This window comes from Nicotiana tomentosiformis, chromosome 9 (assembly GCF_000390325.3).
Source record: "Nicotiana tomentosiformis chromosome 9, ASM39032v3, whole genome shotgun sequence".
In the NCBI taxonomy this organism is placed as follows: domain Eukaryota; kingdom Viridiplantae; phylum Streptophyta; class Magnoliopsida; order Solanales; family Solanaceae; genus Nicotiana; species Nicotiana tomentosiformis.
Genome location: NC_090820.1, coordinates 38,294,681 through 38,366,769, shown reverse-complemented (window position 1 = coordinate 38,366,769; position 72,089 = coordinate 38,294,681). Strand labels below are relative to the sequence as shown.

Below are 72,089 nucleotides of genomic sequence, written 5' to 3'. Positions count from 1 at the left end.
AACAGAAAATCTGGGCAGCACATGCCTTGTACTTCATCACCTATTTTCGGGTAAAATAAAAGACAAACCAGGTTTTGGTTTCTTCATAAGACTTATAGATCTATGAAATAGCTTTCCAGAAAGTCTTAGATCACTTAAAACGGAGTTCTATACAAAACGAAATTAAGAAAACACTAATAGTTGTCTAGTGTAAATACGGGTTTAGTAACTTAGCACAAAAGAGATGAGCAACTTGAGCTTCACTAAGAACGAATTTTGCTGGTTAGTTTAGTGAAAATTTATGGTGGTTTTCATGAAGTTTTCAGGTGATAAGAAGGAGAGAGGGTAGGGGTTTTTTTTTTTCTTGAAAGAATGAAAATAGGGAGTTTATGGAAGACTAAGTGAATCAAAGTTATTTTTAAGAATTTTGAATAGATATGAAATAAAAATGGCTGCCCAACTACTAAATATCCTTAGATAAATACAAAAGGGTGGTAGTCCAAAAACATAATTATAATGTATTTAAAAATAATTCATCAAAATAATATTAAGTGTTACACATAACAACACCATTGAACTTCTTTGTCAATATTAACACAACCTAGAGTAAGGAATTTTCATGTATTGTAAATTTCTCGTTTAGGAAGTGCGAAGTAAAAATATCTCCTCATTATAAAGATGCTCAGTCGAAAATACAAATATTAGTAAAAATTTGGGGTGTTACAACTCTCTCCCCCTTAAATAAATTTCATCCCAAAATTTACCTGGTACTAGTCCCTAAACAAATGTGGATATTGAACTCGCATATCCTCTTCTCGCTCCCAGGTAGCTTCTTCGCCAGAATGATTTTTCCAAAGAACTTTTACTAAGGGGATGCTCTTGTTTCTAAGCTCCTTTAACTCACGCGCTAAGATTTGGATTGGTTCTTCTCCATATGTCAAATCAGGATTGACCTCAATAGATTCAATAGGAAGAACATGAGATGGATCTGAGCGGTATCTTCTAAGCATAGAAACATGGAAGACGTTATGGATCTTGTCTAACTCTGGTGGAAGAGCTAGTTTATAAGCAACTGGGCCAACTCTCTCAAGCACTTCATAAGGTCCAATAAATCGTGGACTAAGTTTACAGTTTTGGCCAAATGTCATAATCTTCTTCCATGGAGAAACCTTTAAAAATACCTTATCACCTGCTTTATCCTCAATTTCACGCCTCTTAAGATCAGCATAAGATTTTTGTCTGTCTGAGGCAATTTTTAAGCAATCCTTGATGATTTTTACCTTATCTTCTGTTTGTTGAACAATCTCAAGACCCACCAATTTTCTTTCACTAACCTCGTTCCAAAAAATAGGCGTTCTGCATTTTCTCCCATACAAAGCTTCATAAGGCGCCTATACTTGATTGGTAGCTATTATTGTAAGTAAATTCTATCAGGGCTAAGTGTTTGTCCCAACTACCCTCAAACTCAATAATGCAGGCTCGAAGCATATCCTTCAAGATTTGTATTACCCTCTCAGATTGGCCGTATGTTTGTGGATAGAAAGTGGTACTAAAATTCAACCTAGAACCCAAAGCTTCTTGCAAGCTAGAGCAAAATCTAGATGTAAACCTTGGATCTCTATCAGACACAATAGAAACAGGGATTCCATGCAGCCTCACAATCTCATTAATGTATAATTCCGCCAAACGTTCCAGTGAGTAGTCCATTCTGATTGCCAAAAATGAGCACTCTTAGTTAGTCTATCTACAATGACCCAAATTGCATCATGATTCCTTTGAGTGCGTGGAAGTCCAGAAACAAAGTCCATCGTTATCCTTTCCCATTTCCACTCAGGTATTGACAAGGGTTGCAGTAGACCAGTTGGGACTTGATGTTCAGCTTTTATTTGTGGACATACCAAGCATTTAGAAATGAACTCTGCAATGTCTTTCTTCATACCACTCCACCATCAGTGCTCCTTGATGGCCTGGTACATTTTAGTACCTCCAGGATGCATTGCATAAGGCAAACTATGTGCTTCAATCAAGATCTGCTTCCTCAATTCATCATCATTAGGAACACACAACTTATTTAAATAAAATAATGTATCATCTTTCTTCAATGTAAAATATGATTCTCTTCCATTTTGGACTTTTTCAACTCGTTTCACAAGCTTCTCATCTAACTTCAGCGCGTCTTGGACCTGCTCAAGTAAGACTGGCTTGACTTGCAAATTAGCAATGATAGAACCATTAGAATTAAATGAAAGACAAGCATTCATGACTCTTAATTCAAGAAGCAAGGGCAAAGGACTTAGAGTTAAACTTGCATGGGAATTGCGACTAAATGCATCTGCAACCACATTAGCTTTATCAGGATGATAATCAATCGTGCAATCATAATCTTTAATCAGTTCAAGCCATCTACGTTGTCTCAAGTTTAACTCTTTTTGTGTACCCAAGTACTTCAAACTCTTATAATCAGTAAATATGTGACACTTCTCCCCGTACAAGTAATGTCTCCAAAATTTTAAGGTAAAAACAATGGCAGCAAGTTCAAGATCGTGAGTGGGATAATTCAACTCATGCGATTTCAACTTTCGAGAGGCATAAGTAATTACTTTCCCTTCTTGCATCAAAACATAACCCAAGCTATGGTGAGATGCATCACTGTATACCACATAATCTTTCCCTTCAGCTGGCAAAGAAAGTATTGGAGCTTGTGTCAACAAGGATTTGAGCTCTTCAAAGCTCTCTTGACACTTGTCATCCCGCACAAATTTGGAGTCTTTCCCCAAAAGTTTGGTCAAAGGAGAAGCTATAATAGAGAAGCCCTTCACGAACCTCCTATAGTATCCTGCTAAACCCAAGAAACTTCTAATCTCAGTTGGAGTTTTAGGAGGTTTCCAATCAACAATAGCTTGAATCTTACTAGGATCAACCTTCACACCTTCAGCTGATACAATATGCCCCAAAAACGCCACTTCACTCAGCCAAAATTTACATTTAGAAAGCTTCGCATAGAGTAGCCTTTCTTTCAGAATTTGCATGACAATCCGGAGATGCTTATCATGATCTTCTCTATTCTTCGAATAGACTAAAATGTCATCAATAAAGACCACCACAAATTGATCAAGGTAAGGCTTGAATACACAGTTCATTAGATCCATAAACGCAGCAGGAGCATTTGTCAAACCAAATGGCATTACTAAAAATTCTTAATGGCCATATCTGGTTCTAAAAGCAGTTTTACGAACATCTTGCTCCCTCACGCGCAACTGATAATATCCAGACCCAAGTCAATTTTTGAGAATAAGCTGACACCCTTTAGTTGGTCAAACAAGTCATCGATTCTAGGCAGTGGGTATTTGTTCTTGATTGTTACATTGGTCAGCTGTCGGTAATCAATGCAAAGCCTAAGAGTGTCATCTTTCTTTTTCACAAATAAAACAGGATCTCCCCAAGGCGAAATACTGGGACGGATAAAACCTTTCTCAAGAAGTTATTGTAAATTGAGCCTTCAGCTCTTTTAATTCAGTTGGAGCCATTCTATAAGGAGCGATGGAAATAGGAGTAGTTCCAGGGACAAGCTCTATAGAAAATTCAATCTCGCTTTCTGAAGGCAACCCAAGAAGATCATCAGGAAATACAGAAGGAAAGTCACACACAGTTGGTATGTCCTTAAGACTTGGACTCCCCAATCGTGTATCGACTATATGAGCAAGATAGGCATCACAGCCTTGATAAATCATCTTCCTTGCCAAGACCGCAGAAATAATATTAGCTGTCAGTGATATTTCTCCTTGAACTATTATGTATGAGTATGCAGGAGTTCTAAAAGTTACTTGCTTCAACCTACAATCAACCAATGCATGGTGCCTATGGAGCCAATCCATACCAACAATAACATCATAGTCTTGGAAGGGCATTTCAAGCAAGTCTGTAGGGAAGACCAAATTTTGAATCATAAATGGACAATCCCGGTAAATCCTTTTAACAACAGCCTGATGACCTAATGGACTCGTGACCAGCACATCAAAGTCAAGTCTCACAGATTTAACAGTATCAGGAAATTCAAGTGATGAGCAAACATAAGAGTGCGAAGATCCAGGATCAAATAATGTAACAACAGATATGCCAAATAAGTGAAATTTACCAACAACCACGTCCGGGCCATCTTGGTCATTCTTCTGTCTCATAGCATAGACTCGTACAGTAGATCTCGACCCACTAGCCTATTAGCTCTACATGAACCCGCCGTTTGCATATTTTTAGGTGTTGCACCGCTATTAGCTTGAGAATGAGTAGTGATAGGCTTTTGAACTGAGCCCTCTCTATGTGTATAAGAAAGAGGATTAGGATTAGGACAATCCTTCACTTTATGATCCATAATTCCACAATTAAAACAAGCACCAGAAGCTCTTCTGCAGGCACCATAGTGATTCTTTCCGCACTGTGCACAAGTAGGTGTATAAGTTTTTCCTTGGCCATAACTTGGAGTACTAGAAGTAGAGAAATTTGGCTTATTCTGCTTATGATATGATGACTTCTGTGCACTTTCAGTCTTGGAATAGTCAAACTTTCCCTTCTTGGATGGACCGCCATAATCTGAATTACCCTTCCTAAACTTATTTTCTCTCCTACTAGCTTCTTCCTTGTCAATTCTTTCCCAAGAGCAGCTGAAATTAGCTTGAAAAAACCCTCAAGTTGCAAGATTGCCATAGATTTTCGAATGTAACCATTCAACCCTTCTTCAAATCTTCTGCACTTGTCTCTTTCACCATCAATTATACCTCCAGCATAGCGAGAAAGCTTTAGAAATTTTGTTGATACTCTGTAATAGACATACTCTCTTGTCTTAAATTCAGAAACTCTTTTTTCTTTGCATCACAGTAGACATGGGGGGGACATATTTCACATGATATGCTTTCACAAAGTCATCCCAAGTCAGCATAGGAGGTTTTGCTTTTGCATTTGGCACAATTACCCACCAATCATAGGCATATTTTTGTAAAAGCGAGATAGCATACTTAAATTTGGCAGCATTAGTACACTCTAGTTGTTCAAAGGCCCTCTCTATGCGCTTGAGCCATTGTTCAGCTACCGTGGGATCAATAGTGCTTTCAAATTTAACTCCACCCATTTTTCTCATCTTCTCAAAATTTATTTCACTAGGTTCTGACATTGTCCCATCCAAGTGACGAAAAAACTCAGCCATCTGCTGAAATGAAGGAGTCATAATAGGAATACTATGACCCATTGCTATTGGATTATTGTTCACTTCATTTTCACTAACACTATGATGATTTTGGTTAGGAAAGGGTACCTTATCTCCTTCTTGGAGGTGAGGTGGAGCATTATAATGGGCCTGACTTTCATCAACGGATTCAATAGCTCTATTCGAAGAAAAAACCATATTAAATTCCTAAAAAAGATAAAATCACACTGCATTAGGAACATGTACATGGTGCATATGCACAAGTAATACATCAAATTACATTAAATAAGTATGCAAAAATTTATAATCTCCAAGTCATTTTTAAGAAAGAAAATAACAAAAATATTAGGTATGATCACAACAAAAATTCTAGATTCACAAACCTAGGCTCTGATGCCAAAACTTATAACAACCACTTTGGGAGGGTGCTACTTACGAAATAAATCTAATTACTACTTAAAACATTAAGAAGACATTAATTAAAAAAACATTCAGAATAATTTAGTAGCGGAAATAGCCCATGCGATGAGGTCCAAAGTTCAATTTTTTTTTGAAAATAGTCCTCATAATTTTATTTTATTTTTAAAAATAAAATACAATGTCAAAATATCAACATAAGGTGATATAACCCTTCTTGAATAATCAACATCACTGCAAGTTTGTATTGTACATAAATTTCAAACTATCGGGTATAAAAAGGAAAACTAGTTTTTTCCTTTGTACATATATATAAGAAAAAGTGTAAATTCAACATATTACAAAACTTGAGTTATTAACACACCTTAAAACAGCAAAATAAGTTACCAAATTAAAGTTACAAGATTTTGGTCTTAATATCCAAGCCTCCAAATAACATACATAAGTGTGACATATATATCATGTACAAGTCCTAAAACTATACAAAACCATGGTGCATATGAAAATGTGATCCCCATAAGTGGTCCCAAAAAGACTACTTCATAAGGCCGTCTTCAAATTTTATTGTGTACATTACCTATGATAGAAAATAACTATCGCTAAGCATAAAGCTTAGTCGCGTATAAATTTTGGGCTTGGAGTCATTAACTTCTCCAATTCCCATTTTCAGTCATAGGTAGCTCAAATGAAACATAATTTAAAATAAGTGAACAAATATATCAAAAGTATCAAATATCAACCCTTGAAGTGTTTCCAAATATCAATAACAATGTTCAAGATTCAAGAGTTGAGAAAGTGTATACTATCAATCCAAGAAAGCTTGTCAAATATCCATTTTTTGCCCAATATTACGTCATGCCATCACACTAAGCAAAATCAGATATCAATATGGACCGAAACCCCAAATCAAGTAGGATCAAAATCCAATAGTCAAGAGAATCAAGAACCATATGAAAAATGGCTTCCTAGTTCATACTTAACACGGACAAGTTCCATAATTTAAGACAAACTACAAATCCAAAGTCAAGATGGTAAAAGATCCAAATTAAGAGGCATGCCAAGATGAATGACAAAGTCACTGCTACAAGAAGGACAAAGTCCCAATAAGAATGCAAAATGATCAAACAATCCGTACGAGTGGGCGATTTAGCAAATATCTTGCAATACTTGATATAAGATGAATACAATGCTATTAATTGAAGACAAGAAAAACAAAATATCAGGTTATTTCAAAATATTCCAGCAAGTAAAAAGATTACTAAGTTTATACACAAACCTTTGTGTTTTATCACAAAATAGTTCAACCACAACTTGAGGACGTTCGAATCGTCTATGCCATAGACAACCCAAATCCGTCCACTTCCTCAAACACTTCTCCTTAGCTTTTACAAGGATATATATACTTTAAATACATAATAAAATATCTATATAAGTTCAGTCATTTAACATGTCAAACTAAACATGATATAGGTGAAACTTACTCAAAATATTTGAAACAAAAATTCGGGACAGTATCACTGTCTCGTGTTGTGACTTAGATTTAAAGATGAAAAAGGACAAACTAGACTGTGTGGTCTTCTTTACAGTTGTAGATATGTGTATTAGCATTTCAGAACATCTTGAATCACCCCATATCAACTTTGTACAAAATGTTATGCTAAACTTACTAACAGTAGTACAAGGGGGGTTTGTAAACCAGAAAATCTGGGCAACACCTACCTTTTACTTCATCACCTATTTTTGAGTAAATAAAAGATAAACTAGGTTTGGTTCCTTTATAAGAATTATAGATCTATGAAATAGATTTTCAGAAAGTCTTAGATGACTTACAACAGAGCTCTATACAAAAAGATATGAAGAAAACACTAATAGCTGTCTAGTGTAAAAATGGGTTTAGTAACTTACCACAAAAGAGGAGCAACTTGAGCTTCACCAAGAACGAATTTTGTTGGTTGGTTTAGTGGAAATTTATGGTGGTTTCCATGAAGTTTTCAGGTGATAGGAAGGAGAGAGGGTATGTGTTTTCTTTTTCTCGAAAGAATGAAAATGGGAAGTTTATGGAAGACTAAGTCAATCAAAGTTATTAAGAATTTTGGATAAATATGAAATAAAAATGGCTGCCCAACTACTAAATATCCTTAGATAAATACAAATGGGTGGTAGTCCAAAAACATAATTATAATGTATTTAACAATAATTCATCATAATGCATTTAAGTGTTAGACACAGCAACACCATGTAACTTTTTTATCAATATTAACATAACTTAGAGTATGAAATTTTCATGTATTGTAAATTTCACGTTTAGGAAGTGCGAAGTAAAAATATCTCCTCCTTATAAAGATGCTCAATCGAAAATGCAAATATTAGTAAAAATTTGGGGTGTTACAACGACATCACCCTTCGTGCTTTTACTCACAAATGATAGGGCACAGCATCACCCTTCGTGCTTTTACTCTCAATAATGTGGCACGGCATCACCCTTCGTGCTTTTACTCTTAGATAATATGGCACGGCATCACCCTTCGTGCTTTACACTCTCCCTCACATGATAATGTATAAACAATGGCACGGCATCACCCTTCGTGCTTTACAGTCTTCATTACTAGGCATATGTATATCAATGACAAACAAGGCAGGAAGCATAAATAACGTCAAGGAGAGTGTTTTAAACGAATGTTCCAAATGAATCCCAATCACAACTCTCCAAGCCAACAATAGTTCAATAAACCCGCAAGAACCTTATCATTCAAGTATTCCAACAAATCTCACAAATGATCTACAACACAAGTATAGAATCTAATATTGATGACCGAATTAAACACGCCAATGTATTCTTAGAATTCCATCAAATTTGACCAAGTTATAATAAGCTAAGTCTTAGTTCTAACATTTAACACTATGTTCTTAGTATCTAGGAGTCAAGTAAGGCATAAGGCAAGAAGGTCGCGTGATTCTACAAGACACAATTTATAACATAATTTACCCCGAGCATGGTTAATCCTGGCACATGTATATATGCTCGTCACCTCATATATGTATCACCCACGCATGTAGTAAACAATATCAAATAGTAGGAAAAATTCCCTCAACAAAGTTAGGCAAGACACTTACCTCAATTCAGCTCACTCAATACTCAATTTAACTTTTTCCTTTACAATTTCACCCCCGCTCGGCTCAATCTAGCCAAAGACGACTTAAATACATCACACAATGCAAGGGAAAACAATTTCAATTAATAAAGATGTAATTTTTATTCAATTTCTAAAAAGTCAACAAAAGTCAAACCCCGGGCCCGCCCAGTCAAAACTCGGGTCCAAGGGTAGGTCTTGACTACCCATAGCCTCACGAGTCCAAATACGTGTTTTGTTTTCAAATCCAAGTCCTATTCGACTCTCAAATCCCAAATTTTCATTTTTCAAAGTTTTGACAAAATCCTCAATTTTTACCGTAGATTTCTAATGAATTTGATGTTAAATCTTATATAAAATTATGAAATATAGTTGAGAATTGATTAGAGGTACTTACCCAATTATTTGGTATGAAAATCTCTTTATAAAATCGCCTCCCATCGAAGCTAGGGTTCAAAATATAACAAAATGAAGCCAAATTTCGAATTCTCAGCATTTAGCAAGTTGCAGATATCGCATTTGCGACATGGGGGTTCGCAAATGTGACCTCCACAAATGCGGACAAAACATCGCAAATGCGACCCCTGACAGACCAGGCCTTCATCGCAAATGCGATACAGAGTTTGCAAATGTGAAACTCTTCAAGCTTCGCAAAAGCGACAACTTCATCGCAATTGTGATCCAGTCCCCAGCAGCCCAGGTTCGCAAATGCGAGGTTGCTTCGCAATTGCGATAGTCGCATTTGCGACAAAAACATTGCAATTGCGATGATACCAGTACCAGCACTCAAAATCATGAAAAATCATTCCGGATCCAATCCGAAACTCACCAGGCCCTCGAGGCTCTAAACCAAATATGCACAAAAGTCTAAAAATATTATACGAACTCGCTCGCGCGATCAAATCATCAAAATAACCTCTAGAATCACGAATCGGATGCCAAAATGCATGAAGATCAAAGGAAACTTCAAGAACTTCTAGAATCGTAACCAAACATCCGAACCATATCAAATCAACTCCAAATGACGCCAAATTTTGCAGACACGTTCCATGTGACGAAACGAACCTACTCGAAGCTTCAAATCACGTATAATAACCTCGAAACGACGAATCGCCCCTCAAGTCAAAATCAATGAACCTTGAAACTTCAACTTCTATGACCGATGCCGAAACCTATCAAATCACGCCCATTGGACCTCAAATTTTGCACACGAGTCACATTTGCCATTACGGACCTACTCCAACTTCTGGAATCGGAATCCGACCCCAATATAAAAAAGTCCACTCCCGGTCAAACTTCCCAAAAATCCGACCTTCGCCAATCCAAGACAAATGCGACTACGGACCTCCAAATTACAATCCAGACGCACTCCTAAGTCCAAAATCGCCCAACGGAGCTAACGTAACTAAAGAAACTCCATTTCGAGGCCTCAAACTACTGAGCGAAGTGCAGATGCTCAAAACGACCAGTCGGGTCGTTACATCCTCCACCACTTAAGCACATGTTCGTCCTCGAACGTGCCAGGAGTCGTCCCATAGCTATCAAACCATGGTGTAACCTTACTATGCATATAACCGGGGGTGATCCCACATCACCCTGCTCTATATAAGCCTTCCAACACAACATAACTAGATATCATTACTCCAACCTTGGTCCTTAAACCTTAGAAACCTATCTCTAACATCCATAGTTCATTACAAAACCTGAATCTCACATATATACATTGTATAAGTCTAAACAAGCTGTATTAAGCCATAACCATAACCCCAAGATGTAATCACATGATATACCTCATCACTCAGATACTCACAACAGGAACTGTTGACCACCATTGCTGCCCAAAAACAAATCCGGTGCCGGTAGAAAACCTCATATCGATTGGAGCCTCGTTCAAAAGCTTCATACCCTGCCGATGATGAAAGAAAGAAGCATAATCTCTTAACCACTCATCTGATCACTAAGCCAAGAAACCCTTTCGTCCGACCAGGGCCATTGCCCAAATACTCAGCAAAAAATAGCGTTATTCTCCCAAACCTTTCTTATCCCAATACAATAGCGCAAATCTCAAGCCGAGAAACCGCATCTCAGCCAATACAAGAAGCTCCACCAACAAGTATCAACAATAATCATATGTAGCCTCACACAACACGGTCTCTAACACCAACAAATAACAATTCAGACATGACAGATAACAGTAAGAGAGCTAAATCAGAAGACTACTAAACAAGTTAAGCATGCAAGGAAAAGTTAGCATTTTCCTATTAACTATTTTCAACAAGGTGAAAGAAAAACTACATGAATTAAGCATTAGGAGTTACATTTCATCACAGTACCGTTGTGGCGTGCAATCCGATCCCATCATCTCAATCCACATAGGATACTCATCAAGCCATAATACTCGGGTTCACTGATCACATGTGCGTCAATATCAAACACAATAGAGTGCACAAAATATAACTATGGGAAAAATTATTAGGAACACACAATACTGAGAAGGACAAGCACATCTAGGGTGCAATAAGCAAATCAACATCACGAAGGCCATCTCGCCCATAACGCCATGAGGCCTAAACTGAATTACAATATGCGTACGAAGAACCATGTAATCCTCACAAACCGTCATAGCATAAGAGAGGAACACATAACACAGACCAAGGCGCGGATAACATCTATCCCGCCCGACGATATACCTATGGTAATAGCTGCACAGGAGCAATCAAATCCGATCCGATACAGAATACACATCCTCATTGAGCTTACCAATGGGCCCCCAATTCAACTCCAGTCACCCCCGAACGGACAAATAGCCCTCCAAAAGTCCACAACCACGAAACAATCTGCTTTTGAGAACTTCTAATCTCCAAATCCATAGGACACACGAATCATCCTACCTGATCCCAACTCTACCGCCCAAATGTCTAACACATCTCTCGTATACAATCATCCCACGAGGAATACTTCTATAATTCTTTCGTGCCACATAACAAAATCTGAATCTCAGCAGTCAACTAACCAGGCGAGCACCGCAATATCAATGATGCATCCGTAAGTCAAAACACAATGCGTCTTCTAAAATGCACACCCTTCTCAAGCAACACCAAGTAGTAATGGAATCTATCTGGACATCTGAAATCGTCTGTGTTGTTTAAGAATTCATGGCCTTCCGATCAAAACTGAATCGTGACCCTGCGCATGCAAAACTCAATCCCTATCGGTCAGAAACCTTCTATTTGATCTCATCTAGGAGGAAATCCCAATACGCAACATGTTCCTCACACCAGTAAGAAATACTCACCCCGAACCATGATAGAAATCATCGAGAACCCCTTGGAATCCATTTGCACATAACCAGGCTATCAGAACTGAATCTCTCTAACTCAACCAAGCCACGCAGTTGCCCAAAACCCATGAGCATTGCCACGAAACACCTGTGGAGACTCACCACATCGTAAGTACCTAAAGAACCGATCATATCATTACCGTGTTGATCCAAGTTACTATCGAACTGCTCTGTTTCCTCCGAGTTCCTTCCAATTTGCCCTCAAGTTGATACCCCTTCGTGCGAGAACACCATAAACCTTACCCCCAAAGCTTGCTATAAGAGATTCTAGCATAAAAACCACACTGCCCTAAGGCTCATAAGCTGCTGCATTTTCTCTTAGCACCCCAAAGTACCACAACCGAGGCACCCACTCTGATGAGACCTTCTGTGAGTCTAAGGTCATTTCCTCCACCACTTAGTCTTCCTGTTAATGAAATGCATAATCCATAATGATATAGAAATACCGCGAGCCTCGACACCATCCAATGTAAATCTTAAACTCTAGCCATAACTGTTATGCCATTGCTTAATCTTCCTAAGTCTGAACTCATTAATGAGGCATGAGAATCAAATTCGTTCCACAGTTAAACAACATAAAAACATTTCAATATACTCATAACTCGAGACTTTAAGTCACATCAAGACAGAAATCAAGCGCCCATTAGCCCTTTTTACACCTCAAGCAAACTCTTCTCGTCGCCTTCAAATCATCTGAACATATCTCGCGGTCACATCCTACTCGTCATTTAGTCATCCAACCACTCACCTACCACAAATTCCACTAATAGGGACACTACCGGACGTATAAGTCCGAAAGCACATGTAAAGACAACCAAAATTCCCGTGCTCAAGCCGCAATCAACACCCGGCCTCAAGAATATTCTCAATTGTTTGCAACACACCCAATCGAAACAAATAATATTTTTTGAAAAGCCAAATTTGAATTCAAAGTTTCGAAACTTTTTAATGACCGTCGATGGTGGAGAGTCAAACACCTTTAAAATGTATTGATTGATAATTTTAGTTCTAACACCAATTGTGCAACATGAAAGGAAATTGCTAAATTAAAATTCTAGTAAAAAATCTTATATCTATTGATGAATTTACTGAAAAAAAGAAGAGGATAAAGTAGATGAGAAAAGAGAGAAAAACAGAAAAAATCTAAGAAAGAAAAATAGGGTTGGGGAAAGGATAGAGAATGTGAGATAGAGATCGAAGAGAGAGAGAGAGAGAGAGAATAGGGAATAAGTGATATTCTCTATTCAATTTCTATATAAAGGAATATTTATTAATACTAATTCGTATATAATTGGTAAATTACATATCAACTTGTAATTAAGTTAAAACCTAAAAAGAGTAAGGGTAAATAAGATTCTAATGTAGTATATATAGGTAAAAATCTCCAAACCGTTAATTAGGGATCGATCCTCGGGCATCCTCTAGAAATAAACTTTTACCATATTATTTTGCACAAAATATCACCATCTAGGTAAAGTGATTGAAAAATAAGACCTTCATTATCAGGGGCAGATCTATCTTAGGCGCAGCGGTGTCACGTGACACTGCTTCGCCGGAAAAACATGTATATCTAATTAAAATACAGAAATAAAAATATGTTAAATAGAGTAAATGTGACACCATTTGACACATTGGTTGTGTTGATGATTTAGTCAAGTGCAGTAAATGTTGGGAGATGTCAGAGGTTCGAAACCAGGCAGCTTCATTTTCTGTTCTAAATTATTTTTTGCGTCATGTACGAAATAAAAACTGTGTTCGGTGGAGTTTGCACGACTGACCTATTAGTGTTATGAGAGAGACTCTCGACCAATATGTCAAGAGTCAAATTTGGTTAATATAGCGATAATAAATTATTTGGCTGATATTTCAAGTTTTTTTTAATCTTCTTTTTGTCCTTTCATTTTCTCCCCTGGCATGAAATTGATTAAGAACGATTTGTGGAATCAAATAAATGATAAATTTTTTGTGTGATTTCTTGGTTCTTTATATAAAAAGGGTATTTAATATTATTCCTAATGAGGTTATTTTGATATATCTTTATAAATGAAAATTCGTCGATAAGAGTTGTCGTAATATACCTGAATTATTGTTTATTATTATGATTTGTACGATGTTTATTAAGTATGATATTGTTAAAGTGAATTGTTAGTCTTTCACTATTTAAAATTGTGACACCGCTTATAAAAAATACTGCGTAGCATACGCCATTGTTCATTGTATTTAATTCATCCATCGTACTATGCACAAATAAATTGATAAATGAAAAGGTAGATCAATTAGTACGTTAATGATATTTATACAAAAACATCATTTGGTCATCTTGTATTATTCCGAATAAAGGCATGTCTTCAATCATAACTAAAAATAATAGACTCACTTTTAGAAAAGATATGCCCTTTATGGATCCCTTGAAAGTAATTTAGTAAAAAAAGAGCATAAGTTTTCATGAACTTGCAGATGTCACTATCTAATTCCAATATTGTTAGCTTAAAAGCACCAAAACAAAGAAAAATAATTTGTCCTCTTCTTTTTGACTATATGATCAATACATTTGCAAGTTGCAATCATTACTTCGAAACCGCGTTTCTATTAAGTAATTTTGTTTATTGAACTTCATTTTCGTTGGTGTGGGGTGTTAAAAAGGTTTTAACAGATATTATCTCTCCTTTCAAATTACATATCCGTTCTAATTAACACGAGGCTTTTCTAAAGATAGAAATACTATTGAAAATGCTAAATCTTATTTCTATTGGTAAAATTATCAGCGCGTAGTATCTAAGTTTGATTAGATTAGATTGTTCAAAAAAGGTCAAAAATCAAGCCTTGACAGAGACTCATTAAAGGGAAAAAATACTCCTTACTAAGATTTTTCTTCATTTTTAAAACTCAAATACGAGACCTCTAATTAGAGCGGGAATCATATTCATCCCACTACAATCTTGATCGATAGAAGAAATCGATAAGAAAATCAAAATAGCACAAGGAGACAAATTTAGCATCCTCAAAATAAGCATTGGTATTACGTCACAACTTAGTATTATTAACATCAATTGAGAATTCATCATACGCAGAAATAATAAGTATAAGTATATTGTTAAAAAGAACTATCTATACTTTTTCACAGAAAATCAACCAAAAAGGTCTTATTCACACATAATTTCAATTGTGGGAAGCATATTTTATGATTTGCATGGAGATCTTTTCACTTATATTACATTAAAGTCAAACTTTAGGGGTTGAATTATTTGAGTTTTGAGATCTCTTCCCCTTGTTAGAACGTATTAATCTATTTCCACTATCCTTCCTACTTTTCTTCCTAGTTATAATTGTCACCATCAAAACCTAAATGTTGACTTCAAAATTTTGAATTATTAGAAAATACTGACAAACAAAACAGAAGACAATTTTTTCAGATAATTCTAATACTCCTAGAACGTGACATTACGTGAAAACATTCTCTTTTCCTTCTTTCTTTTTTTCAGTCTGTACAAGAACGAATGTATGTTCCTCTTACCAATTTTGTTTTTTAATACCAGTAGCTAGTTATGTGCTACAACGTGAATGCATTATAAATTCCGTGACTTACAAAACAATTTATACAAACAGTGTCGACTTATTATCATAATCCAATTTGTAAGTGAGTTCAAGTTTTTTGAACTGTTTTAGTTTTAAGATTTTACTTCATATCTCATATTGATATGGCTTTGTATTATTTCAACTAGTGTCGGCCATTGAATGCATACATAATGTTTTTCGAAAATTTGTTACTTATATATATATATATATATATATATATATATATATATATATATATATATATATATATATATATATATATATATATATATATATATATAAATAAAATTGTCAAGCGATATCGAATGACACATTTACTAACGAGTAAAGAGTGTCTCCGCCACAATATCGGACGAAGCGGCAAGTCCATAATGAGTAATGTTCTTATTTCAAATAAGAAAACTCGAGCATAGCACAATTAGGACGTAAAATTAGAACCATTTCTACATGATCAATTGACAAGAATTATATGTTATCGTTGCTCTCTTATGTTACAACTAACCTCGTCAACGTCAATTGATAATTCATCCAACAGCCCCAAGAGAATATGAGAACAAGAGGAAAACACAAGCTGGAGTACTAACTACAAAAACAGAAAAGAAGTTGAGTTCAAATTAATGATCTTATTCTCACGGAATTTGAACTGTGAACATATTGAGTTTTGTGATTTATACAAAGATCTTTTCACATTTATACACTACAGTAAATGTCACGACCCAAAATCTCACCACAGGCGTCGTGATGGCACCTAGTCTCTAAGACTAGGTAAGCCGATTTAGATTACATTTTGAAGCCATTTTTTTTAATTAAATAAATAATCAAAACTAACATCGGAACGAATATGAATATATAACCTCCCAAGACTGGTAGTACTGAGTCACGAACTCTAACTGAATACACGGGATGATCACGAGAACCGAATATACAATACTGTTTGATTAAAATTTAACAGTACAATGAAATAAAAAGACTCTAAGGGACTGCGACGACCAAGCAGCTCTACCTTGAATCCTTACGATCCCGCTTAAACTCTGCCCAAGTCCGATATCTCCAATACCTGGCTCTGCGTAAAAATGCACAGAAGTGTAGTATGAGTACACCACGGTCGGTACCCAGTAAGTATCAAGACTAACCTCAGTGGAGTAGAGACGAGGTACAGTCAAGACACTCACTGGTCTAATAACCTATGCAATATAATATACAAAATAATAAGAAACAAATAACAATAAGGGCAACATAAAACAACCAATGATATGCACAGTAAGACAATAAAATCACCATTAATATCGCTTAACAATTGATAAATACAATTACACCCAGTTAAATCAAGTTCTTCAATTAAATATCTTTCACATATAATTCTTACGAATAAAGCTCTTTTTCAGATATAATTTCGTCAAATAAATATCTTTCAAATACAATTCTTTCATATACTTCTTTTTGAATAAAAATCCTTCCAAATAAATATCTTGAATATAATTCTTTCAATTAAAAAGTCACCATGTGACATCTCATTTCATAATCATAAAAATACGAGTCTCAGCCCATTTTTATATTTTTCGTAAACACGGGTCTCAGCCTATTTTCATATTTCTATGGCACTTCGTGCCCATAATTAAATCATCATATTTCACCGGCACCTCGTGCCCACTTTTCATATCGCAGCTGCATGGATAGCTCACGTGCCAATATTATTATCATTTAATCACAACACCTCGTGCCCACATTTCATATCACAACTGCACGGACAATTCACGTGCCATTATCTCCATTATTTACTCACGGCACCTAGTGTCCATATTTCATTTTATAATCCGCCCGACAATAGCCACAGGCTCTCAATTTCAACATAAATCAGATTGTTATCAATTTACCAACAACAAGACAAATTGCACAAGTTTAAAAATAAACACAAGAAAATCACAATATCACACGAAAATCACTAACACCACAACTCCACATCATCACATATCGTACCTCACAATAGCCACCCTTATCGCTCCACCCAGACAATATTCCAATAAATACAACAACAGTGAAATGACACCCTTATACTCACATAATATCAACGGTGAAATGTCACCCTTATACCCACATAATATTAACGGTAAAATGCCACCCTTATCTTCCCAAAATAATAACTCACACAACACAACAATTTACACAGAAAATTATCACAGCAACCTAACAAAATCACTTAATATCACAATTTGCTCAATGGCCACAACCAAAATTTCAAATATACAACTAAATCAATTAATTTCACAACAAATAGCCGAAGGCCCCACACAATGTGTATAACAGCCAAAACCAATCAATAGAGATATAAATTACTCAACATAAAGTAAAACTTTTATTAATCTAAATTTAGATAATTATATTAACACTTCTTCTTAACATTGCTTAATTAATTATTTACATAGGGAAAATTCATATTAAAATTTAATTTTCAAGAAATATTAAACCAATAATACTCACGAAATTATATAAATTTCAAATAACATTCACATCAAATTGTCATATAAAAACAAATTCAACAACAAGGATTTAGGCATGGCAAATAGATGATTTAATAAATACCAATAATTATCTACACAATTTGCCCAAAACTTTAACTCAATGAATTTTGTACATATAAGTACGAGTACGTACTCGTCACCTCGCGTACACGACTTTTCACATTTCACAAAGACTCGATGCCTAAGGGGTAATTTCCCCACTCGAGGTTAAGCAAGACACTTATCTTTTTGAAGTTATGCCGATATTCTAAAATCGCCTTCTTGCTTGAATTGACCTCTGGACCGCTTAAATCTATCCAAATTAATTGTATAACTTCATTAAAATTCATCGAAAATAATTCCGAATAATAATACGTCGACTTAAAAACTTATTCCAAAAAGTCAACAAAAGTCAACGCGAGAGCCACCTCTCGGAACCCGATATAATTTTTATGAAATTCGAACACGCATTCCGATACGAGTTCAACCATACCAATTTTATCGAATTCCAATAACAACTCGACCTCCAAATCTTAAATTTTTGTTTTTGGAAGATTTTACAAAAATCTTGATTTTCCTCCATTTAAATCCGAATTAAATGATGGACTCAAAGGCATAATCATAAAAATTAATCAAAACTAGATAAGAATCACCTATCCCAAACACCCACACAAGAATCTCTCCAAAATTCGCCTTCTACCGAGCTCCCAATTTGATTTTAGTGTTATGAACTCAAACCCCCCGTTTTTGGGACTTTTAATTCTGCCCAGGTACACCTTCTTCGCGTTCGCGGCCTCTGTCTCAGGCCAAAAACTCAGCTGCCTCAAATTCTTCTTCCCGTTCGAGTGACCAGAGTCGCGTTCGCGAAGGCCAAAAACTCAACTGCCTCAAATTCTTCTTCCCGTTCGCGTGACCAGCGTCGCGTTCGCGAAGGCCTGCCCATGCATAGCATCACGTTCGCGTTCAATCCCTCGCATTCGCGATGCCCTCAAGCCTTACTGCTTCGTGTTCGCAATTGAAGTTTCGCATTCGCGAAGGCTAATAACTCCAGGCCCAGTCCCCTCATTCCTTCTACGCGTTTGCGACTGGCACCTCGCATTCGTGTAAGTTCTTCAGACACCCCTTCGCGTTCGCGAGCCATCTTTCACGTTCGCGAAGGCCAAATCCAGCGGCCTCAAAACTCCTCTTCGCGAACGTGGGACTCTCTTCGTGTTCGCGAAGAAGGAAATTAGATACCAGATACAATAGTTCCGAAACAACCCGAAATGATCCGAAACCACCCCGAAACACACCCAAGGCCCCCGGGAACCCGTCCAATCATACCAACAAGTCCCATAACATAACACAAACGTGATCAAGACCTCAAATCCCATCAAACAACATCGAAATTATGAATCGCACCCCAATTCAAACTTAATGAACTTTAAAGCTTCAACTTCTACAATCGATGTCGAAACCTATCAAATCACGTCCGATTGTCCTCAAATTTTGCACATAAGTCATTATTGACATTACGGACCTACTCCAACTTCCGTAATTGGATTCTGAACCCGATATCAAAAAGTCCACTTCTAGTCTAAATCTCCAGAAATTCGACTTTCGCCATTTCAAGCCCAAATTAGCTACAAACCTCAGATTCACAGTTCGGACATGCTCCTAAGTCTAAAATCATCCAACGGAGCTAACGGAACCTACGGAACTCCATTACGGAGTCGTCTTCACATAGTTTCAACTACGGTCAAAATTCTAAGACTTAAGCTTCCGTTTTAGGGACCAAGTGTCTCAAATCACTTTGAATCATCTGGTAACTGAATTCAACCACGCACGCAAGTCAATACACATAATACAAAGCTGCTTAGGGCCTTATTCAGCAGATCGGGACTTAAATTCTTGAAACGACAAGTCGGGTCGTTACATTCTCAACCTCTTAAACAAACGTTCGTCCTCGAACGTGCTAAGAATTATTCTGAGGTTACCAAATTGATGATTTTACTTTTACACATATACTCACGGTCGACCCCACGTTACCGCATTTGAGATAAGCTTGACAATACCATTTCATTTGAGATTATTTCTTTTATCCATTTTTGTAAACTTTAGGATCAATTTCTTACACTCCAAACAATTTCAAAAGGCCTGATTTTCACAACAACGCACGTTATTAGTTTCAGCTGGCTATAGCAACTCGTGCCTACGTACACATCAACTTTCTTGATAGTATTGAAGAACTTCAAAAATTTTCTGGGGTGTTTCATTCTTCCTCGATAATGATTATTCGCCCTCAAATACATAACATAATTTGTCTCTTCTTTTGCACGTCTCAATCCCCCAAATTTTTACTAACTCCCAAATTTTTCTGAAATTTCGGCAGAGTCTCTCTTGTAATTGGGCCCAACCACCTGCCAGAGTAACACCAAAATAACTCCTAACAACACATCCACAACCCAACAAGGCACCACAATGTACATATCAATAACACTAATCTCAGCATTACAAGCACTACATTATCATCATGATATCAGGAGATGAAGCACACCATATGTATGCTCATCACCACATCTCTGGTCTTAAAAGTTGTTCATAATTAATTCCAGCATAATCAATTAATCTCATATTAACCACCACCTCGTTTCGAATTTTTACAACACTGTCAACAGAATGTGAGGCGCGAAGACCTCATGATTACTTACTCAGATTAATGGGTCACATTTAACGCCACATGGGCACTCACCTCATAGGCTAAAACTCAATGTTACAGCACAAAAATGGTTGAATATGTATAGAAAATATACAAGAATTGTCAAATAAGCCTAACATGCATGACTCCCTATTAATATTATTGTACAAATTAATTTTTAGAAAGGGAGAATTTTAAACTCATAAATATTTCACCACAAGGATCTCGTCCTTATATAACTTCCACCGCAGTTTGTATCCCGGTTTAAATATTTTACATCATATAGAATTGCGAGGATCTCGTCCTCAACTCCGAATCACAAGTATTTTGCACATTGTGCCAACTGAAATTTTTATTTTCCTTTCTTTCTTCTTTTCAATATATTTCATAAACAGTTTCCACAACACATAATGAACCCTCATACCGGTAGGGCATATAATTTATAAAATTGGAATTAATTATTCCGAAACACATTAAACCCATTGTAATGAATAATACAAATTACTTTTGGACTTATAACCCTCAATGGTGTACAAAAATAAAATGACAGACACGGGATCGTATCTTCAAATCTCCCAACAAGGATAAACATATAAGTGGGTCACAAATTTATGAAGCTCACACATAAGCGGAGCATAATAGAAGGACTCATCTCAATATTCAGATCTGAATCCAACTAAGGGGAAATATTCTTTTATAACAAATAGGGATCGTACATGCAACGACACGCACGACAAGAATGAAAGAAGTGAAAATTTCCTAACAGTTCTCTAACCTCTCGAAGATAAGTACAGATGTCTCCGTACCGATCCGCAAGACTCTACTAGACTCATTCGTGACTCGTAGAACCTATGAACCTAGAGCTCTGATACCAACTTGTCACGACCCAAAATCCCACCACAGGCGTCGTGATGGCACCTAGTCTCTAAGACTAGGTAAGCCGATTTCGAATACATTTTGAAGCCACTTTTTGAATTAAATAAGTAATCAAAACTAACAACGGAACGAATATGAATATACAACCTCCCAAGACTGGTAGTATTAAGCCACGAACTCTAACTGAATACATGGGATGATCACGAGGACCGAATATACAATACTGTTTGATTAAAATTTAACAGTACAATGAAATGAGGACCCTAAGGGACTGCGACGACCAAGCAGCTCTACCTTGAATCCTTACGATCCCGCTTAAAATCTGCCCAAGTATGATATCTCCAATACATGGCTCTGCACAAAAATGCGCAGAAGTGTAGTATGAGTATACCACGGTCAGTACCCAATTAGTATCAAGACTAACCTTAGTGGAGTAGAGACGAGGTACAGTCAAGACACCCACTAGTCTAATAACCTGTGCAATATAATATACAAAATAATATAAAACAAATAACAATAAGGGCAACATAAAACAACCAGTGATATGCACAGTAAGACAATAAAATCACCATTAATATCGCTCAACCATTGATAAATATAATTACACCCAGTTAAATCAAGTTCTTCAATTAAATATCTTTCACATATTATTCTTACGAATAAAGCTCTTTTTCAAATATAATTTCGTTAAATAAATATCTTTCAAATAAAATTCTTTGATATAATTCTTTTTGAATAAAAATCCTTCCAAATAAATATTTTGAATATAATTCATTTCATAATCATAAAAATACGGGTCTCATTCCATTTTTATATTTTTCGTAAATACGGGTCTCAACCCATTTTTATATTTCCACGGCACTTCGTGTCCATTATTAAATCATCATATTTTACCGTCACCTCGTGCTCACTTTTTATATCACAGCTGCACGGACAGTTCACGTGCCAATATTATTATTATTTAATCACAACACCTCGTGCCCACATTTCATATCACAACTGCACGGACAATTCACGTGCCAATATCTTCATTATTTACTCACGACATATCGTGACCACATTTTATTTTATAATCCGCCTAACAATAGCCACAGGCTCTCAATTTTAACATAAATTAGATTGTTATCAATTAACCAACAATAAGACAAATTGCACAAGGTATAAAAATAAACACAAAAATCACAATATCACATGAAAATTACCAACACCACAACTCCACATCATCACATATCGTCCCTGACATTATCCACCCTTATCGCTCATATTGTCACCCTTATCGCTCATATTGCCACCCTTATCGCTCCGCTCAGACAATATCAGTAGTCACCCTTATCGCTCCTATTGTCACCCTTATCACTCCTATAGCCACCCTTATCGTTTTACCCAGACAATATTCCAACAAACACAGCAACAGTCAAATGCCACCCTTATTTCCCCAAAATAATAACTCACACAACACAAAAATTTACATGGAAAATTATCACGACAATCTAACAAAATCAATTCTTATCACAATTTGCCCAATGCCACAACCAAAATTCCAAAGATACAACCAAAATTCCAAAGATACAACCAAATCAATTAATTTCATAACAAATAGCCAAAGGCCCCACACAATGTGTATAACACCCAAAAGCAATTAATAGAGATAGAAATTACTCAGCATAAAGCAAAGCCTTCATTAATCCAAATTTAGATAATTATATTAACACTTCTTCTTAATCTTGCTTAATTAATTATTTGCATAGGGAAGATTCATATTGAAATTTAATTTCTAAGAAATATCAAACCAACAATACTCACGAAATTACATAAATTTCAAGTAACAATCACATCAAATTGTCATATAAAAACAAATTCAATAACAAGGATTTAGGCATGGCAAATAGATGATTTAATAAATACTAACAATTATTTACACAATTTGCCCAAGACTTTAACTCAATGAATTTTGTACATATAAGCACGAGTACGTACTCGTCACCTCGCGTACACGGCTTTTCACATTTCACAAATGGCATATAAGACTCGATGCCTAAGGGGTAATTTCCTCACTCGAGGTTAAGCAAGACACTTACCTTTTTGAAGTTATACCGATATTCCAAAATCGCCTTCTTGCTTGAATTGACCTCCGGACCGCTCAAATCTATCCAAATTAATTGTATAACTTCATTAAAATTCATCAAAAATAATTCCGGATAATAATACGTCGACTTAAAAATTTATTTTAAAAAGTCAACAAAAGTCAACGAGGGACCCGCTCCTCGGAATCCGACATAATTTTCATGAAATCCAAACACTCATTCCGATACGAGTTCAACCATACCAATTTTATTGAATTTCAATAACAACTCGACCTCCAAATCTTAAATTTTTGTTTTTGGAAGATTTTACAAAAATCTTGATTTTCCTCCATTTAAATCCGAATTAAATGATTGATTCAAAGGTATAATCATGAAAATTAATCAAAACTAGATAAGAATCACTTACCCCAAATACCCACGCAAGAATCTCTCCAAAATTCGCCTTCTACCGAGCTCCCAATTTGATTTTTGTATTATGAACTCAAACCCCCATTTTTGGGACTTCTAATTCTGCCTAGGTACGCCTTTTTCGCGTTCGCAACCTCTGTCTCGCGTTCGCGAAGGCCAAAAACTCAGCTGCCTCAAATTCTTCTTCCCGTTCGCGTGACCAGCGTCGCGTTCGCGAAGATCTGCCCATGCATAGTATCGCGTTCGCGTTCAAGCCCTCGCGTTCACGATGCCCTCAAGCCTTACTGCTTCGCGTTAGCGATTGAAACTTCGCGTTCGCGAAGGCTAATGACTCCGGGCTCAGTCCCCTCCTTCCTTCTACGCGTTCGCGAGTGTCACCTCTCGTTCGCATAAGTTCTTCAGACACCCACCCCTCCGCGTTCGCGAAGGCCAAATCCAGTGGCCTCAAAACTCCTCTTCGCGAACACGGGACTCTCTTCGTGTTCGTGAAGAAGGAAATCAGATACCAGATACAGCAGTTCCGAAACAACCCGAAATGATCCGAAACCACCTCGAAACATATCCGAGGCCCTCAGGACCCCGTCCAATCATACCAACCAGTCCCATAACATAACACAAACTTGCTCGAGACCTCAAATCCCATCAAACAACATCGAAATCATGAATCGTATCCCAATTCAAATTTAATGAACTTTGAAACTTCAACTTCTACAATCGATGACAAAACCTACCAAATCACGTCCGATTGTCCTCAAATTTTGCACATAAGTCATAATTGACATTACTGACCTACTCCAAGTTCCGGAATTGGATTCCAACCCCGATATCAAAAGGTCCACTTCTGGTCCAAATCTCCGAAAATTCGATTTTCGTCATTTCAAGCCTAAATCAGCTACAGTTTTCAGATTCACAGTCCGGACATGCTCCTAAGTCTAAAATTACCCAACGGAGCTAACGGAACCGACGGAACCTCATTCCGGAGTCGTCTCTATACAGTTCCAACTACAATCTAAATCCTAAGACTTAAGCTTCCGTTTTAGGGACCAAGTATCCCAAATCATTCAAAATCATCTGGTAATTGAATTCAACCACGCACGCAAGTCGGGTCATTATAGTAAAACTCTAAGAATGAATTATTTTAGCCTTGAGTTCTCTTTTTCCCGTTGAAAGTTTACAAATCTTTTCCCAGTATTTTTTGTAATTGGGGGATCTTAGTAGTTCAGTACATCAGTTAGTTAGCTACATGAACTTTTATATTATTTGTCAGCAGCACTTGTATTCTTCCCCTTGTTATTTTTCCTTCCTCTCCTCCATAGGTATAATAAAACATTAAATTAACAAACTACTCGTCATAGTTTCTTGCTAGATGCAATTGTCAACATCAAATTATATATGTTAACTTTCAAATTTTGAACCTTTTTTTTAACGATTAAGTCATCGATTTGACTAGCAATTTTAATTCTCAGATCAGATTACCAAAAGGCAAAAGCTACATCGTGACACTACGTGGAAACATGCCTTCTTAATTCCCCTTTTTGTTTCAGTTTGTACATGTGAACGAGTGTATGTTCCTCTTACCATTAGTTGTATAAGTACTGTGTACATACTATTAATTTCTTAGAGAAAATATTGTTTATACATAAAAATGGTGTTGGATAATTGTGATGACCCAAAAGGTCATCTTATGCTTCAGAACTCGAATATACGCTCTTAAGCCTTTAAAATCTCATTTTACCCTCCTCGATTTGCGTGCGCAATCCGAACGTGTTTCCGAAAAACTTTTATGTTGAAAATTGATGAAAATAAGAATTTTTTCCTTAAAAGTTGATTTAGTTGATTTCGGTCAATATTTTTGATAAACGGACCCGGATCTGTATTTTGATGGTCTCGGTGGGTCCGTATCAAATTATGGGACCTGGGCGTATGCCCTGAATCGAATTCGGAGGTCCCTAACTCGAGTTATGAATTTTTGATGAAAATTAAAGTATGAAAATTTAGTTATTTTTAAGAATTGATTGATATTTGGCATTGTTAGTATCGGGTCCGTATTTTGGTTCCGGAGCCTGGTACAGGTTCATTATAATATTTAAGATTTGTCTGTGAAATTTGGTGAGAAACGGAGTTGATTTGACGTGATTCGGACGTCCAGTTGAGAAGATAAAACTTTTAAAGTGTTCTTGAGAATTTCATTGTTCTAGATATTATTTTGGCGATTTGATCGCGCGAACAAGTTCGTATGATGTTTTTATACTTGTGTGCATGTTTGGTTTGGAGCCCCGAGGGCTCGGGTGAGTTTCGGATAGGCCACGGGATGTTTTAGACTTAAGAAAATCTGATGTTTCTACTGTATCTGGTATCTGATATATTGTGCTTCGCGATCGCGAAGGGGAACCTGGGCTGGGGAGGATTTACTCTACGCGAACGCGAGACCATGGTCGCGAACGCCGAGCATTGGGGGGAGTTACTCTACGTGAATGCGACCGGCCGAACGCGAACGCGTAGCTTTAGCTAGGCTGGGCAGGGGACCTAGGAAAACTCTACGTGAAGGTTAGGCGGTCTAAACCTTCGCGAACGCGTAGAGCCTCCCGCGATCGCGTAAGTTCTTAGGAGGTTGTTCTTCGCGAATGCGACACTGTTCACGCGAAAGCGATGAACACTGTCGTCCAACACTTAAAACAGAATCAAACACGGGATTAAGCTATTTTTTTCACATTTTCAAGAACCAAACGGACTAGAGGCGATTTTCAAGAGTTATTTTCTTCCCCAAAGTGTTGGTAAGTAATTCTAAATTATTTTCTTTCAATTACCCATTATATTTCATGAATTATCAACCTAAAATCTAGAGTTTTCATGGTAGAATTAGGGGTGTTGAGTAGAAACAAGGAATTTCGAAAATTTTGGGATTTAGACCTCAATTTGAGGTCAGATTCCAAAACCAATTATATATCCGGGTTCGAGGGTGAATGGGTAAATGAATTTTGGTCCGAACCTCGAATTTTGACCAAGCGGGCCCGGGGTCGATTTTTGACTTTTTGGAGGAAAATTTAGAAAATTCAAATTTATGCAATATAATTGATTCCTTTAGAAATATTTGATATTATTGAGTCATTTTTGAATAGATACGAGTGGATTGGAGGTGAATTCTAAAGAAAAAGTTGTGATTGAGTATTGCTACATGTTTAGACTAGTGTTGTTAAATTGATTGTTCTTATTATACTCATGGACCTTCTGGTGATAATTGAGTATTTATTTCGAAGGTTGAGATTTATATTGTGGAGCTAAATGTTGAGGTAAGGCTTGTACTTGTTATTTTATCTCCTTATTATTAATTTTTCATTGCATTATGGTAAGGGAGAGTGTTAATGCACAAAGGGTGATGATGTGCCATATTGTGAGCGTTAATGCACGAAGGTTGATGTCATGCCATATTATGAGTGTAAAAGCACGAAGGGTGATGCCGTGCAATATTGTGAGCGTTAATGCACGAAGGGTAATGCCGTGTCATATTGTGAGTGTAAAAGCACGAAGGGTGATACCGTGCCATATTGTGAGTGTTAATGCACAAAGAGTGATGCCGTACCATATTGTGAGTTAACATGCACGAAGGGTGATGCCGTATCGTTTCTATTGATTTTATGGTGAGGTTGAGAGTAAAAGCACGAAAGGTGATGCCGTGTATTTTTCCTTCACTGTATTCATTGTTCCTGTTGATTCGTAGTATATTGGTGGTTCCAGTTATCATTCTGCTGTAGTTCTTTATCTCGTATTTCCCCCAGCATGTTTTCCCGTCCCGATATTTTCTGTCTAGCTTTTTATTACTGTTATTTGTATATATACTGTTAAATTGTACAGGTTGATTTGTAGGTGCCTTGCCTTAGCCTCGTCACTACTTCGTCGAGGTTAGTCTCGACACTTACTAGTATATGGGGTCGGTTGTACTGATGCCGTACTCTGCACTTTCTGTGCAGATTTTGGTACCGGCTCGGGTTGATCGAGATTTTTGCTATTGGACCACTATCCGGAGACTCAAGGTAGATCTGTCGATGTTCACAGACCTGAAGTCTCCGTCTATCTTTTCTGTTCTAATGTTTCTTTCATTCAAACAGTTATATTTCTTTCAGACTATTACTTGTAGTGAATTCTAGAATGATCATGAATTGTGACTTCAGATCCGGGTGGTAGAAATTAATGCAGTTTTTATATTATTCCGCACTCACTATACTTCACCTTATCTAATTGTTGTTATTTATTTAATGGAATAAGGATTGGTTTAATGATTCTCTAACGTTGGCTGGCCTAGCAAGTGAAATGTTAGGCGCCATTACGGTCCCGATGGTGGGAATTCCGGATCATGACAATAATACTCTTTGTAAAAGGAGGAAGCTCTAATTTTATAGCAAGTGAATGAATATTGAGTAATATTCCTATTATGTCATCAATAGAATCACTATTCGATTTTATTTTTTGAAAAAATAAAGAATATTGGTGTTACACGATTGCAGGAATTCAACTTGAATTCGAGGATCGCAGCACTGCCTCAGGATTTATTCAAGAAAACAGTAGAGAAAATGGATTCGAAGAAGAAGAATTCGAAGAAGAAGAAGAAGAAGAAGAAGAAGAAGAAGAAGAGAAGAGAGAAATTAGGAAGAAAGTTTATGTATTCATTGATGATCTGAAAACGTAGCTTACAACTCTATATGTACTGATTACATGTATTCAAAATGATAAAGCTAGATTCTTTTCTAACAGAATTCTGTTATGCTAACTACCTTAACGAACTGTAACTAACTTCCCCTCCTAGTAACTAACTTTTGACTTTCACTACTGATTCTTCTACATTTGAGCTTACATCTATAATCGTGTATCAGTACTGCCCTCAATCGAAGATCCTTGACCACAAGGATCAAAAGAAGGAAACCCCGTTTGTAGGACAGTAACAAACCCCGAAGTAGCAGCCTCAGCAGGGAGCCCTTGCCGCTTAACTAAAGCTTGTGCAACAGCTTTATTTCCTTTCTTCACCATTCTCCTTTGCAAGATTGATTCAGGACCAGGCCAATAAGGACTGGTCACATCAATAACTGGAGGATAAGATGAGATGGAACTTCATAACATCTTTTCAACAGTGACACATGTACTGTGGGGTGAATCTTAACTCCAGCAGGAAGTAATAAAGTGTAGGCAACTAAACCCACTCGTTTAAGAATCTGAAAAGATTCATAGTATTTAAAGGCTAGTTTGTGGGATGAGTGGTTGGATATAGTCACTTGCTTATAGGGCTGGACTTTTAGATATACCCAATCAACTACATCAAATTGTTTATCACTTCTGTGGGAATCTGCTTGTTGCTTCATTCTATGTTGAGCTCTTCTCGGATGATGCTTAAGCAATTGTAGTTTTAGTTCCATGTTGACCAATGTGTTATCAACTTCAACTGAAGCTGACTCCCCTAGAAAGTAGGGTAGATGTAAAGGAGGTGGTTGGCCATATAATGCTTTATAAAGGGTGGTCCGTATGGATGAGTGAAATGAACTATTATACCAGTACTCAGCCATAGACAAACAGGAGTACCAATTAGCGGCATCTTCATTGAAGTAGCACCTTAAGTAAGTCTCAAGACTTCTGTTCAACACCTCAGTCTATCCATCAGATTGGGGATCATACACAGAAGAGGTATTCAATTAAACTCCTTGTAGTGAGAACAGTTCTTGCCCGAAATTACTGAGGAAGACAACATCTCGATCACTAGTAATGGTATCAGGTAGGCCATGTAATCTTACCACAGTGTCTAAGAACGCTTGAGCGACTGATTGAGCAGTATAAGGGTGCTTCAATGGAATGAAATGACCATATTTGCTAAGCATGTCCACCACTACTAGTATAACATCATAACCATTGGACTCATTTGAAATCCATACTAATTTGAGACCACACTACATATGGAATGGGTAATGGTTGTAACAAACCAGGATAAGCAGCCAAGTCAGATTTGTTCTTTTGGCAGACATCACATTTCTGCACAAAGTCTTTTACCTCCTTCCTCATGTTCTTCCAATAGAACAGTGTTAGTAGTCTCCTCAGGGTAGCTTCAACACCTGAATGGCCACCTTGAGGAGTTGCATGCCGCAAGGTTACAATTGTTCTTCTCAATTCTGGCACCTTGCCTATCACCAATGTGCCCTTACTTCTTAGCTGACCTTGAAACCATGTGAACTGTTTGTGAGTATGTGGATCAACTTGGAGTTCTTCAATGAGTTGCTTCAGCACCTGATTAGAGTTTCAACTATCAACTATAGCTTGGAAGAGATCAGTTTCACCAGACGAAACCATCAGTGCCAATAATTCAGCTCGTCACTCTAGAGAGGGCATCAACTACTTTGTTTTCCACTCCCTTCTTGTACTCTATTAAATAATCAAATGGCATTAGTTTGGTTAGCCACAGCAGTTAGGAATTAGTGTGTAGAGTATGTTCCATAAGATACTTCAAGGCCTTGTTCTGATAATGAATTTTTGTCCCAACAAATACTGTGACCATTTGGTTATTGCATGTACCATGGCCAATAAAACTCTATCATAGAAAGATAGAGCTACAGTGCTTTGGTAATAAAGCCTTTCTAATAAAAGCTATTGGATGCCCCTCCTGCATAAGTATACTGGTCCAATGCTATAGCCTCTAGCATCAGTTTCTATATTGAAAGTTTTGCTAGCATTTGGTAGAACTAGAACAGGAGCTTGGGTGAGTGCTTTTTTCAAAGCTTACAACTCTATATGTACTTATTACATGTATTCAAAATGATAAAGCTGGATTCTTTTCTCACAGAATTCTGTTATGACTAACTTCCCCTCCCAGTAACTAACTTTTGACTTTTACTACTGATTCTTCTATATTTGAGCTTACATCTATAATCGTGTATCAGTTGGATTCAGAAGATAATGGATTTTTGGAAGTGTTAACAAATAGAGAATTATTAATAAATTTTATTTTTTGAGAAAATAAAGAATGTTGGATCCAAAAGAGAATGAATTTTGTGAAGTGCTAAGAACATATAGAATTATTAATCAATTTTAGGTTTTGAAAAAATAAAGAATGTTGGATCCAAAAGAGAATTAATGAGTTTTTTGAAGTGTTTAAGAACAGGTTGGAGATATCACTGCTAACCACGTGCACGAAGGCAAATGCATGTGCCCTTGTCTTTAACATGAATTGATTGGTAATTATGGATTAGTTGTACTTGTTTGGCACTAGGGATAAAGGTCAAATTTAATTGAATGTCCGTTTTTTGTAGTTTTGGTCTTTAGTTGATAGTAGAATAGAAAGAAAACCAAAATTTTGTACTCTAAAGCTAATTAGTGGCTAATAATTGAGGACATATCTAAAAGGAACTAAGTAAATATTTCCCAACTCCGTTTCATTATCAAGTCGGTGCTACATCCAACTTTATATATTATTTCTTCATCTAGCTTGTCCCATATAAAGTTGTTTGCAAAATCATTTAATAGTAATAAATTATAAAAATTAAAGAATCTAACCCTAGCAGGATAAGGGTTTTGAATGATTAAAAGATCATGACTATTGAAGTAAAATGGTGAACAACCATTTGATTGAGCTAAGGACCAAATACTTCAAATAGTCTCATGGTTTCCCAAAATTGTTTTTAATTACTACATAAATACTTCAATTATGCTCCGATTGTCATAAAAGGATTATGAAAAATTATATTAGTATTACTCTAGTATTTTCTTATTCTCATATTTCTATTAGTTACATGTTATTTCTTTTGTATGTTATCTTATTATCGTGTTGTTAGTACATGTTATTTCCCTTGCTTATTATCTTATTATCTTGTTGTTATTATTTTTTTTTTCAAGGCTTTTTTAATATGATATTCCTTTTATTAACTTTGTTGTGACTATGTTGTCCTTGAGCCGAAAGTTTATAGGAAACAATTTCTCTGCCTTCACAAGGTAAGAGTAAGGTTACTCTCTCCAATTCAATTCTTGAATTACACTGAGTTTTTTGTTGGTGGGGTATTGTTGTAAATATTGCTAGAAAAGAAGCAATGTCTTTATAGAGTCTAATTCATCTGAGTTAATCATAATAGTCGTCACTTTTTATTTAGCAATTGAACTTTGAATTTCTTAGGTGTATTTGAGATTATATTGTTCTTTTTAATCGTATTCAAAAATGCTTTCTTGTGTCCCTTATTTATGTCATTTTTTATGCAATTCTACTCAATACTCGAAATTCACACAAAAATTAAATGTTTTTAACACTGATTACTTTACAAATACATCATAGCTTTTTGGAACGAATACTGCCATCTTTAATTGTGAAGCAGTGAAAGAAGAAAGCTGGTTGGAAGTAGACGTTAGAGGCACTGACAAGAGATAAGTCGATAAGATGACACCAAAAGATAAATCAATAGAATAGCCAGTGGTTTGTGAATTTTGTGGGGATGCAACTGATATAAATTCTTGATTTGTTGACAGCTGCAACTATTTTTGACATTTGCATTTAGTGCTATCACCAAACGAAGTAGGTGAGATATCACTTCCATCTATTTTAGTAATTGGGATATGTTAAAACTCAGTGTGGGATTTATAAGTTACTGGTTCCCGTCAAACGAGTAACTATTCGTATAAGTTAACTATACATAGATACATATACACATATTCATTTGATGTTAATATTTAACTATAATTATTATAATATTAATTTGAGGTTGATGTAAAAACTCATAGTAAATTTTAATTTTTGATCCATCTCCGCGTAAAAGGACACCTAATTTAATGTTTGACCTTTGTTTTAAAGAGTAAAGACGCACCTAATTTGATGTATGGTGCTTAGGTAATAAGTACTATCAATACGAGTTGTGGTGAAGTGATAAGTACTCATCATTTTTGACTAAAACTTTTTAGGTTCGAGCTTTTGGTAAAGAGTCGTCTTTGTTAAGGAGCGTTTTACTCCAATAGAATTTTTCTGCGCGAATTCGTATTTAAACGGACCAAATGCGCTCGAACACCACGTGAAAAACCAAAAAGAATAAACCCAATGCTATTATTTTGTTATTAATGGAGCAGCGGTCTATATTTTCTATTATTCAGTATCAAAGAAAAGGCAGTATTAGTAATAGGAAGTTTATCTTCCCTACAATGTCCTCGAATGATCAAAATGCCTTACATTGCGAATAATTAAAATACAAGGATAAAGTTGGAACATAAAAAATAACCTTGTCGCGGACCAAACATATAGCTGTTATATTTTTAATAGGTAAAATACATAAACAATCCATTCAATTTTGCACCATTTTTCATTTTGGCACTCTATCTCAACATTGTTCTATTTTGGCCATTCAACCCTATTTCTTATGTTTTACTTTAACACAAAAGCTGAAACCAGTGGAAATAATATAGCGCGTGTGTATACACAAATATGAGGTGTAATAAATATCCAATTAAATATTGCCACTTATTTTTTCATCTATGTCAAACGGGTCAATACTAAAATACCCGAACCCGACCGTATTTGGGTAAAATTAAGGCCGCTTCTTATTTTCTCTCTATCACAAATCCCTACCCGACTAATAGTACCCTAAGCTCCTTCCCAAATTCATAATCGCACATGATGAACCCATCAATTATCGGTGGTTTCTTCATCATTTGAAGACGAGAATCACATTTCATCAACTATCATATTCATCAACATTCGAGACTGATTTGAAGAGTAATTTTGATTGTTGTTGACTTTTGGTAGCTTTATTACTTCTGGAAGTTGCAATTTTAAGTTGTGTATTTTGAAAGAGTTGGTTTTGTGTAAAGAATGAGATTTTGGCAGCTGACAACTGAAGTATTATATTGTTTGGCAGTTGATTTGTGCTTTATTTGAATTTTATTCAACTCTTGCAAGAGTTGGTTTGTGTAAAGAATGAAACTTTGGCATATGGTGTTTGAGACCTTTTTAACAATCTGAAACTTTCTGTGTTTGTTATTGTTTGGGGCCTGTCAATTAGAAGCTTAAAAAGTTCATTCTTCTGCAATTTACTACGTAGCAGTCCTATGAAATAAATTCACAAAAAAATTAATCAGATTAAATAAATGAACAACAAAATTGCAAAAGTTTGGAGCTTTCTCGATGGCCAGGTATTAAATCGGCAGATGAAAGCTTTGGAACTTTGAGAATGACGATGGGGCAACAGTAAATGGGGAAGAAAATAATAAAGATGAAATAATGGGGAAGGAAGTTGGGGAATTAAATATGGGGCCAATAGTAATTAGAAGGAATTTTGCCAAAAAAAAAAAAAAATCTGGCTCACGCGCCTTCCAGGTGAGGCAACTCACACTATGTGACTAGTCAACTTTTGTGTTAAAGTGAAATATAAAAAATAGAGTTAGAGTGCCAAAATAAAATAAAATTGAGATAGAGTGATAAAATAAAAAATGATGCCAGGTTGAATTGATTTTTTTTATGCATTTGACCTTTTTAATATTTTAGTTCAATCATTACAATAGTGAAGAAATAGTTAGAAATGGTTGAATCGAAAACTTACAACAAGATAAATTAAGAGAAGATAAAGAAAACCAGTCCAAACGCGAAGCGTCTCATCGCAAGTTGGATAGCATTACACCATTTTTTAAAATTTATCTTAGAAAAATATTATACTTTTTTATTTAAAAATAATTTAATTTTTTTAAACTATTAATAAGATAATTTATAGCCACATAAATAATATAGTAATTTATTTTATATTACAAATTTTAAAAAAGATTCTTTCTTTCTTAAATTTTGTATTTATTTAAGTACAATTATTATAAATTAAGAAGAATGAAGTAAGTAAATTTATTAAAGCAATCAAATACTCGGTTTACAAGTTTGTTTAAATTCAGGAAAAAAAAGGGACGCGGTAAATTAATAAATAAAGTAAACTTAACCAATTTATAACGAACTCTTAATATAGAGTCTAATAATAGTGACTCAACAAAATTTAGTAAATGATATTAATTTCGACTCGAACTGACGAAGACTTATTAGGGAAACCATTACCCCCAAAAAAACAAAACATTATACAAGCCTCCAAGAGAATAAATAAATGCGACTAAGACATAATTACTGTTGTATTTAACATTAAAAAAAGTATACATCAAAATAGAATTAGGGCACCACGTGGCAGCTTATCGTGGAACCACCGGCGTTAATAATATCAAGAAGACAAAAATGCCCCGGTAAGGGCGCTGGTACAAAGTCCCATGTTCCTAGCCCAATATTCCATTCCCGTGTTTGTCGGTGACTACACATTAGCATATTGTAATTCCATATAACTTCAAGGGCATTATAGACAATTGAAATATCAAGTGTATTATTACAATTAATAGTTCTTCTATTATATTTTTTTTCATTACTAAGCAAACTTTTGTTACATAGTTGGACTCTTCTTCCTGCTCGATTCTTCATTGTCCATATCTTATCACTAAGCAACTTTTGTTCCATTGTAAATCTCAGCTGCTTTTCCCAAGCTTATATTGCTTTCTTCTGCACTATTCTTGAAGCTTTACTGTAAGTTTTACTACAATTCTTTAGCTTTTTCACTACATTTTTATTGAAATAGTCCCTAGTCCTGCTTCTTTTCCTGTTTAAAGAATTGGGCATTTCTGGATATCTGCTATTTTTCAGAGACTTAATGTAAAAAAAATCATCTTGTTTAGCTAATAAGTGAGGCTTTTCAAGATTCTTGTGGGGTTAGTACAGTTCTGTTGTTGGGGTTCTGCTCTTTTTCAGAGATTTGTGGAAAAAACATCATCCTTTTTTAGCTAAGAAACTTGAAAGTTTTCAAGATTCTTGGTGGGGTTGTATTGTTCTGCTGTTGGCTTTAGGTGGGTTGGTGTCAGCATTGGCAATATGTTTACTTCTCAGATGCCTGAAAAAGGTCCAAATTTTGGGTGGGTTATGAGGTCAAATAACCCCAAGGTTCAATGGTGGTTTAAGCTATTGACAATGGGTGTTTTTCTTGGAATCTTGATTGTATGGGGGATTGATGGTTTGAATGTGGGTAGTTTTCAGAGAGATTTTGTTTTGTTGAAGGTGAATAGTTCAGGAAAGTTTAGTCCTACCTTTAAAGATTTCAGCTTTACCAATATTTCTCTTAGACCCCATTCTGTAAATACTCACCAGAATCTGAATCAAGATTTTGCCAGAAAAAATCTGGCTCCTAAAGTTGCACCTCAACAGATTAATTTGACTGAGAATCAAGGTAACGCCCCTGATTTCAGTCTTGAAATGGTGACAAATGTGTCACATAAGGAACCAGAATTGGTAGAGGTTTCAAGGCCGAGAGTTCATAGGTGGATTTCAGCTGAATTAGAGGCAAACTATTCATCAAATCTTCTTACTAATTGGTTGGCTCCTGGAGGTGAGCCATGTAGGGAATCAAGAACTGTGGATGTAAATATTCCAGCTTTGGATGGTCGCGAAAATGTTGAATTGTCAACAGGGGATATTCATGAGTTTGTTTTCCATGCATTGGATGATTCTGGGAAACCCCATTGTTTGGGTGGTGATTATTTTGAGACTGATCTTGCTGGTGAAACATGGAAGTCTAGGCCTCCCGTTAAAGATTTGGGCAATGGTAGTTACCAGTTTTCCCTGCAAGTCCACCCTCATTTTTCTGGGGATTACAATCTTACGGTTATTCTACTATTTCGACATTATGAAGGCTTGAAGTTTTCGCCTGAAAGGTTTGCATATGACAAGGTTCTCCGCGTGATCCCAGTCAAATTCTCCAAATTCTCTGTCGAATTACCTGAATTATCTCAATGCAAGAAGTCAGATCTTGTTAGAGATGTATGGTCTGGTCGATGGACTCGTCATGCTAAGAATAATAGCTGTCCAATTAGCAATGACGGGCGATACAGATGTCAAGAACCAAATTTCCCATGCCAAAAACCATGGTGTGATGGACCATTGGGGTTGTTGGAGAGCAATGGTTGGGTATATTCAACACATTGTTCATTCAAGATGTTCTCAAGTGAAGAAGCCTGGAATTGTTTGAATGATCGCTGGATTTTCTGGTGGGGCGATTCAAATCACTGCGACACAGTGAGAAACATCCTTAATTTCATTTTAGGTGTTGATATGAAGGCTGTCCCAAGAAGAGTTGATATGAACATCAGCAACCCGAGGAATCCATCACAAACAGTTCGATTTACCAACATTTTCAATGGACATCCTAACGAGACAGGCAATTATCAAGGCTTGAATTCGTTGGCGGATGCTGACTATAGAGAACTTTTGAAAGGGTACTTTTCTGGAAATGTTGTTCCAGACACTATAATCATGAATTCGGGCTTACACGATGGAGTGTTTTGGTCTAGCCTTAGGCATTTCATTAAAGGCGCCGACTATGCTGCATCATTCTGGGCTGAGATATTTGATGGGATGAGGCAGAGAGGGTTGACACCACCAGAAGTCATATATAGGACCACAGTCACCACAGGCGGATACGCTAGAAGATTGGCATTCAATCCAAATAAAATGGAGGCCTTCAATGGGGTAGTCCTGGATAAGTTGAGGGCACACGGTTTAGTTGATCGGGTCATTGATGATTTCGACATGACTTATCCTTGGCACTATGACAACCGATGCAATGACGGGGTGCATTATGGCCGTGCTCCTGCCAAGCTGAAATGGAGGGATGGCCAGATTGGACACCAGTACTTTGTGGACCTTATGCTTGGTCATGTACTGCTCAATGCATTATGTACAAGATAGAATTTGGCAAATTTTGATGTCAAGGGTTGCATTGGCTATGAATTTGGATGGCAATTGGCATGCACTTGAAGCTTTTGGATGGTGATATTTAGTGATATTCTTGATATATCTGTATTTTACTGTTATTATGTTTTCTGAAGCTTCTTCCACGTTGTAGGTCATATACTAGGTGTAGTGCGAATACTAAAGGTTGTATAGGAGAATATCTGAAGAAAAGTGTTTGTGTATTATTCATTTTTGAGCTTCTTGTAGTCCCATTTGCTTGGACTATTGTAGATTGAAATAATTACTATTACAATTTACCTCATTTATTACATTTACTCATTCTTTATGCATTTTTGGACAAATAATTCACATTTAGGGATAAGTGTATTCGGTTCGGTGTTTTGGTTTTATGAAATTACAAAGTAAATCGAAACCAAATAAGCTCGATTTGGTTCGGTTCTTTTTGTTATTTAGAATTGGGTTTCGAATTAATCGGCTTGGTTATATTGCATTTTTTGGTTTGAACCAATAAGTGGGGTTCTTTCTCTTAAAAAAATTGAACATCCAAATAATTTTACTTAAATATTGGTTTCAAATAATTAACTTAGTACAATCAGGGGCGGATGTAGTGTATTATGTACATGTTCAATTGAATTCATAACTTTTAATGTGGAGTAAAAATTTATTAAAATTGCAAAAATAATAAATAAGAACTCATAAATCTTAAAAATATAATGAGGTGAATGCTAAAAACTTTAAAAATTGAACTCAAAGGGTTTAAAACCTGAATTAGGCTACAAATGAAATGTCTCAACTGTACAGAATGTTGATCACCTTTCAGGAAAAAGTTGTCATTGTACAGAAAGATAATTCTAAAAGTTGTCAATGAAATGCCATTGCACATGGATTAATGAAAATGATGATAATGAAATATCTATCTAGTCTGGATTCATAACCACAAGAAAGAAGGCAAGACAAGTTCTCGTGATGTATCCCCTAAACCACCATTCAAAGTGGGCTTTTGAGCTTCGACAAATAGGTTAATTTAATTTATAGAAAAGGATAATATTTGCTCATTTACTTTGGAAAATAGTTTCAATATACTTTTCCTTTGAGTTTTAGATTAGGCCGAATACATCGACAACTCGTTTAATTTATTTTCACTTTCCACTTTAATACTTATTTTTAAGGTCATTCCATTTAAACACTCCAACTAGCTCTTTAGTGTGTCATCCAGACATTAAAATTGTAGGCAGCCAAACATGATAGAAGCGTGTAATTCACACGTTAGAATGACCAATAAGAAAAACACGTGAATTTAACTTCAAAAGAAAAAAAAATTTAAAAAAAGGAAAAAGTTAAAAGGATAAGAACCTTCGGTCATCTTCCCGACCCCCCAAAACCCAAACTTCTTCTGCCAATACAGTAAAAATGTGGGCCTCTTCTTCACCATTCTTTCATCTTGCCTTTTAATAATCAAACAAATTCTTCCACAAACCTCTAAGTTATACATTCAGTTATTTAACATTGGTAGATCTGAAATATAACAAAACAAAAAATTATTAATTTCAACATAAATAAATTTAGAAGTGAGGGAATTGCACAATCATTACCTGGTTGGACATAAAGCACCGGAGATTCTTCCCCGGGTTGTAATCTATCTCCCCACTAAAATTTGGAGCATTCCAACTTAAAAAATGACAACTCCGATGAAACTTCGAGCTCCGACGAGCTCTATTTGGCCGGAACTGATGTTCAAGCCAATCAAATGCAGCAAAACCAATGCCAAACAGTTTCTGCACCTCGGACGAGTATTTCTAACCCCTCTTCTTCAGATTTGATCCACCCAGCTGCGACGAATTGAAAAATGAAGAATTTGGCAAGTGAGCATACAAGTTGTTCGACAAAATGCCAATTCCAATTTCACGCCAATTCAACGGGGTTCAGATATTATACATGCTTCTTCTCACCAAATACAATCTCCCCATATAGTTTTTGATTAAAAAAAAATAGCTGGACCGATTTGAGTAGTTCTTGTTCATATATGAACTCTAAATTTTTTTCCGCCAAAACGCTACTCTTAGTCATGACTGTTTTTGAGTAAGTCTTGAAATGGAAGCTTGGATCTTAAAAACGAGATAATCATTAAATTCTATGTATTAAAGCAGAAGCTTCGATCTTGAGATGGAAGCTTGGCATAACTTAGAATTACTCCTTTGTGTACATAATATTAAATCCTACACTAAAAACTTAAAAGAGAAGTTTAGTGAAAACTTTTCTGGCAAAAACTATTTATTTTACGGCTATAAGTATGAGGAGTTTGTTATTTGGACCATTTCATGTGAAATATGTGAGAAACATTCGCAGAGTTAGGTTAAATGTATCTTAACCAGAGAGTACAAAAACCAAAATTAGAATTTATCTAATAACTGAGGGACCAAAAGAGCGATTATCTCTTTGATAAAATATTAAAATATTAGTAGTATAATTTCGATTACAGAATAGTTAATTTGCGAGTAAATTACATTACATGAGTCAAAAGCTAAAAGAAAAAAAATCATTTAGGAAATAGAACAGAGCGTATTAGATAATGAAAATTAAACTAGTTTTGCTTGAGGAATTTTCAATTAAAATAAACTATTTGACCCGATATATCACCTTTAAGAGGCATTTTGAGGAAAAGATAAAACATGCATTGTCTAATATCTCTTTGTCAAAATCAAAGACATATTTCCCCACATATGAGTTGGTTTAGTTGTTTCCCTTCCAAAAGTTTCAAAATTGATATTTGTTTTCAAACTTTCGAAATCAAATAACCTCAGAGCTTTGCTGAACTTTGCAAATTTATTTTCTTGATACAATTCCAATAGTTGTTTTTTCTTTTAAAAATGTGTAACCAGTATACAAAATTTTAAACAAGTTAAACTAGTTGGAAAAATATCAAGCTTGCCACACTTTTGATCAAATTCAAGTTGATCTCAAGATGATTACTTTGTTCAATCATTACAGTTGGGTAGAAATAGTTAAAAAGGGAATTGAAAACTTACAACAAGATAAAATAAGTCGCGAGTTTATAAATATATAAAATAATTCATGTAAAATCGAAAAAATTTCCTAGAGAAAATCATAATATTATATGTCTAATAATCCCATAGAACCACTTTATGCTGTTCCATAATTTATTCAAAGGAATAATAATTTAAAGTACGAGGGTTAAAGAGCCTAGTTTTCTATGTAAAATCGTGCATCAATTCTTCAAGTTATATATATATATATATATATATATATATATATATATATATATATATATATATATATATATATATATATGTTATACCTAAACATATTATAACTCGGAATATTTTTAAAAAGTTTGACAAATTATAATTAAATAATATGTAATTTCTCAATTAGCAACACCTTCACGTAGTAACAAATTCCTTTTTTTTTTTTTCTTTTTCTTTCTTAGTATTTGCTAGAGAAAAGTGTAAATATAGCAAAAGTACACGAGAGTTTGGAGTAGTTTTCCTACGTTTCGCCAAAAATAGCAAAAAAAGGAAAGCAGAGAAGCTAAAACAAAACCTGTCAAACGCGAAGAAGCTTCTCTTAGCTTAATATAGATCCACGAGACCTGAAACAGCAACACCAAAATTATTCTGTTTTGCTAATGTGAAATGAGGCATTATCTTGGGGTTTTGTAATTTAGGTGTGTTTGATTATTATAGTAATATCTATTCTTTCAATCTGGCTTATTTAGGAGGATTGAATTTGAGGCCGCGCTTGTGTTTGAAGCAAGCAACTTCTCCAGAGGAACAAGACGAAGAGGAGTGTAGGCCGCGTTGGCGCAAGAGATTATCAATGGCGTTTCATTGGTCTTCCTTTCTCAAATTCACCTTCCTTCTCCTCCTTATTGCTGCCATTGCCACCGCTTGTTTCACTCTCCCTGTTGAAAAGGTTCCATTTTATCATTTGGGTTTTCTTATTTTTTCTTTTATTTTAAACCTCTATTGGTTGATAAAATGATTGATTTGATCTGGGTTTTTGGTAACAAATTCATTTCTTGGTAATTCTTCATTTTTGACTCATCTGGGTTTTCCTTTTATTATTATTATTTTTAATTATTCACCCCTTTTGGTTGAGAGGCGATTTCTTGATCTGGGTTTTTCTTTAGTAACAATTACATTGCTTGGTTATTCTTGATTTCTGACTTTTGTTAGGGATGTGAAAGTATCTGCATTTGACATTTGTGTATAGACTATTTATGGAGGAGGATTGATTCATTTTTTCCCAATTTGTTTTTTCACATTTTGCCAATTCGTCATTGATTTGCTAAGAGTCTTTTAGTTTTGCTAGAGATTTGTATGTCAGTGTAGGGTATTAGTGTGAGATTTAGAGAATAACTTAATTTGTGAGTTATTAAATATTTGAAACGAAACAAGCCAAATTGAGTGGAATGGATATAGAACATTCATATGGTCAACCCGAACTAATTTGGGTTTGAGGTATAGTCTTTTTGCTGTTTGGTTAAGATGATCATCCTTGTCTGAGTGTGATTTACTTGGTTGCATGATCGTTTCAAGTAGAGAGGTTGTGTTGGCAAGTTTTTATCTTCTCTCACCTTTGGGTTTATTATCTTTGGCTTGGGATGGTGTTTGGTTATCGGCAAATGCTATTAGCTTCTTTCATAGATATGTTTTACTCGAGCTGTGAGGGAAACACGAGCTTATTCCACATTCTGAAGGACAGAGGTGTAGTTGGACTTCCATTAGAGTCATTGTTTTGTGCAATTCATGTCGACTTACCAATGCATTCCAAGTTGAATTGATTGTATTACCTGATCATATATGATAAACGTTTATAATGTGTTGGGGTTGACTGTGTTATCCTATCATATGCGTTCATAACGTGTGATCCACATGATCTGACTCCTGAATACTTTTGTGATAGGACTAGACTGGATTCTTGGATCCTAACTTCAAGAATAATTTTTAAATGGATGAATAATCAAGTGGAGCTCACTTTTTGGTTGTCGTTTCTGTGAAATTCTATTGATAAGCTGGATACCTCTGGTGTATGATAAGGATAGCTTAAAAACACGTCTATGAGGCCTCGTCTACTCAAGTTATTTATCTCTCCATGGTGCTGTGAACAGTGTGAAGAAGCTTTTTTTTTTTATTTTACTTTTTTTTTGCAGATGCTGAAAAATTTCTTGATATGGATTGAGCAAGATCTTGGTCCTTGGGGTCCTCTTGTTCTGTAAGTTGCTTTTTATATATAGATATTTAATGTGATCATGTTAAATCATTCCCTACATTTGATTAGGTTGAGTGGATTTGAGTTATTTGACAAGGTGGGAACATATATGTATGCAAATTTGAGGTATTCTTGTTAATTCGTAAGGGTATTCCAAAGCAGTCAAAATTGGCACTTCAAAGAATGGCCGTGCGGGGGCATTAATAGTTAAGTTATAAATCGAGAAAGTAGCCTCCAGGGCTTTGATCTAGTGATAAAAGTGTAGCTTTTGATGTAAGGTTTAGGCGCAAGTCACGGTTTGAACCCTGCCGTAGACAAAGCCTGGTATTTATGTGGAGAAGGGTAGTCTCGAACCATGCGTCACTAGCCCTCAGGGATTTCTCGGTTATAAACAAATACTCGTTCCGTTCCAATTTATGTGAACCTGTTTGACTGAGCACGAAATTAAAGAAAAAATGAAGACTTTTGGAATTTGTGGTCCTAAACGAGTCAAAAAGGAGTCCAGAGTATTTGTGTGGTTATAAAAACTTCTCATTAAGGATAAAATTGAAATTTTAAGCTAAATTGTTTCCAAATTTAGAAAGGGGTCATTCTTTTTGGAACGGACCAAAAAGAAAATAGGTTCACATAAACCGGAACGGAGGGAGTAGTGATTAGTACTATTGCCCTGTAGACATTATGTTCAGCTGTATGTGAGTGCTCTAAGAACATGGAACATGTAGAGTCTGGTATATCCAGGATCTAACCGTCGCATAGTTCGGCTATGTTTTTGTTCCTTTTTTGTGGTGGTGGGGGGAAGCGAGCAAATCTTATAGGGTTCTTCCCTTAATTTGTCTCCTTATTAATGTGAAGCATGTCCTTTGTTTAGACATTATAGAAGTTCAGTTTTGTTCTTTCAATGCTCATCCTGATTTATTGCTGTCCTATTGTCATCCGTTTGGCGTTGAGTTAAAGGGCTGATATTGTTTATGCTGCTTAGGCTCCTCACACTGTTCTCTGTACACATTGTGAAATGTGAATGCATGGATTAAAAGCATTATGTTAGACATTGTTATTATTGTTGGGTGCCATCTGGAAGTTACTTTTTTGTGCAACCCTGCTGATATGTTTGTGTTTTTCTCCAAAAAGGAAAAACCAAGGGAAAAGGTAAAAAGATATTCATTCCTAGGTGATTCAAGGAAGTTGCCCCTTGGAAAAACCTTGTAAAATTTGGATGTATGCTAATTCTTGTTCTAATTAGAAGCACAAGTACTGTGATTATCTTGCATCTGATAGGGAACTCATCAATCCAATTCAAGATTTTTTCATCATATCCAATATTTGCAGGGTGTTCCTACATTTATTGGTGATTGATGAATATTTTTCTAAGCATTGCTTTTGTATAGAACATTATCTTTTTGTTGTTTATACAAGGGCTTTCCCTAGATTTAACTAAAAAGAAAATTATATAAGGGTTTTTCCTCATCTTGATGAAATAAATTTTCTTTCTTTATGTCACGCCTCGAATTCAAAGAGAAACCGTGACCGCCACTAGGCTACCCATATCCGCTGAGAAGAATCAACACTATAACAAAATTCATGAAAAGTATACACATATTGGGATTTGGGCACCCCGTACCATCACCTAGATGCTTTAACTATAAATCGAAAACGGTAAACACATAGTTCCACTTCCACATAAGGCCATGCTATCCACATAAATCATAAAGTTCTACATCTTGGGGAATGTCAACATATATACATACCAAACAAATAGATCCCACAAGTCTAGTCTAGCCGTGAGGCGCTAGAGTAAAAAACGAATTCATATGACTAGTCTAGTAGTGAGCCGCTAGGTCACAAAAGAATACATATGACTAGTCTAGTCGTGAGCTGCCAGAGTAACAAAAGAATACATATGACTACTCTAGTCATGAGCCGCTAGAGTAAGAAAAGAATACTTATGACTCCTGGGGAAATACCTCGTGACAAAGAATGATAAGCGCAACCTAGCCAACATCGGAGTAGGGGTGAGGCTCACCAAAATCTGTGGAAGGAGGATGCTAAACTCTAGAATGTAGTACCCTCCTCGACCGTATCAATATCTGAAACAAGAAAGGTAAATGGGTAGCCTTGAATGACCTGAATATAATGCCAGTATGTATCATCGACAAGCCGAAATGTTGGGACACGCCTTTATGAAAACATGACGTAAGACATTGAAGTAAACTCATGAAATAATGTTCAAGAATATTCATTTAACACATTTCATTTCTCATAAACATTTATCATCATAAGGACAGGTAAAACGTAAACGCATTACTGTGGGGGCTTTATCTTTTCATGTACATTAGCAACGACCCTCCTTTCGGGCCACCTCTAGGCTTATGGACATTAAACTTTTACCTTCTTACATTGGCTTGACCCTGCCCTTGGGTCACCTCAAGGCTCTTGGGCATCAATGTATTCTCACGTTAGTCTGACCCTCTCTTTTTAAGTAACCTCAAGGCCTGTGGCCTTCACTTGTCATAACAACACACAATAAATAGCCAAATGGCATCACATAATAATTTTAAATCAAATGAACTATAATGGGCATGAAAACATTTTAAGGCTTTCAAGTAAGTACATTAATTCTTAACTCATGCGGCATTCATTTTTTTTTGATAAGGTAAAGGTTTTATTGATAAAAGTACCAAGATGGTACATAAGATTACACCAGGATCAGACAACACCTATAATAGCATACTATCAGTTACAAGTTGCTTAACACATCCAAAAACTCCATATATTGATCTAGACTTTCAACTAAACATTTCTTACACCAAAAAAATAGATTTTGAAGATAAGTATTTTTTATTCTAGCAATGTGATTCCTCTTGTCCTCAAAGCAAACATTGTTCCTTTCTTCCCAGATGGTCCAGAAAATGCATAGAGGGATGGTCCACCATAGTTGCTTCTGATTCCTTGATACCTTCTGCCCTTGCCAGCTGACCAGTAAAGATCTTATGTCTGGAGGCATAGTCCACGAAACACCACACAGATTCAAAAAAAGCTCCCAGCACTGTTTAGCAATTTTACAATGGATAAATAGATGATTAACAGTTTCCAACCCTTCTTCACATAAGTAGCATCTGTTACTTAGGCAAAATCCCCTTTTTTGTAAATTATCTTGAGTTAAATTGGCTTCTCTGATAGCAACCCACCCAAAACAAGCCACTTTAATAGGTGCTTTGGTTCTCCATAACATTTTCTCACAATGCGACATTCATTATTCAAGGCAATTTAAAGTGGCACATGCATTAGAACATATCATTTCAACATTTAACATAAGGTCGCATGGTTATCATTCAAGCTTTCTGTAAAAGATGGTGAATCGATTACCCTTTCATTCCCACAAGCACTTGATGACAAAATGTTCGTTTATGAATTTTATCAAATACTTTGACAGCATGAAAGTTGGAACATCACATTAGAAGGTCATGTCTTACCATACCTTGGCCTCTCGCACAATTAGCAACTTCTCAAATGGTCCACTACATCGCAAACGTTCAATACAATTCAATCTACACATATGTATGAGTTCTATCTGTACTTGGCCAAATAATTCTCATAAAACTCATTCTGGGCTCACAAATTGGCTACAAACCATCCAACTTCGTTCTCTTAATAAATTACAAACTTCGAGTTTATAAATTCAACACATGGAATTACTTATGTCCTTGAAGTCATTACTCAACTCATTACTTAGCCCAAATCATATTATCTTCTCCTTCAACTAACCCAGCAATTCCTTAAACTCAAGACTCTAGGTTAGCTTAATCCATAAATTAAATAGTGTTTCAAGCCCAAGAACACACTAATACTACTCATTCCATCATTATAATTGAAGAAGTTAAGAATTTACCTTGTTGAAGTTACCTTAACTTGAAGATTTTTGGTGCTCTTGGAGATTCTTGCTCAATCTAAGAAATCCATGGCATAGGGGTTGTGTAACGCTTTGAGCTTTGATTTCCTTTGAAGCTTGGCTATGAGCAGCTTGTTTCGCCTCCCAGAAACCCCTAAATAACGTCGCCGCAACTGCTGAAACATGGGAGCTGCTATTCGTTTGTTTCAGAGAAAAAGAGTCATCAAATAAAAACTTGGTTGCTACCTTAAAGCACTATGAAGACCCCTGCTGCCTATCTGTTGTTTAAGCCTTTTATGCCTAGCTGAAGCAGAATAAGTGCTGAAAATTTTAGATTAGTGTGCATCCCCAAATGCCTTTCCACATTGTCATGAGTAATCCTCCTGGTGGGTTTTTCCATTCACACTTTAATCATAACGCAAACACCTTTGGGATGCCGCGCTTCTCATTTTGCATTAGTTATTATATTTGTTTTAATCCAAAATGCCCCTATAGATAGGATATTGCAATCAACACTGGAGATTTATGCTGCTGTTCTTTTGGTCATGTTGTTTTCTGTCTTACAGGGCTGTTGCATACATTCCTCTTACAGTACTGGCAGTTCCAGCATCAGTTCTTACGGTAAAATTTATGGTGTTTGTTGTTTAAGTCATGTGCCCCTCCCAACCCCCAATTTCTTTAATCAGATGTTCAAAATTCTTGTATAGCACATATTGACCAATCTTTCTCTGCTTCTCATGGATCATGGACTTAGTTATCAATGATATTTGGCTAATTACTTCATGTCACAAAGTAATAATTAAATGGATCTAGATGTTATGATTTGAATCTGAACTCCACATGGCTCATGTTTTTAGCTAGGTGGTGGTTATCTATTTGGCTTGCCTGTGGGTTTTGTTGCTGATTCTATTGGTGCTACCATTGGTGCTGCCGCAGCATTTCTTCTTGGTAGAACGGTGAGTTCTTCTATTCCGGAGAGGGATATTTTGTTGGTGCAGTTAGAAATGTATTCACTTGAAGTATTGCTTAGAACAGCATGATTTCATCCGTAGTCCATTTCCCTGAGCTCTGATTGATACTTTAGTGGTATAACAAAAATTGGACTACTTGAGGTAATTTACATTTTGACATTTTGACAGATTGGGAGGTCATTTGTCATTTCCAAGTTGAAAGATTATCCACAGTTTCGTGCAGTTGCAATTGCAATTCGGAAATCTGGCTTTAAGGTTTGTGTGTCTTTCATAAAATGCTTGAAAAGGTCCTTTTCATAGTCATGACATCTTCAGATTGTCATTTTGGCTGAGAAGTGTCAGTAATATGGATATTAATTTCCAGAAAAGCAGAAGTAAGAACGCAATTTGATTTACTCTGATTTGACAGATTGTTTTGCTGCTCCGACTTGTTCCTCTGCTTCCATTTAATATGCTGAACTACCTTTTATCGGTGACACCAGTTTCAATTTGGGAATACATGCTGGCTTCATGGTTGGGAATGATGGTAAGTTCCTCTCTCTCTCTCTCTCTCTCTCTCTCTCTCTATATATATATATATATATATATATATATATATATATCCCCCCCCCCCCCCCAGTTGCCTCTAGGTCGAAGTCACTTTCATGGCTTGCCATGTGATATAGATATGGCCGTGGTGTGTCGTTGATGTCTTTTTACAAGAACTATTTTCATATCCTGGTAAAGAGGTGTCATTCCTAGCTTGATTCAGAACAAAGTGGTTTTTCGAATGTAGTGTCAAAAAAGTTAGTGGAATGGAGTGAGCCCCCCATCCCTACCTGAATAAATTCAATGAGGGTATTGTTTAAAAGCAAATGTTTAGCACTAGATTTAGAGAAACCAAGTTAAACAATCACCACAAACCTAAACGGTGATGACCTGTAATGACCCATGTAAAATGGGATACTTAGCAAATTTGGCTATGATATAAAGGTTGCATGCATATGTGCCAGGTTTGATTTGGGATGGCTCTGTCCAATCCCTTTATATTACATGCAGGGACAATAAAATCCTTAGTCCTAACTCTTGGGAGAGGGTTTTCCATTGGTTTGTGTGTTTAACTTGGTGCAGATGCTATCCATGTGAAATGACCTTGACCAAAAATCCATTTTTGGTATAGTAGGATCATCTGCATGCCTTGATCTTTTCAATAACTCTTGAAATTCCACCGGGACATCCTTTTGTCAGCCATTTCACTTTGATTACTGGTTGACGTGTTAGGAAAATGGTCCTTTAGTTGTGAGTTAATTTTTTCTATATTATTATTGATGAATCTATTTCTTTCCTTGCAGCCAATAACTTTTGCCCTGGTGTATGTTGGCACAACTCTGAAAGATATTTCTGATGTTACTCATGGATGGGGTGAATTTTCGAAAACCCGCTGGGTAAGAGCTAAGTGGTTATACTGTGCTATATAATATTTAAAAGATCCTGTGCTAATGCCTAAAAGTGATTTAGTCATGTTCATATATTGGAAATTGGTCTTTTGTGCTTTAAAGTAAATAGTAGTATTGTGCAGTCATATAGGACAAATGATTAGTTAATGTGAGGAATTATGGTTTTTTTTTTTACTACCACACCAGAATAAACTTTTGGGGCAAGGAACCCCCAAGGGGGTTCCAGCAATCCAAGAGTTGGAGTGACACCTTGGAACCAAGGTTCAAATCCTTGTAGAGGGGAAATGGGTGAACTATTCCTATCTACCTAAGTCTTGGTGGTAGAGTTATTCGGTACCTGTATTGGTGGGAGCATACAATGCTTTCAGTAAATTGGTGCACAAGATGGAAAAAGAAACTTTTGGGGACAAGGGAGAATAAAAATAAGCGGCCAAGGTTGTATACGTATACAAATTCCAACCTACCATTAAGTCATTTATGAAGTACTTTCCAAAGGATTTGGCTGGATGGATGTGATTTGCTTTGCCCATCTAACATTAGATAGTGTAAAATTAATGATTAAGATAGGCAATTCATTCTAAATCGAACAATTTCTTGCACAATCATTGAGATGATAGTTGAAACAAGTTATATTCTATTATAGAAGTTTGATGATTGTTGTAGAAATGCGAATATTAAGGTGGATATACAGTTATACAAAATTAGACGAGATAAGAAATTATCACATTTAGTAGAGAACGCAAGTAGCACACATAGAGGATAAAATAAATAAATGTCACTTGAGATGATTTGACCATCCTAGTAGATCTTCAAATGCACTGATCCTTAGGTGTGCGACACTGTGATGATTGAAGGCGCTAAATAGGATGAGATAGACGTAAAATCACATGGATGAATTTGTCTCTATGATTAATGCAACTTTAGCTAATACTCCCTCTGTTTAATTATATGTGTCTTAGTTTGATTGAGCACGTAATTTAAGAATGTAAAGATAACTTTTTGAATCTTGTGGTCTTAAACTAAAGATGTGTATAACATACCAAAGATATACTTTGAATCTTGTGATCTTAAACATGCCATGTCATTTCTATAAGAGAATGTCATTAAAGGTAAATTGGGAATGTCAGAATGAAAGACTTACTAAATAAAGAAATATGACATTCTTTTTGAAACATATTTGTTGAGTTGTCCCACATCGGTGGCATTTGAGGTCCTTGGTCTCCTTGTATGGTCTTGGGAAATCCTCACCGCATAAGCTAGCTCTTGGGGTTGAGTTAGGTCCAAGATTCATTTATCATGGTATCAGAGCCAGGCCATCCCAATTATTGTTACCGATGTTGGACCCCCATTATGTTGTCCACTCCAGTTTGCAGGCCTGGGCGTGAGGGGGTTGTTGAGTTATCCCACATCGGTGGGATTTGAGGTCCTTGGTCTCCTTATATGGTCTTGGACAATCCTCACCGCATAAGCTAGCTTTTGGGGTTGAGTTAGGTCTATGATCCATTTATCAATATTAAAGGAAAGTAAGACACATAAATTGAATGGAGAGAATAACAAAATAAATTAAAGTAAAAGATCCGTTTAAAGTATAACAACTATGTTGGATTCAGACTTAGTGTTATTTAGTTTGTTATTTGTCAAGAATCCGTGCGGTTTTGTTAGAGATTAGTATGTCAATATAGGGGTAGGTGCAAGCACTAACGGGTTAGCTTTCGTTTGCCCCCTTGGCGAAGTTATAAGTTGCGGTGAATCTGTGTCGCTACTATAAAGTGCTTTCCATAGTTCAATAGAGAAAAGAGAGAAGAGCATGCCGATTTCCTTTACTTTATTATTAAATTTAGTGCCGTTTTCCCCCGTCCGAGAATCTCCATCTGCACTAAGTGGGCGCGAACTAGAATCCTTATGTCAGCTTGCTTGTTCAAAAGACTTTCAGGTGCAGTTGATGTACAATTTAGGTAATTTATAAGGACTAAACGTACTGATGAAAGTGAAAATTTAGGAAAGAATAGCTAAATAGCTCAGTCGGTTAGAGTGCTGGTCTGTCTCGCCAGAAGTCGCGGGCTCGAAATCTATACAAAAGAACTGTATCTAATCTTATAGCCCGGCACGGCGGGTCGCCATGAAATGAGTCCAAATAGAGGGGAATGGAAATAAAGTATTCACATTTCCATCCGTGACAAGCTTGTATAGACATGATTAATTGATCGTTTGTTGATATTTTAAATATTCAAAGATCATAAACTTTGCCTCGTAGGCATCGTTTGTTGATATTTTGAATATTTAAAGATCATAAGCTATCCCTTGTAGGCTTATGTTGCTCAGACTCGAGTGCGGGTATCAAATACGGGTGCGGATCTAGAGGTTAGATCCCAAGGTTAGTTGACCAATTCTGGTGCGGATCTCATACCCACAACCCACACCACACCCATGTTGTGTCGACATAGGTAAAGATAACTTGATAGTGTATAAATTCCTTACACTCACGGTGTATACAACTTAAAACTCTTTCAAAAATTGAATTCGTCCTAATAGTTTCTTGCATATGGATGTCCACTCTACATTAGTCGTAACATTCGCCAATTTTGAATTTTTCATAAGAAGGCCAACAAGTATATTGCATAATATATGTTCAGCTTAAGTTATTAGTTATTACTCCACCTCACTAATTGAACTCTAACCTAAAGTTACTAATTCTTTAGGGGGTTCATCTTTTATTTTTTCAAAATGAATAAATAGATCACATAAATGCTTATAAATACTTGATCAAAACAGGAAAAAAGAAAAACATATCACATAAATGTGAAAAACAAGTGCGTTGTTGGCAACTAGTAATGAAAACTTCATAAGTATGTAATCTTTTCTAGATATGCAAAGTTAGCCCAATCCACTAATTTATCAGCCCTAGTAATCGTTCTAGCCCTACTTTGCAATGGACCCCTGATCCCATAAAATGGATGATTGTATTAGCTCCTCGTTCACCATGCAGGCTAAACCAATCGACCAGTTTAAATTAACAGGACCAATCCCTGTTTTTTTACTATTTTCCATGTTTTAGACTTTTGTATGATATTGAGGACCAAATATTCCCTCTCCTTGTTTGTTTCTATAGATTTTTTGACAACTGCTTTTTCTTTTTGTTTTCTTTGTGGCCAGGCTATGATCATATTGGGCCTTTTGGTCTCTGGTGAGTCTCTAATACTTATAAATTGCTTTAATTTTTTTGTAACTGAACAAAAAAGATCTTTATATGCAAGTTAACTGTAAAAAACAAAAAAAAAGATGTTCTTATGCTGTTAGAAAGTGAAGATCTCAAGTCAAATCCTTTTTACTGAGAGGCTCTTTAACTTGAAACCTTGCATAATGTGAACTTTTAATTTGACTCCAACTTAATTAATTCGAGAAAATGCTTAATGAGTTTAGCTCATAACTCTCTTAAAAATTGAACATACTCTCTTGTGATGCTGTTAGCATTTAGCATAACCTAATTTTGCCAAACAAAGACTGACACTCAAATATAGCATATATAAGTATATTTATCCAAAAAGTGTACTATACGTAACTACAGCTATTCTAAAAGGGCAGAATAACCTAATAGACACTTCTACTTGTTCAATTTTGACATCCCGGTCCCCATACTTAACTAAGTTTCATCTAGACACCTCTACTCGTTCAAACGTAATATTTTAAACCCTTCTGACCATTGACCAAGTCTATGTGGCATTTGCTTTGCTGAGTTGGATAAAATGCGTGATTACATGCTTTAAGAAGCGAGTAAAGTTTGATGATTCTAATTAAAACTACCAAAAAATGAAAGAAGAACATAAAAGATAAAAAAAAAATTATTCTTACACAAAAAATTTCACCCCCACCAGGTCCTTTCCCCCCTCCCAATTTGAAACCCTCGACTCATCGTCGTGCTCAAAGGTTGTATCTTTTTTATGATTGAATCGGGGGTTGTATCTTTTTTTTTTTCGCTTGTTATTATGGCTTTGGTAGCAGCTTTGCTTGAGATTTTGGAAAGACCTAGTTTTGGGGAGGTATTGTTAGAGCTGGGGATGTTTATGGGCCCCATATGGATTGCTGTTCTTGTTAGGGTGTTGGTGGGATGGGCATGGAAGTCCAAGTGGGCTAATCTTGGCCATGATTCCTTTGATTCCAGTATGCGCTTCTAGAACTTGTCAGCTGGGTTTGCTTCCCTGAATCCTCTCAAATTGCAACTTCCCACCTGCATTCCTTGGTCAGTCCCCGCCTTCCATTTCATGTTCTTAGTTGGAAAGTCTCTCTTTGTTTTGTTTCTTCTAGCAAAAGGTAACATTTCCCGGCCATTTTTCATGTGTCGTTCTCGCCTATGGTCTTTTTTTCTTTTTCTTTTTCTTTTTTTGGGGTCAAGATCATACGGTGAATTTTACGGAGATTGAATTGGATACTTTTGTTATATCTTATTTCAATGAAAATGAACAAAATGAAATGTTTACTGGATTTCTACGGAAAAGCAACAGATTTGGTTTTGCAAATATTAAGAAAGAGAAATGATGGATGATGGTTTAGGATTGAAAGAAAATATGAGATGATAAATTTTGGTTCTCAAATGGCATATCTGATTTTCAGACAGAGAAAGGCGTGAAGGTGCTGCTTGTTGAGAAAACTTTAGGATTCAACTTTTTTTCCCCAAAAAATAGTTTTTGTGAATAATGACGTGGAATATTTTTATCTGACGTGGATAATATAGTAAGACGATTGAGGAACACGCATAGTCGGAAGGGTTTAAAATATTGCATTTGAACGAGTAGAGGTGTCTAGATGAAACTTCGTTAAGTATGGAGACCGGGATGTCAAAACCGAACTAGTAGAGATGTCTATTAGGCTATTCTGCCATTCTAAAAGTATTCATCCTTCTCATGAATGCCAAAAAAAATTCACACCAAACATCTTTTGCTCCCTCCAGTTTTTCTGTCGTGAAAGTCTCTCGGAATATTGATATATAGTTGTGTACTTAAGTATTACCTGATGAGATTCTTTACCAGAAAAGTATTACCTGTTTAGATCATTTGAGAATGATGTTAGGATAGAGCACTATCTAATCTAGCAGTTCTAAAAGTATTCATCCTTCTTTCACACCAAACATTCTTTGCTCTGCTAGCTTGTTTCATTGTGAAAGTCTCTCTGAATATTAACATATACTTAAGAATTACGTTGGTAATGTATTTGCGAATGATGTTGTTAGGATAGAGTGATATTGCTTTTTGATGAAATGCCAACATATTTGAACATATAGTTTCAAAATCCCGAAGAATAATCTTGTTTGCATGTATTGCAGTATTTTTAATAATTTGTGTCACGAGAGTTGCCAAGGCTGCTTTAGAAAAAGCATTGGCTGAAAATGAAGACATTGATGACATATTGCCATCGCCGGAGCTACCAACGGTGGCTGATCCACATCTCGGCCAGCCGCTTATAATCAAGATAGATTCTGCTCAAGACAATCATGAGAAATAGGACCGATATTATCTTTGTAAATTTGATACTTATGCTATGGTTATAGGTGTTATTTCTTATTTGATGATTTTGGCATCCTTTTGGTGATGCATTTCATAGTCTTCATTTTGTACAGGCAGAGTATACAACTCCATGTAGTTTGGATAGAAGTGAATTCTTTAGTTTTTTAGGCTACTTTTTAACTCTACCGAGTCTTGGATTGCCACGAGTTAACAAGTGTAATAAACTCGGGAAATAGTTTCCTTAATGTACCCTTGTTTGTCTGCTTCTTAGTACTAAAGAACCCTTTATCATGTTCTTGGATTGGATTGGATTTTATAAAGCATTTGCTTCTCATAGCAAACTAAGACAACCAGTTGATCTGGTTGCTCAATTGTGCACATAATTCATGGGTACTTGCCCCAGTTTGCTTGGATAATCTATTTATACAGAATGTAAATAAGGTAATCTAGATTGTACATAGTTGAATTACAGGCACAATCATTTTGTTGGAACTGACATTGATGTTTGTTTTTTACTGTCACTTTTGGGACCATATAAAGAACGGCAAAGGGCCAAATATACCCATCTACTTTCGAAATGGTCTAAGAATACCCCTTGTTATACTATTGGGTTATCTATACACCTGCCGTCATACTTTGGGTTCAAATATATCCCTCATTTAAACGGAGGGTCACGTGTCATCGTCCTATTGGTCAATTCTAAATATCTTCTAATTAATTAAAAAGACCTATTACCCATACCCGAAAAATAATTTTTTAGAGCAATTGTTTTTTGTAAAAATTGGAAAAAACTGAAATTATTTTTACTAAAAACTGAAAAAAAATATTTTTTTTCCCAGTTTTTACAAAAAAACTGCTTTAGAAAAAACTGAAAAATGTTTTCTAAAACAATGTTTTTGTAAAAACTGAAAAGAAAAGCTGAAAATCAATTTTCTAAAGCAGTTTTTTTGTAAAAACTGGAAAAAACTGAATTTATTTTTACTAAAAACTGAAAAAAATAAAAATATTTTTTTTTCCAGTTTTTACAAGAAAACTGCTTTAAAAAAAGCTGAAAAATATTTTCTAAAACAATATTTTTATAAAAACTGAAAAAAAAAAGAAGCAATTTTCTAAAGCAATGTTTTTGTAAAAACTGAAAAAACAATTTTTTTTTTTAGTTTTTAGTTAAAAATATTTCAGTTTTTTTCCAGTTTTTAATTGCTTTTCAGTTTTTTTTTTCAATTTTTACAAAAATAATATTTTAGAAAATATTTTTCAGTTTTTTTAAAGCAGTGTTTTTTGTAAAAACTAAAAAAAAAATATTTTCTTTTTTTTCAGTTTTTAGTAAATTTTGTTTTTTAGTTTTTTCCAGTTTTTTACAAAAAAATAATAATTATTATTCGGGTATGGGTAATGAGTCTTTTTAATTAATTTGGAGATATTTAGAATTGACCAACAGGACGATGACACGTGTCCCTCCGTTTAAATGAGGGGTATATTTGAATTCAAAATATGACTGCAGGGGTATAGATAACCCAATAATATAACGATGAGTATTCTTAGACCATTTTCAAAAGTAGATGTGTATCTTTGTACCGCAACAAACATCATAACAAAGGGTGTGACTTTTACCACCAAATGGCTGGTGGGTCAGAACCACAGTCAAGTCAAAGTTCAAATATCCTAAAAAACATTGGCAAATTCTTTGCCTCGCACTCAAGTTTCAGAGGAAAGAGGTTAAAGGTGCTTCTAAGAAACTTATAATTAAAGTAAAAGATTAAAAAGAGCAAGCACAATGATGATAGATAAAGCAAATTCATTTGAGGCTTAATCAAATAATGCACTATCAAAATGCTTGCTGTCCCCAACATTCTTCTTTTCTTGCTTTTCTGATAGTTGCTACCAAGAATGTCCTTTATCTTGTTATTGCGAAAATTATGTGTTACCATACCATTGAGGGAGAGGCGAATTCATGATTTGAAAGTGGCGGGGCAACACTATCGAATAACAATTTAAGCAAATGCTGGAGTGGAAATCGAACTCAGACATCACACTAAAAGTCAAGTTATGTCACTCACGGAGCCATCAAAATATAAACCTTTATTTAAGATATATATATATATATATATATATATATATATATTTTTTTTTTTTTTTTTTAAAATTACCTGGGCCGGTGACCCCTACCATAAGGGTAGGTCCGCCTAAGGTTGGACATTGTTCTCAAGCCAATGGATATTTTTCTCAAACCCCTTGAGGTATCTCATATTCATAGAAATTGTCCCTTCAAACTTAATAATGACATAAACATCCTAAGAATTTTGGCCTGTAGACTGTCATCCTAATAAGCCTGTCATTTTTAAATCTAGCTTGAGACTTGTATGTAAGGATAAGTGTGAGACTTAGAGAACTTCTAGTTTTAAAGCATCGTTAATTTGAATTAAAAGATACAATATTTTATATTGAAATGAGATTGTTCTGAATAGAGCATAATGCATATAAAATATAAATGAGTCTTATAGTTGACCTCAAAATAGTTTAGGATTAGGTATAATTTATAAATGGTAAGAATTGGTTATGATTTACTTAGCAGCTATATATTCTTTTTCTATTCTGTATACACTTTTGTTTTCTTGTTTTCTTCCTCAATTATACAAGATATTGAGTTTCTTCGGCTGCATAATAAGGAAAAGTTATGATTTAGTTGACAAATTTATGATTGTTTGGTTTGAAGATAAGTTATAATGGGATTAGTTATCCTATTATTATTTCTTATTGGCTGTTTGTTATATTGTATTAATCTTGGGATTATCAATTATAAGTTTTATCCTGGGATAACTTATCATGTAATTACTATACCACCCCCTGACAGGTATAAGTTATCTCAATACTATTTTTAATCCTAGGATAACTTATCCTACGATTAACAACGTCCAAACAAGGGATAAGACAGTGCTAAATTTTTATGATAAAATTATTTTTATTTATCCACCATACAAAACGAAGTGTGTGTAATTTCAAAGTATAGGAGACATTTCTCTATCACTTAAAAGATATAGGTGTCTTTATGAAAATATAATATTATACAAATCATGTGACCTCCTTAAAATAAAAATAAAAATATGTGTCATAGTCTCACAGCTAATAAATTTAAAACTTTCTCACTGCCTAACCAAATGAGTAACATTTTAAATGGCCCACAAATCCAAGAATATCAGAATCACTTAATAGGGAAAGTTTGGAATATATAGCAATTGGCCGAAAGTTACAACACCTATATGATTATTTTCGTTTTCTCTAGACCCTTTAAAACTAGGGTGACCAAAAAATCTCAATTTCTTGCACATAATGAAATGGAGGGTGGTAGTAATTTTAGCCTTGTTTCTTTTGTAAAGTGCTTCAATGGGTGCAAAGATCAAGCTCAAGTCTCTAGTTTTGGTACAAGAATTTGGAATTTTAGTGATAAACCAATTGAATTGCAGATAAGGGTTGGTTCAATCTTGAAGAAAGTTCATACTTTGAAGGCAGGATCATCAAAGAGGTTAAATTCCAAGAAAATATATAAGGCTTATATGCCAGGTGGTAATAAATTTGGCAATAATGAAAGTGGAATGAAGAGTTTGCTTTATTATTATGATGAATCTTGCCACCCTTATATTTGGATTAATGATACTGCTTGTGATTTCTCAAGAATGGTAAAGCAACAGTATATAAGTCTTGAGGATTTGAGAGATTGTTCTGAGATTAGAATATTTAGAGATCATCAAAGAGGTTGTATTTCAGTTAGGAAGAAACCAAGAACTGAACTTTGCTGATTGATTTCTTTCTTCTTTTTTCAGTGTATAAAAATGTGTTTGTTTGGGTATTTGTTTCATTGGTTTTTATTTCTTTCCTTTTGCATTGTAAGACAACATTTTCCATAAGTATTTGGGATTTGAAAGCTTCAAATGATATGGCTGATCTATGTAAGAATTGTGATATGTAAGTTGTAGATTGAACATTGTTTGTTTGTTTTTTCTCTTAGATTTGTTATTTGTAATTGTAATTGTTGATTAGCATACTGAGAATGGATTGCTTGACAGTTTCTCAAGTGGTATTATAATAATATGACAAGAAATAGGGATGACAGTTTTTGCTGTTAAAACGTATGTAACCTAAATTAACTTATCCATTGATTAGGTGAATTTTTAAGTAATTAACCCATTATAACCCATTAACATCTTGGGATACAAGTGCTATGTTTGATCTATGTACCAGTAAGAACAATGATACGTTGATTGAACCTTTTTTTTTTTTTTTTTTTTTGGGCAATAACTTTTTAAGAAAAAAGTCTCATGGGCCATGAGAGAACTTTGTCAACAAATTAAAAGAAGGAAAAGCGACAAACAAATGTTCTTATTGTCTGATTTATTATTACTTTGTTGTATAACAAATCAACTTTTAACAACTTAATATTTACAAATTAGAGAAAAGAAAAAAGAGACAAATTGAAAAGCTGTTTTCCAGTTGTGCAATTTATGATCCAATGCTCAATTTATTGACCGAAACAAATTTAATAGGTTGAGTGATAAAACATTATGGATTTGAGTAGGAAGGGTCCGCTCAAAGAGCAAGTCGTCTTTCTTGCCATGCGGCTTATAACCCTTTTGGATATGTTGTTGTATATCAACTTATCAAATTCTTGAGCCGATTTTATTACTTTATTTTTATTTTATACTTTTTCATTGAAAATTTATCATTATATTCTTACTTAGGGCCTCTCTATGAAATTTGGCTTTAGGCCCCCCAATCTTGTTGAGACGGCCCTGACTATACAACAACAACAACAACAATAATTCTACTAGTGGGGTTTGGGGAGGGTAGTGTGTACGTAGACACTACTAAAAATTTGCTAAAAACCGACCAACTATTTCCGACCAACGTTGGTCGGTCAAAAAATGCGACAAAAAACCGTCCAGGTTGGACGCAAACTGGGAAAAAAAACATTTACATTTTTTTTAAACAAAATACCGACCAACGTTGGTCGGTAAATTGGTCAATAGCTGGTCAGACAAGAAAATTTTGGATTACCGACCAACGTTGGTCGGTAATTTGGATCCAATTTTTTAAATTTTAATAATTATTTTATTATTCTTAAATATTTTATAATATTTAAGAATTTATATTTAAAATTACCGACCAACGTTGGTCGGTTAAAGATTTTAATTTTTTTTTAAAAAAAACCGACCAAAGTTGGTCGGTTTTTGGTCAAACGGTCAGCACTTAATGTACCGACCAAAATCACCAACCAACTTTGGTCGGTAATTCTAAAATCAGAGAAGTGAAAAACGGGGGAAACCCCCATTTCTCTAAAAATTTTCCCTCTTCTTCCTTCCCTTCTCTCCTTCTCCCAGCCCCTCCCCCTCACCGTCCAGGCCTCCCCTCGCCGTCCAGCCCTCACCCTCGCCGTCGCCGTCGCCTCTGCCACTGCCACTGCCGCCCCTCGATCTCCTTCTCCATCTCCTACAAATTCTATGTTTGAATTACAACTCATTTATTTATTATTTCCAGGTTTTGTTAATTAGTTATGAATTAGTTTCAATTGATTAGTGTTTTAATTATTTGAACATTGCATTTTATTGAGGATTAGGGTTTAGGTCTTGTTTTAATTAGTTTTGTTAATTAGTTTTATTAACTAATTAGTTTTGTTAATTAGTCAATTATTTATGAATTAGTTTAGTTTAGGGTATGGGTTGAATTTCTTTAGTTTAGTTAGTTTATGTTTAAACTCGTAGGATATGAATTGAAATTTTAGTTTTTAGGATTTGTTCTTGTGAATTGAACTTTTAGGATATGATTTGAACTTTTAAGATATGAATTGGACCTTTTGGATATGAATTGAACTTTTAGGATATAAATTGGTGTAATTAGAAAAAAATAATTATCTTGAATTAACTAAAAAAGATATAATTAATTTATAATTGTAGAATAAATTAATTTGTTCTTGTGAATCGAACTTTTAGGGTATGGGTTGAATTTCTTTAGTTTAGTTAGTTTATGTTTAAACTCGTAGGATATGAATTGAAATTTTAGTTTTTAGGATTTGTTCTTGTGAATTGAACTTTTAGGATATGATTTGAACTTTTAAGATATGAATTGGACCTTTTGGATATGAATTGAACTTTTAGGATATAAATTGGTGTAATTAGGAAAAAATAATTATCTTGAATTAACTAAAAAAGATATAATTAATTTATAATTGTAGAATAAATTAATTTATTCTTGTTTTATTTGTATAGATGGAACATCGTACTTGGATGTACAATAGAAATTATCCTAATCGGCGGGGATTGCGGGAGGATTTTGTAGAAGGGGTTGATGACTTTATTAGACATGCAATGTCACTTCCACCATACCAAAGTGAAGGAGTAATTAGGTGCCCTTGTGTCAGGTGCGATTGTATGAAGTTTAAAAAATCGGAGGAAGTTAAGCTTCATCTTTATAGGAAGGGGTTTATAGAGAATTACTTTGTGTGGACTAATCATGGAGAGATCGATGGTAGCCGTGAGATATTTCATAACATGGTTGTTGGTGAAAGTAGTAGGTCGGTGGAGAATACAAATCTTGATTCTAGAATTCAGGATATGGTTGCGGATGCTTTTGGGGTGCACTTCGGGGGTGAGCCCAATGAAAATGTTGAACAAACTCCTAATGATGACGCAAAATATTTTTATGAACAGTTAGAGGAAGCTAGTCGTCCACTACGTGAAGGAAGTCCGCACTCTGAGCTGTCTGTTGCAGTTAGATTACTAAGTATCAAATCTAATTGGAATATTTCTCAAGCAGCCATGGACTGTTTCATTGACCTTATGAGTGAACTAGTTGACCCTAATATCAACTTACCTGGTGATTTCTATAAGGCGAAGAGATTGGTTTCTAAGTTAGGACTTTCGTTAATGAGAATTGATTGTTGTGAAGATGGTTGCATGTTATATTATAAAGATGATGCAACTTTAGACAGTTGTAAATTTTGCGAAAAGCCTCGTTTCAAGAGGCTTTCCAGCGGGAATATGGTCGCTGTCAAGGCAATGCATTATTTACCTCTTATACCTAGGTTAAAGAGGTTATATGCGTCGATGAGTTCTGCTCCTCATATGAGATGGCATTTTGAAAATAGAAGACCACCTGGTGTTATGTGTCATCCTTCAGATGGAGAAGCTTGGAAGCACTTTGATAGGACATATCCAGATTTTGCTAGTGAACCAAGGAACATTCGGTTAGGTCTGTGTGCCGATGGCTTCACGCCTTTTTCTATATCTGCGACACCATATTCATGTTGGCCTGTCTTTCTTACACCTTATAATCTACCACATGAGTTGTGTATGACTAGTCCATATATATTCTTAAATTGTATTATCCCCGGTCCACGTAATCCGAAAAGTTTGATTGATGTATATTTGCAACCTTTGATTGATGAGCTAAAACAATTGTGGTATGATGGTGTTGAAACATATGATATATCAACCAAGCAGAATTTTAATATGCGTGCTAATTTAATGTGGACTATTAATAATTTTCCTGCGTATGGAATGTTGTCTGGGTGGATGACTGCTGGGAAGCTAGCTTGTCCTTACTGCATGGAAAATAGTAAAGCGTTCACTTTGAAACATGGCCGAAAGCAATCATGGTTTGATTGTCACCGTCAATTCTTGCCTGATGATCATGAGTTTAGAAGGATGAAAAATGCATTCAAAAAGAATAAAGTGGAATATGATTCTCCACCTCCGATACTTTCAGGTGAGGAAATTTGGGAGAGGGTCCAGAACTTCAGTAAAGTTACTGAGGCTCCACCTTATAGATTCCCCGGATATGGTGTTAATCATAATTGGACGAAACAGAGTATATTTTGGGAGTTGCCTTATTGGAAGGATAATCTTCTCCGACACAACCTTGATGTCATGCATATTGAGAAGAATTATTTTGATAATTTGTTCAACACAGTGATGGATGTTAAAGGTAAGACAAAAGATAACCCGAAGGCTAGAATGGACTTACAAGAATATTGCAGGCGGCCTGAATTATACTTGCAGACAGCAAACAATGGTAAGGTGTTCAAGCCCAAAGCAAGTTACACATTCACTTTGGAGGAAAGACGATAAATTTGTGATTGGGTTACGAAATTAAAGATGCCTGAGGGTTATGCGTCGAATCTTGGAAAAAAGTAGATATGGAGGTAGGGAAGTTGAGCCATTTGAAAAGTCATGACTGCCATGTTTTCATGGAGACCTTAGTGCCTATTGCATTTTGTGGTTTGCCTAAAAGAATCTGGAAACCCATCACAGAGATTAGTTTGTTTTTCAAAGACTTGTGTTCTACCACATTAAGGGAAGAAAACCTACTTTGGATGGACCAGAACATCCCTGTAATTTCTAGTAAGATGGAAAAAATATTCCCATGTGGTTTCTTTGATGTGATGGAACACCTTCCAATACACCTTGTACACGAGGCACGACTTGGAGGGCCTGTTCAATGCAGATGGATGTATCCCTTTGAGAGGTAATATTATAAGTTTGATGTACTATTCTATTTTATTTGAATGTTATTGGCTAACATGAGATTATGTAGGACAATTGGCAAATGCAAACAATTTGTTAAGCAGAGGAATAAGATTGAAGGATCTATATGCGAAGCCTATCTTGCAAAGGAAACTGCACATTTTTGTTCTTATTATTTTGAGAGTAACGTGCCATGTTCTAGGAATAGGCCCAATAGGCACACGGTCGAATGTGTGAATGATCCATTATATCCACCAATGTCCATATTCAATCAACCAGGCCGATGTTCTAAGGATGTTAGAAAGAGAAGTTTGAGTGATATGGAGTACAAGTCAGCTACACTTCATGTGTTGCTAAATTGTCCCGAAGTTGTACCATTTCTCAAGTAAGTATTGATTTATTAGTTATCAAAATGTAAAATTTACTGTGACTACATATTGATGCAACTACTAAAAATATTTGATATGTCACAGTCACTTCATGGGTCAATTTGGCTATGATGCTGTATATACGAGATTTGATACGTGGTTCAAACAGTTTGTAAGTGTATATATATATACATATGTAGTGAATGTATAAAAATTGATTCATAAGTTGTGCTAACTTATGATTTTTTTTAACTCTATGTAGGTAAATAATCCAAATAATGGTGTAAATCAATTTTTGAAAGATATATCTTGGGGACCTGGGCTTCAGGTCACAACAATGTCTAAGTACGTAGTGAATGGTTATAAGTTTCATACAGAGGATTGCTCTAAAAATAAAAATAGCAACAACAACGGGGTGTGGGTTCTAGGTGGTGATGGCAACCAAGTTGGAGATATTGATTATTATGGTGTGGTCAAAGAAATATTACAACTAGAATATACAGGTTGGCCATATAAGAAATTGATACTCTTTAGATGCAAGTGGTTTGACCCAAATCCAACAAGAGGTACAAGAGTACACAACCAATACAACATAATTGAGGTTAATCATACGAGGGAGTATGATCGCTATGATCCTTTCATAATTGCACATAACGTTAGGCAAGTGTATTATGCTCCTTATCCATTACGGCGGAATAAGTCCGATTGGTGGGTTGTAATAAAAACTAAGCCTGTAGGTAGGGTGGAAGTCGAGAATGTGTTAGATGTTGCATATCAAAACGATATCTCCAATATTCACCAAATAGTGGACGATCAGTTAGAAAATGATTTGGAACATCCTGAACGCATATTGGAAGAAGTTGATATAAATGAAGTAACAATTATAGAAAATGAGGACGAGGAATCAACTGATGAAGCTCAAACAAGTGAGGACGAAGAATTCTCGGACGAGGAACAATACGTCGATGAGGATTAAAAAGTTGGTTTTTTAAACCACTCTCGTTTTATAGCTAGTTTCTTATATGTTTCAATCTAAATGTGTATTATATTATGCAGATGGCAGGCAAGGGTCAAGGTAACAATGACCCTACTAGTTCTCGGGGTCGAGAAAAGGGTAGGAAGGGAAAGAGGAGGGTAGAAAATAATACTCCCTCTTGTCCACCCTTTTCAGAGATGCCTATGTCTTATCCTCCACCACACGGCTATACTGAGCTGCCACAACATCACGAGCCGTACACCTTCATTCAGACACCCAGTCTTCCATCACAGGGCCACAGGACTATACGTCCGACATACAGTCCAGCTGCCTCACAGCCATCTGCATCACATCCACATGGATCACATCCCTACATATCACAGCCACATGGATCGCATCCACCCATGTCACAGCCACTCGGGTCACAGCCATCGGTATCACATCCACTTGGGTCGCATCCAGCTATGTCACAGTCACAGGGATCACAACCATCTTCATCATCGACTCCATCTATTGCAGGCCTTCGCCTGGGAGGCATTAGCTTTGACCCGTCTACACCGTCTTCACATGCATCTGATACACATGCTTCGGATGGTGATGACGAGGTAGTGCATTATGATCGATATGGCAGGATCATCATAGTCCCTGATGGTGATGGGTAAGTGTTATTCATTATTTTTGCGTCTATTGATTTGTAACATTTTTACTAAGATATTAATGTGTTTTTATTGTTAAATTGCAGGTTCAGGCCGGGTAATAAAACTACGAGGATAATCACCAATGCCATCAGAAAGCTTTATGATGGCCCTTATGCGATTTGGACTGATTGCCCATTCTCACTGAAGGAGTAAATTTTCAATCAATTTAAGGTATAAATGTTCTTTTAAACAGTTTAATAATTTATATTTATGATGTTTCCATCTAATATTTAACTTTTGAAATACAGAGCAAGTGTGTATGGGAAGATCGCTATAGCGCGGAAGTGGCTACAAATTTTCATCATAAAGCTCGCAAGAGATTGGCGGATGCTTTCTCGGATGCTAGAAAGAAGAACAAGAGGCCTGGCTGGTTACTTGAGAATTTGTGGAATGATTTGCAAAGGCAATGGCTTACCGCAGAGTTCTTAGAGAGGAGCGAAAAAGGAAAGAAAGCTCGCGCATCCGAGAAGGGAGGCTCCTTGCACACTGGAGGTGCGATCAGCCTAGGGACAATAAAAAGAAGATTGGTACGTAATTGCTTAAATTATTTTACTTTTCTAAGTATATCTATTCTGTTTATTAACTAAATTAATTTATTTTCAGAAAAAAAAGTATGGGCGTCCAATGAGTCATGATGAGCTATTCAAGGAGACACATGTTGTGAAGAAGAAGAAAGAGGGGGATCAAGATAGGTGGGTCGAGGACCGGGCCTCTACTGCATATGTAAGCTTTCAATTTTATTTAAGTATTATAATTTACTTTTATAAGCAACTTGAAATACTGATTTAATTTAAAATAATATAGGGTCGCTACCAAAGTAACGTGGAGGAATTCATCCGTAGTCATCCAGCTGGTGAATCGGGTGAGCCAACCCAACCTTCGGACGAGGATGCTGAAAGAATATGGTTGGAGTCTGTTGGCGGTCCAAAATGGGGGAAGGTATACGGGCTTCCTACTAAAAACTTCCATCGCTATAAGTGTGGAATGCGAGGAATAGGGACTTCTCGCATGGCGAGCAACTTAATAGGGAGAGCCTCTCCGCTATGTGGGAGACAGTGACAAAGCTCACATCAGAGCTAGAAGCGGCCAAGGAAAGAGAAAGGCTTAGAGATGCTCAATTCCTTGGCATACAAGCTCAGATCAGAACTCTCCTATCTAGTGGAGCTTTTCCGTTGCCCCGATCTCGTGAGTCATCTCCAGAGGGTCGACCTCCACGTGATCGTTCCTCCCGCCCTGCTCGTGATCGTTCCTCCCGTCCTCCCCGTGATCGTGCTTCCCGTCCTCCACAAGACCGTTCTCTATATCGTCTTGTAGATGAAAGTTCATCAGACGGTGATGATGATGTTGTACAAAACACCCCTTGACTTTTATATACTTTGAACTAGACAAATAGAACCAGTTTTGAACTAGTTGTAATTAGTTTTAACTTGGTTTTGGATTTTTATGTTCAATTGAACTTTAATTTGTTAGTTTTAAAGTATTTATTGAATGTTTTGGTTGTTGTTGTTGTGTTGTTGTTGTTGTTGTTGTTGTTGTTGTTGTTGTTGTTGTTGTTGTTGTTGTTGTTGTTGTGTTGTTGTTGTTGTGTTGTTGTTGTTGTTATTGTTGTTGTTGTTGTGTTTTTGTTGTTGTTGTTGTTGTTGTTGTGTTGTTGTTGTTGTTGTTGTTGTGTTGTTGTTGTTGTGTTGTTGTTGTTGTTGTTGTTGTGTTGTTGTTGTTGTTGTGTTGTTGTATTGGTATGCTGGCAGGTGATTTAGCTGCCAAAACAGGCATTTTATGCCAAAATTAATCCCAGAAAAACCGACCAACGTTGGTCGGTTTTTAATAAAAAAAAATAAATTATTCCAAAATACCGACCAAAGTTGGTCGGTTAATGAACGTTGAATTCCCAGAATTCAAGACTACCATCCAACTTTGGTCGGTATTTTACTTGCATTGTTGAGATTACCGACCATAGTTGGTCGGTAATATTTAATTTTAATTAGTTTTAAAAAATATATATTTTCAATTACCGACCAAAGTTGGTCAATTTTTTTTAATTTTAATAATTAATAAAAAAATATAATTTAGTTAAACCGACCAACTTTGGTCGGTAAAATTAAATTAATAAAATATATTTCCGACCAAAGTTAGTCGGTAAGTAATTAAACTTGTCAGATGGTCGTTTTAATATACCGACCAAAGTTGGTCGGTAATTTCCGACCAACTTTGGTCGGTAAGCCATTCCGACCATCAAAACACCATCCACACCGTAATGGTCGCGTTTTGGTCGGTAATTTGCCATAACCGACCAACGTTGGTCGGTATTTTTGGTCGGTTTTTAGCGAATTTTTAGTAGTGAGACCTTACCCCTACCTTGGGGTAGAGAGGATGTTTCCGATAGACCCTCGACTCTTTCACTCCAAAAACTCCCCACCTTGCTCTTGGGATGACTCGAACTCACAATCTCTTGGTTGGAAGTGGAAAGTGTTCACCACTAGAGCAACCCACTCTTGTCTACGGCCCTGACTATATGATATCCAATTATCCACAACCTATTAATCCGATTAACTTCATAAATTCTTATCAAGTATCCTTTTTGCGAATCGGTACTTAAATATCGTTCCAATTTTTATAAAATTTGCAAATATAAACCCAACATCAGACAACAACTTCCATCTTCACGCTTCCTCCTCCTCCTTTTCTTGCATCTTTCTATTCTTGGAGAACTTTTTTGTTTTGGTTGTAACGTAATTATTGAAAAACCTTGTCCATATTACAGAACTTATTTGATTGCACCAATATAACCGAGTTTTCACTTCTATGTCTGAAATCATTATACGTTCATGCTTCCTATCGTTTTTTTAAAAAATATTATTATAGTAGTCTGACAGAAGAGGTCTTTAAAAAAATGCCAACTAAGTCCAACTTTAGCAAAATAATTTGCTACATATATTTCGATGGCCTTAAGACAAGGTGGGTTGCTCTGATGGTAAGCATCTTCCACTTCCAACTAAGAGGTTGTGAGTTCGAGTCACACCAAGAGTAAGGTGGGGAGTTCTTGGAAGGAAGGATGCCGAGGGTCATTTGGAAATAGCCTTTCTATCCCAGGGTAGGGGTAAGGTCTGCGTACACACTACCCTCCCCAGACCCCACTAGTGGAATTATACTGGGTTGTTATTGTTGTTGTTGTTATTTCGGATGGCCTTACTTGTAAAAATTCAATAACATATGCAAGATTTGTGTTTACCCGAAAAACGGATAGAGTTGAATTTATACGTAGTTCTAAGGATACGTGTTATAACTTGGTACAAATTGGAAAAATAAGCAAATGTATATGGAAATTTACTATAAAAGGAATGAATACAAACCCTAAATTAAATGGAGAGTGATTGATAAGAGAGCAACATGAATCAATATCAAAGCCTAAAAAAGAATAATGTTTGCTAGATGTTTATGTAAATCTTAGTAAATCTGAATTTGTGAATGAATAATGAGACCCCCTTTACAAATGATAACCACTCTTAATATAGTGTAGGAATCCTATTTTGGATATAAATAAAAATACATAGTGGGGATCCCATGATAGATTAATTAATTAATTTTTCCTTGATTCAAGCCGTGATTTTCGCATAGATTCTCTCCCCACTTGCGGCTATAACGACTTTTTTATTTCTTGGCTCGGTCTCGATCTTGGCTGATTTCGATATTGATCAGTCTCTGCGTCTCGAGCTCGATCTTGGTCAAACTCGATATCGATCGGTTTCTGGGGTCCGAGCTCGACAATCTAACTTTGCATCATGGCTTCGAAATTACAATGATGAACCTCGGACCATTATATCCCAATCTTGATTTGTCATAAGAAGGGCAAACTCGATTTTGACTATATACAGAGAGTCTCCTCATTTCTAGGAAAGAAGGTGGCGAGAAACGATATGATTTTTCAACCTCCGACTAGATGAATACTGACGTCTGCGACGAGCCCGATTGTGACGTATGTGACAAACGTACTGTCGGTCCAATTACCAAGGTATTAAATGCACGTCAGTTGATGGTCGGCCACTATCAATTTTAAACCGTCACTGTGAAATCTATAAATAACCTCCTTCTTCATTATTTCAAACTTTTACCTTCAAATATTTTTCATTCTAATCTACACAGTTTTTCGTCTTCCCCAAAGCTCCCTATTTCCAGGTTTTGGAATTTCTTTGCTTGTTCTTCTCAAAATACCAAATACATCAATCTCCCTTCTTCTTTGTTCACAAAACTTTAGATGGCAAAAATATTTAAAACCGTTCTGCAGAAAGAGGATGCTTCCTCATCTCGGCCGGCCGGCGAGAAAACTGTGGTGGAACCACGCCTTGAAGAACTTGTTCCCGGGGGTGCGTTATTGATTCCGATTTTAAAGTCGAGAAACCCTCATCGGTTATTGGTCGATGCGAGCCGGTATCGAGATATATATGCTCGATACCAAAAAGTCTTCTTGGTCTAGTGAAAAAGGACTGCAATTGGGAAAACAAAGAGGTTGTGATACCGGCACCGAAGGAGACGATCACTACCCACGTTGTCACGACCCGAAATTTTCCACCAACGGGAGCGTGATGGCGCCTAACATTTCACTTGCTAGGCAAGACAACGTTAGAAAATCATTAAACCAATTCCTTATTTTCATTCAGTAAATAACAATAATTAACTAAGATGAAATATAATAAGTACGGAATATTATAAAACTGTATTAATTACTACTACCGAAAACTGGAGTCACAATTCACGAGCATTCTAGAATTTATTGCAAGTAATAGTCTGAAAGAAATATAACTGTCTGAATGAAAGAAAACAACAGTGACATAAAATATAGACGGGGACTTCAAGGTCTGTGAACGCCGACAGATCTACCTTGAGTCTCCGGACAGCGGACCAATAGTAAAATCTCGATCAACCTGAGCCGGTATCAAAGTCTACATAGAAAGTGCAGAGTGCAGCATCAGTACAACCGACCCCATGTACTGGTAAGTGTCGAGCCTAACCTCGGCGAAGTAGTGACGAGGCTAGGACAAGACACCCAGATATGACTTGAACAATATAATCATGCTAGTGGAAACAACAGTAAATAAAGAAATAACGCAAAAATAATGGGAAGGGTACATATAGTATGGGAATACAACATAAAGAGTGAGAATAATGAAAAGACAGAATTAAACCGAAAATCCTTAAATGAATTGAGCAATTAAAACAGTAAGAAAAACTGCACGGCATCACCCTTCGTGATTTTACTCTCAACCTCACCAAATAAATAAATAGAACGGCACGGCATCACCCTTCGTACATTTACTCTCAACCTCACTAAATAAATAAATAGAACGGCACGGCATCACCCTTCGTGTATTAAACCTCTCATAATATACACGGCATCACCCTTCGTGCTTTAAACCTTTCATAATATACACGACATCACCCTTCGTGCTTTGCACTCTTCCTCACAATATAAATAATGCATGCACGGCATCAAACTTCGTGCTTTACACTCCTCATCACCAATCACAGAATTAATAACAACTGATAGATAAGAGTATCACAAAGAAACTAGTATTTTACCCATAATCAATAGCACAATGTAATCTCAACCTTGAATCAATATTCGAAAGTTGCCAAATCTCAGTGAAACCAGATATGAGTCACCCAACATTTTAAATAACTCGCTAAGCATGGATAGTAGAATTTAAGGCTACAAAATAGACAAGAACATAATTTCATTCGCATGCTATGACTCGACAACGACGCATAGATGCTTGTCACCTCATCTATACATCGTATTTAACAACCAAATACGTAGAAAATGAACACATAATACCTATTCCCTCAAGCCAAAGCTAGACACGACACTTACCTTGCTCTGAAGGCCACTTAATTCTCAATCACAACTTTTCCTTTGGAATTCACCTCCAAACCACTTGTATCTATTAAAAAATGACTCAATAATATCAAATATTGCTAAAGGAATCAATTATATTTCATATATTAAATTTCCCAAATTTTTCTCCAAAAAGTCAAAAAATCGACCCCGGGCCTGCTTGGTCAAAATTCGAGATTCGGACCAAAATCCTTTTACCCATTCACCCTCGAGCCCGAATATGTAATTAGTTTTGGAATCCGACCTCAAATTGGGGTCTAAATCCTCAAATTTTCGAAATTCCTAGTTTCTACCCTAACCCCTAATTCTACCATGAAAAACTCTAGATTTTTAGTTGATAATTCAAGGAATGCAATGGGTAATTAAAAGAAAATAGTTTAAATCACTTACCAACACTTTGGGAAAGAAAATGACTCTTGAAAATCGCCTCTACCCGTTTGGTTCTTGAAAAATGTTGAAGAAATGGCTTAAGCCCGTGTTTGATTCTGTTTTATGCACTGGGCGACAGTGTGCATCGCGTTCGTGAGGCCACTGTCGCGTTCGCGAAGGGTACTGGCTGCCAAGCCTTCGCGTTAGCGATGGTTACTCCCCACTGGCCTTCGCATTCGCGATGAAGGAACGGCTGACTCCCCCTCCCCAATGCCTAACACTACGCGTTCACGATGGGCTTGTC

General features: G+C 35.9%; 4 protein-coding genes and 1 long non-coding RNA gene across 5 annotated transcripts; 3 read left to right on the top strand and 2 right to left on the bottom strand.

The window, feature by feature from the left end:
- Positions 1-3,452: 3,452 nt before the first annotated feature.
- LOC138898619 (uncharacterized) lies at positions 3,453-4,157 on the bottom strand. The gene has a single exon (XM_070184698.1). The coding sequence runs from the start codon at positions 4,155-4,157 to the stop codon at positions 3,453-3,455; it is 705 nt and encodes a 234-aa protein (XP_070040799.1).
- Positions 4,158-35,570: 31,413 nt separating this feature from the next.
- On the top strand, positions 35,571-38,277 carry LOC104109336 (uncharacterized). The gene has a single exon (XM_018775288.3). The coding sequence runs from the start codon at positions 36,074-36,076 to the stop codon at positions 37,940-37,942; it is 1,869 nt and encodes a 622-aa protein (XP_018630804.1). The 5' UTR covers positions 35,571-36,073; the 3' UTR covers positions 37,943-38,277.
- An 864-nt stretch (positions 38,278-39,141) lies between these two features.
- LOC108947381 (uncharacterized) lies at positions 39,142-40,343 on the bottom strand. Its single transcript, XR_001971818.2, has 2 exons — positions 39,541-40,343; positions 39,142-39,463 (listed from the first exon to the last, which is right to left on the bottom strand). It is a non-coding gene; the product is annotated as an uncharacterized lncRNA (long non-coding RNA).
- Positions 40,344-41,443: 1,100 nt separating this feature from the next.
- On the top strand, positions 41,444-55,262 carry LOC104109335 (uncharacterized). Its single transcript, XM_009618598.4, has 9 exons — positions 41,444-41,881; positions 43,122-43,183; positions 47,633-47,687; positions 47,924-48,022; positions 48,206-48,292; positions 48,447-48,563; positions 49,369-49,461; positions 52,627-52,657; positions 54,791-55,262. Exons 1-9 carry the CDS (start codon positions 41,786-41,788, stop codon positions 54,967-54,969), a joined length of 819 nt encoding a protein of 272 aa, XP_009616893.1. The 5' UTR covers positions 41,444-41,785; the 3' UTR covers positions 54,970-55,262.
- A 2,950-nt stretch (positions 55,263-58,212) lies between these two features.
- Positions 58,213-59,040, top strand: LOC104109334 (uncharacterized). The gene has a single exon (XM_009618597.4). The coding sequence runs from the start codon at positions 58,229-58,231 to the stop codon at positions 58,763-58,765; it is 537 nt and encodes a 178-aa protein (XP_009616892.4). The 5' UTR covers positions 58,213-58,228; the 3' UTR covers positions 58,766-59,040.
- The last annotated feature ends 13,049 nt before the right edge of the window (positions 59,041-72,089 follow it).

What these genes read in the sequence shown, in the direction of transcription:
- LOC104109336 (XM_018775288.3), top strand. Translation starts at nt 36,074, where the DNA reads ATGTTTACTTCTCAGATGCCTGAAAAAGGTCCAAATTTTGGGTGGGTT.
- LOC138898619 (XM_070184698.1), bottom strand. Translation starts at nt 4,157, where the DNA reads ATGAGACAGAAGAATGACCAAGATGGCCCGGACGTGGTTGTTGGTAAA.
- LOC104109335 (XM_009618598.4), top strand. Translation starts at nt 41,786, where the DNA reads ATGGCGTTTCATTGGTCTTCCTTTCTCAAATTCACCTTCCTTCTCCTC. An exon ending in TTCGGAAATCTGGCTTTAAG is followed by an intron (nt 48,293 to 48,446) that starts GTTTGTGTGTCT and finishes CTGATTTGACAG; the next exon opens with ATTGTTTTGCTGCTCCGACT. An exon ending in ATTGGGCCTTTTGGTCTCTG is followed by an intron (nt 52,658 to 54,790) that starts GTGAGTCTCTAA and finishes CATGTATTGCAG; the next exon opens with TATTTTTAATAATTTGTGTC.
- LOC104109334 (XM_009618597.4), top strand. Translation starts at nt 58,229, where the DNA reads ATGATTATTTTCGTTTTCTCTAGACCCTTTAAAACTAGGGTGACCAAA.